General features: G+C 47.5%; 1 protein-coding gene and 1 long non-coding RNA gene across 5 annotated transcripts in view; both read right to left on the minus strand.

Moving 5' to 3' along the window:
• Nucleotides 1–33,800: 33,800 nt before the first annotated feature.
• LOC122186798 lies at nt 33,801–57,015 on the minus strand. The gene is made up of 4 exons (XR_006181188.1): nt 56,990–57,015; nt 56,203–56,270; nt 40,364–40,426; nt 33,801–33,918 (listed from the first exon to the last, which is right to left on the minus strand). It is a non-coding gene; the product is annotated as an uncharacterized LOC122186798 (long non-coding RNA).
• A 14,001-nt stretch (nt 57,016–71,016) lies between these two features.
• SEPTIN9 (septin 9) overlaps nt 71,017–72,089 on the minus strand; it is a 95,373-nt gene continuing 94,300 nt past the window's right edge. For all 4 annotated transcript variants that reach the window (XM_042883823.1, XM_042883821.1, XM_042883822.1 and 1 more), the window contains one exon: nt 71,017–72,089. This exon is cut by the window's right edge and continues 946 nt beyond it. The gene's annotated coding sequence lies outside the window, so the exon portion shown is untranslated.

The following is a 72,089-nucleotide window of genomic DNA, read 5'->3' on the forward strand; positions in this document are numbered from 1 at the left end:
ATAATATGAACAAAGTACCCAGGTCTCAATTCAAAACACCCACAGCATATGGGTACCAACCCTAGGGAGCCTCTGCCACTGCTTCATTGAATAGCCCTACAGAAAACACCCTGCAATAGGAAGCATCCACATGAGATTTCCACTTCTGGAGCCCTGCCTGCCATTCCCCCCAACCTGTCCCTGGGGCAGCTTCCTCCCCAATTAGTTTTCATCATTCCTTTTGATCCCAGAATGACCTGAGAATTTATTCTGCTGCTGAGATACCTCCTGTGCAGGAGATGGAGGTGAATGTTTTGGAGTGGAGGTGAAGTTTCCCTGCCTGCTCACTAATATGAACTCTGGGGAGGTGGGGGTTGGTTTTCTCCAGGAGAGAACACCAATCTGCAATTTCAATCAGCCATGGACAGTGCACCTTGACACTGCCAGGATGCTCAGGAGCAGGTCAGGGGTGCTGATATTAGAGCCAGGGCTCCATCAGCACAGTGACCTATTGGTGTCTGGGCACTCTGGGGGGGGGGAATATCACCAGCATCATGGTGGGGTCACTTCCAGTGAGACTGCTGCAATTTAGGAAATACATTACTGCAGGCAAGATCAAAGCCCTACAGACATCCTGAGACATCCTGAGGTTTTCTGGCCAAGCAGGGATGTCTGTGATGGTGCTAAGGAGCCTTTTGGTTCTCCATGCTCACTGCTGGGGGACAGCACAGCTTGGCAACATCCCCCTTCACCCTGTCCCAACCATCCCAATCACAGCTCCACATCCATGCTTTGAGGGACCAATGTAGTTTCTAACTAAGCCCACAGCACACACCCCTGCGATACTGAAGGAGCACAATTAGCCCTGAGTCATCGTTTGCATTCATTTCCTGGCTGCAGGATAGAGATGTTCTGCTGGGCACTGCGCTTCGTGGGGCTGCCAGGGAGGAGCTGCTGACCCATGCACTAATTACTCATGCTAACAGCTTAACTAACATGCAAATTCCTGCACTGACTGACAGGTAAACAGCACCCGGGCCTTCCGTGAGCTGGGGGGTGGGTAGCAAAGGGGAGAAAGTGAGGGGATGGGTAACAGGGGTGTAGGAACTTGTGATGGCTCCAGATCCAATGTGGTGATGCATTTGCTTGTTTTATGGCCATTCAGGCTGAGCTTCTCCACTGGTATGGACACTGCACCATGGGGATGTTGGAAACCTCATGGGGCACCTGGCCAGGCACCTCCCTGCCACTTCTGCTGTGCCAAACCTGAGCTGCTCACAGGAGCTTGGAGCTGCTCCCCTGCAGCATCCCATCCTGCAGGCAAACTACACCATCCCCTGTCCTGCAAAACACACCATCCCCGCTGTCTGCACCCTGTGTTTTGCTGTTCAAGCCATGTGAAAGCAGCAAAGAAAGGAGGCTGGAAAAGGTTCCCAACTTTGCTCACTCTGACCCTTGCAGCTGTGCACGACCCCATGCCCACAGCTCTCCCTACCAGCATCCCATGTGCTGTGTCTGGTGCTTCTGAACCGGAGCCATCTCTGCTCTGACCAAGCAGCCAGAGATGCACGGTGTGGGGACCACTGCTCCCTGCATCCCCTCCCCACGTATTTACGTCTTTTAACATAATATCATGTCACAGCCACCTGCTGGGTGAGGGGACAGGGAAGGGCTGGGGCTGCCCTGCTCGCCGCAATAGCCATCTTCATCACCACGTTATTTATTTATTTTGGTGAAAACCTCCGGCGTCAGCGCTCTGCACAGAGCCCGCCCACAGCTCCAAAAAGCGCCTCTATTATTCTCAGGCCATTTGGTAGTGGTTGCCATGGAGATCAAAAGCAAAATGGCATGCAAATCAACACAAGCCCCGGCGTTCAATAACAACGCTAAAAGGGCAGCCAGATAAGACAAGAAAAAAACACTTGAAATGCTTCAACCTGCATTGCTGGCTGTGATTAGATCTTGAAGGCAAGAAAAATACCCTAATGGATTACAGCGAGCAGGGGGAAAGGACATGAAAACACAACTCTGCCACGGCCTGCGGGGTGGTTTCAGCATCACCCCCCCATGCACACGCATGTCCACATACACATACCGAAGCGGAGCAAATAATTTAGAGTGAATAATTGATGTTGTGATCCCCCCTCTCTCCTTTTGCTCTTTGCAGAGTGTCCACCAGCGGCCACCATGTCCCGATGCTCCCTATAGCAAGCAGCAGTGCTGTGCTGGAGCCACACGTCACCCAGCTCTGCCCCAAGTATGTCCCATTCTTTCTTACAGCCCTCCTTCAGATACTGAGGGCCGCCCCCAGCTCTCCCCAGAGCCCTCCCTTCCCCAGGCTGCACAGCCCCAGCCCTCAAGCCTGTCCTCATAGGGCTGTTCCATCCCTGGGAGCATTTCTGGGCTCCTCCTCTCAACAGGTCTGTATCTCTCCTGAGATATCTCTATATCTCTGCGCTGAGGACTCCACATCTGGATGCAGTGCTCCAGGCGAGGTCTCACAGAGCAGAGCAGAGGGGTGAATCCCCTCCCTGGCCTGCTGGTGACACTGCTTTGGGTGCAGTCCAGGATCTCGTTTCGCTCTGTGTTTTGTTTTCCTCGTGCTGCTAACAGCAGTACATCAGCCCTGCCCGGAAGGCAGAGTTACTCATTTTTCACAGCCCTGCCCACAGCTTCCAGCGCTTCAGAAACATGAATGAGTGCAATATACAATATATATATACAATGCAATATACACCACAGCAGACAACAGTAATACTACAGACCTCATCTCCAAGCAGCAGGCAGTGATGCCCCATGCCCAAGGGTCTTTGGGTGAACCATGTGTATGGTCATTATTTCAAAGGTGTCAAACTCAGCCTAGCAAAAAAACAGCAACCTAGCAAAAGCCAATGTTCTTCTGTAAGAGCCAGCTCCTGCCAAATTCCAGGAAGCCCATCCAAAATATTTTGGCCATGTGAATGCACAAGGACCCCAAGGGGTGCTGGATGTGATGGGCTGCAATTTAGCCCTGCAAAGAAGGGCCTGATTTCTCCTCTTTGGCTGAAAGCCTTTCTGAAAGAAAACAGTGCAAAGGACAGGGAAGGATTAAGGACAAATGAATCCTGAGGACAGGGGGCTGACATCTGAGTCCTGGGTGCTGCTGGGTGTCATCGTGACACCACTGAATGCATCTGGGGGAGAGCTGTGCCCTGGTTGCCTGCACACATCCATTGGCTCTGGAAACTGAGCTCAACAGAGAAAAACTCGGTCTCAAGCTATGCTAAACTTTCCCTCCATTCTGAGATTAGGACATACGTTTTAAAGCTGCCAAAGCTTTTAAGCTTTCATTGTGCTTCCCTCTGCACTGAAGACTCCCAGTATTGCACTTCCCTCACGCCCCACCACAGGACCTCTCTGCCTCTTTGGGGATGTCTGGAATCTCAGCCCATGCCTCACTCATCACACCTCCATAGTCCACAGGAGCTAATTGGGATCTGGCTCCTTCGCCTCTCCACCACTGCAGCCCCTTGCTGAAGCACACACCTTCCTAATTACATTTATTCACAGAAATCAAAAGGAGAGGGAAGCAGTTGAGTAAAGGTCACATTAATAATACAGTCTCGAAGTCGGTGGGTATATATTTTTCATTAAAGACACATTTGACTGAAGGGGACGGTTCGTTTTTGGATTGACAGTGCTTCCCTGGGAGGCCATCAATACAGCTGGGGAGATTTAGCTATTTTTCTTGTCATAGCTCGCTGTCTGCTGGAAATCTGCCTCCTTATGAAGAAATGCCAATGCCTCTGCATGCACTCCGCCTCTTCCACTGCCAAGGAAGGAGGCATTTCTGCTGCATTCATAGCTGGGAAATTCAGGCCAACCTCTGCCTCTGCAACATCCCCATACCCAGCTCCAGCACCCGTGGTGGGTATGGTTGGACGAGATGATCTTACAGCTCTTTTCCATCCTCAACAATGCTATGATTCTGTACAGCCAGCACTGAGCTGGATGTCTGCCACCAGGATGGGCACCTGCTGCAGGAGCTCTGGCAGGGAAAGCAGGACACCATGTATCCAGTTGCCAGGTCCATGCCCAAACCTTGAGTCTATCAGCTTTGTTGCCATCTTTGCAATCAACCAATCCTAAAACTACAGGGAACTGAGAGAACCAAGGAGACCTGAGCTACAAGAGGTCACTCCAGGTCCCTTTTCTAAGCACAAGATGGCCATTAGCTGAGATATAAGAACCTAATTGTTGGATTTGGGTGGTGGGTGCTCATTATTGCCAGTGGGAACCTGGTGGTCAGCTCCGGCCCAGCTGCCTGTGCTGTCCATGCATCTCAAACATACTTAGTACTCCCTTACTTCCTTCCTTTTCTGCTTGATCCCTTATTGCTCAAAGCAATTTCCCCTCAGGACCACTCCACGTGCAATCCTGAGCTGCTGGGAGGCTCTCAGCCATTGCAGTGTTGGCAGCTTGCAGGAGCCACGCACCCCAGCACACACCATCAGCTCTGCCACAGCTGTCTGAGTAATGCATTTGCCAATTAAGTTAATACAATCCAAATCCCTCGCATTCACCAGAAAGGGCAGAGCAAATCCAGGTGAAAGGGATGGTACCAGTCTCCTAATTCATCATCTAGCAGAAGAACAAAGGAAAAGGGAAAAACAGGGAAATTCACAATTAATTTCCACCAGTTATTGGGGAACTCCTTATACCTGGGTGTGCAGCTCTGCCATGGAGCAGCGACAGCTCAGTGGCATTTTGGGCAGGGAAGGGTGTGAGCAGTGGTGAGCTTGGGGCATCCCATGGTGCAGCATAGGGCTGTGAATTTGAGGTTGTTTGATCCTTAGGGATAAAGCCTGCTCCTGAAGCCCCCAAAAAGGGAATTAATAGAGGGAAATTTCTCCTCTAAAGTGAAATGCTTCTGGAGGAGACTGGAGGAGCAGTCCCTCAACCCTCACTTGCTTTTTCCAACTATATCAGTTAATATAAAAATAAATGTGTTTGTCCTTCTCACACACCCCATGTCTGTCCCGGTCTGTATTAGGATTAGGTGCTCCCTCACTGTCTGGCATTAAGCATGTTTGAAACAAATATAAATAAAAACAGCTGTCCAGCCCCAGTGTATAGGGAGGGCTGGGGCAGGGGATGTCCCCTTCTCCATATCAGAGCACTCTGAATAGAATGCAGGCTCCTCTCCTCCCCTCTCCTTCCCTCCCCTCCATTAAGGTTTGGTATGTAAGATGCTGAGGGGATAGATAACCCAGGCTGCTGTAATGAACCATAGATTCATAGAATATCCAAAGCTGTGAGGCACCCATAAGGATCATCCAGCTCCTTGCTCCATGTGGACCACACTGTGACAGACAACAGTTTCCTGTGTTCCTCGAGGCATCACGAAGCCATCAGCACAAAGGAGGACATAGGGGAAAAATGCATATACTGAACTAATTTTCACCTGTATTCTAATTATATTTAGTATATTTAATGGACTTTCACATGTACATTATCGATATAATTAATAAATGCAAAATACTTTTTGATATCTAGGTATGAACAATGAATACAGTGCTGAGAGCATCTCTAGAGGATGAGACTTATGCTAACACAAAGCAGAAAGCTCTGCCCTGTCCCAACCCAGGCCCTGCTCCTGCCTCCCTGTTTTTTCATTTCTTGCCATGCCACCTGTGCACCAAACCCAGGTGCAAAGGGCGAAGATGCAGGAAGCAGGGTGAAATTACACAGGATGGGGCAAACCAGAGCTCAAGCACTGAGTTGAAGTTTGCCACCTGCTGCTGCAGAGCAGCAGTGGAGATGTTCCCTTCCCTGGAGCCAAGGTACAGTAAGGAATGGAGGCAGAACACTCAGGGAGGGGGAACGTTTTGATAAAATCTCACCAACCAAATGGAAAACTGAAATTAAATGATTGAGGAGGACCGAAGCGTAGGACGTGTCTATAAGAGCATAAGGGCTTTTCCCAGCAGGGTTTAGCACAGCCCTGCCCCAGCTCCCTGAGCTCTGTGCTTGTCCCCCAGCACTCCTCATTACTACCAGTGAGTTCTGATCGTACACTGAAGGCCTTTAACAACAGCCATCTCATCTGCCACAAACTGAGAGCAAATCTCTCAAACAAGATTCACGCCACAGAGTTTCACTTCTGCCTGCAAGGTGCAGCTTTCTCAGGCTTCATCAACATTTCCCACAACGCTTTATGCAAATGCTGCACAGCCCAGCACCACTTTGCAATCTGTGCCTTGCACCTCCCTGGCTGCTTCTGTGCACAGTGCTTGGCACGAAGGTTCTCATACTGAAATTTATGTGGCTCTGTCCCTCACACCCTGAATTGAGAGTCCCAGGATTGTCACCTTCCTGTGCAGGGCTGCAGGATGACAGCAGCAGAACCCCACAGAGACGCAAATAGGGGCAAAGGAAACTTTGTTTCCCAGTTACAGAGCAGGATGAAGCCACCATCAACTGCTGCATCAGGTGGTGTTGGCAGCTGGGCTGGGGCTGCTGTAGATCTCCCCAAACCCACCCCGTGTTTGTGCCACCTTTTAGAAGCAGCTCTCCCACACCCTCAACAAATCTCACACTCACACCAGCAATATCAAATTAATTCAATTGGATTAATAACAGTAATTAATTCATGCATATTAGCATAACGCTGTGCATCATAGACGGGGGCTAATAAATGCAATACTGATTTTCTTAATTGACTTCTTCAGCTGCCATGCATCTTAGTCAAAGGGACTAAGTCATAAGGCCTTCCCCTATTTTCTGTACACAGCTAAAGAAAACAGAAAAATACTAAAGAGTCCCATTCCTCATCCCTGTCCTTCTGCAACGACACCAGTGGGCTGTGAGCTCCCAAGGGACCTGGCCAGGTTATGCCCATGTAACGGGGATACTGACCTGAAAGCAGGAACAGGAGTGACCGTGGGCACCAACCATGCTAATGATCACATATCTGGGTGTTATTTTCTCCCCTCACAGATGGTTATTAAGAGCTGATGCAGGTCTTAAAGCTAGAACCTTTTGCTCTGGGAAAATTACATGTGACACTTTACATACGGATTAGATAATTAACGTATGTCCTGATTTCTTCCACCATAACATAAAAAGGGAGAAAGCAGTGCTGTAATTTCAGATAATTGAAGAGCGATGGAGTTACAGAGCTTCCACCATGCTGGGAGTGCTGCACCAGAGCACACTCCCCATCCTCCACACCTCACTGCTCCCTGGGGCCACCAGCACCATGGCTCTATCACTGCCTGGTCCCTAAAGCTGTGATGGGTTTGAGGACTTGGGGAAGTGGAGGGGCTGGAACATGCCACTGCCCTATAGGATCACAGTGCAGCTGTGTTCCGGCACAGGGCAGCAGATTGAGGCCATAGAGATGCAGCAGAGCAAGATAGATCCCTGTTAGCAGCAAGAGGTATCCAATGCTTGCACCCAACCATAGTTGCAATGAAGCCAAAAGCCAAGGAAGCTGCACAGAAGGTAAATTTTTGTTTCCAGCAAGGCAGTGAGATGTGTTCATTCATTGCAGCCCTTTCTGATCACAGGATTCCCACAAACTGCAGCTCTTCACAAGCTGCTCTAATGTGGGTCCATACGACAAAGGATAACGGTTGTAATTTTAAAAGGGGAGATTTAGGTTAGATATTAGGAAAAAGTCTTTGCTCCGAGGACAGTGAGCCACTGAAAGAGGTCGTATAGAGAAACTGTGGATGCCCCATCCTTGGAAGTGTTCAAGGCCAGGTTGGACAGGGCTTATGGCAATATGGCCTTGTGGAAGGTATCCCAGCTCACGCAAGTAGGGCTGGAACAAGATGATCTTTAAGGTCTCTTCCTACCCAAGCCTATGTAAGAAAAACATGTCAGTGCATGGGCACAGAGCATCATCTGAAATCCATGCAGGACCTGGTCCTCTGCCTGCTGCCATCAAATATTAACACCTAGAACTGGGCCAAACAGACCCCAAACGATGTGCTCCCATTGGTGCAGCATGCTGCACTCAGCTTGAGCCCCCACAGCATGGTGCTTCCCATTTGCTCAGCACAAGGCCTGCTGTTAGCCTGGTGCAGCCTTTTGCAGGTCTGGACACTTTAAGGGCTTTCCCACAAGAGAGGGAAAACCCAAGCAAAGACACAGTGCAGCCCCATGCACACTGTGTGGGCTGCAGGGCAGCGTCTCTGGGTCAGACCTCCCCTTCCTGTGCAGCTGAGCTGCCTTCCCAGAACAAACAGCAAAACAAAAAGACAAAAAAAAAAAAAAAACCCACACAAAGCCAACCACCACAACAAAACACTCCCACAGCAGAAGAGCTCTCAGGCGTACTCAGCTCATCTGCTGTGAGCACAAGCTGTGGAGAGAAAAGTGCGGGTGAATGCTTTCCTCTCCAGGCTCTGTGCTATGGCACCGTGCTGCTTTCTGCAGCATTTGTTGCCCAGTGGGGTCTTCTCCAGCACGTCCCAGCCCCTCTGCAGCCCCACATCTCAGCTATTTTGTGTTTGAGGTACAGTCCTTCAGAAGCAGCCACGTTATTGTTCCTCCTGCTGGCTCTCCCAAGGCTGCAGAGGTCTCGCACGTCTGACCGCGAGGCTGACAGATAAATGCTCGCCTTCAGCTGTGCACTTCCTTGTACCACCTTTGAAATATGTATGCACATGTTATGCAGTGCGGACGCATATCAATGCCATATCTACCTTTGCATATTAAATCATCGCCACATCTTCTCTGGCAGTAAAATATGCAGAGCATATGCTAAGGAAAGAGCTGCCCTCCCCCAGCGCTGCCCACCCCAGGTAGCTCAGCCCCTGTCCTTTGTTCTTCTTGAAAAGCCTTTTTATTTTTTTCCTTCCTGCACACTGCTTTTGTGCTTCTAAGGACCTCACCTCACATCTCACAGATCACCAGGGCTGATGCCCTAACTTCTCTCCCCTGTCAGAGAAGGGGGAGGATATTGGGGTACATCAATAGCAAGGCAGCAGCATTGTGGTGTGGCATTCAGATGGCCTAAAGCCCGGCCAACACAATGCCCCATCTCCTGTTAGAGCTGAGCAGTCAGACCTGACCAGTCTGAGAATCAGGTCACAAAGCAGGGAGTGGGGTGTTTCTGCTGGCCAGTGGGATAAGGGCAAGAAATTGGAATAAACCATTTGGGGCACCAGCCCAAGCAGTGAGGCTGGGCATCCCCAAGGACAGGATACAGCTTTTGCATGCCTGTCCATGGTAGAGTTCTCCTGGTGCATCAGCAGCAGCAAGGTGCACCCCTGCCCCCACAGAGCATCCTTTGCCTCCTTCTCTCTCAACAAACAAGGCCAAGGTCCCCCATTCTCATCACATTGCCAGTATTTTGCCATCAGGCAGCCAAGCTTGCTAACTACTAACCCTTACACTTTCTCATCTGCTGACTCTCCTCTCCTACCTGTAGGTTTCTATGTTTTTCAGGCATTTCTCTCCAAGCCTTGCTTTCTATTTCCTCCCCCCACTTTTTGCTCACCCTAATTTTGCAGACTTCAGAAAAGCAGTGAGGAAAGCTGTCACTCTCAGAGGGATCTCTCACAGCACGAGTCCTTCATTTCTCAGTGAGGCGTCAGAAGAAACAGGGTGAGCAAAAAGTGCTTTCTCCCAGGGGGCTGCATCCTCCTGTGGATACCAACCTGCCCACTCCACAGCAGGATGCAAAGTCCTCCAAGAGCTTTGCAAGAGGACATGCAGAGCCTTAAGTCTCACCCCCAGCTCTCCAATGGCACTGTCAGCTCCAGAAAGCAGAGCAGGGCCCCTGGGATATGCCCTAGCCCTCTGGCTATGACCATCCAACCGATTCTTCATCCACAACAATAATAATAATAAAACACGACCAATTGGGAAAATTAGGGGAGAAGAAAATCTGTGCCCAGTGATCTTGCTGTGCCCACATGGTCCCCATGCTTCCCCTCGACATGGCACAGCCCCCTGTGCCCCCCTGCTCCGGCTTCCCTCGATCAGGTCCCTTGCCCCCCAGTGGGCTTTTTTTTGCCTATTTTTTAGGGATGGGATTTTCCATGAGCACTTGTGTTCCTCTCCGTCTTTCCGGATGAATCGTTGCTGTTTTAAGCACACAGCAAAAGATTTATGCGGTAATAGATGTGGGGAATAGCTGTGGCTCGGGGGTCTCAGAACAATAATACATAATTCAGAAATTAATACAGGGTAGCAAAGACAATGGGATTTGAAATGAACATTATCGGCCAAAGCAAAAGGAAAACTCCACAGGCTCATCATGTGCAGATGTCTCTGCTATCCACACACCCAATTATAACTTTAGCTCTTACAAAGGGAACTGACTTAAACCGTTAAATCTTTATTATTTTTTTTCCCCCACGGTGGGAGGGGGAGTGGGAGTGCAGATTCCTTAAAGATAGAGAGTTTAAATTAAGCTTTAAAACTGTGACTGAGCAAGATTTAATACTGACAATTAGCCTGGACAAACAGTTAATCGTCCTGCAGGCATAATTTATATATTCTCTGTGCAACAGGGAGAGAATGTCAGCACATCGCACTGCAAATTAGTGCAATAAAAGAATCTCATAACCTCTAACAGCTCGGCTGTCTGACAAAGAGGGATCATTCCTCGGCTCCCTGCACGGTTGCCTGGCCACGCTCCCATCGTGCTGTGCCCACTGCCTGGCCCCGAGTCCTGCCAGGTGCCTGGGATGTGGCTGCAGGTTTGAAGAGAAAACGCTAAAAAAAATAACGAGCACATTGCAGGATGTGGTGATAAATCAGGTGTGGAATGAGCAGATGCACAAGGTTGGTGGTAAGGATGGGTTTGGGGCTGCACTCTGTGGTCAGACACTGGTTTTCCAAGCTGGGCAGCAGCAAGTTCCAATGTGAGCTTTATTTCGTATGAAACATGCAATCCAGGTCAATGGCAGTGCAGACATTACAATTTGCCTGATGGTGATTTGAAGAACGCTGCCAAAGCTCACACATCTGTGCCAGACTCTGTGCTGAGTGACAAAACTCACCCACAACGATCTGCTTTTATTTGGCAGTGACACAAACCGGAGCGCTCCACCACAGCCCATTGCTGTGTCATAGAATCATAGAGCCATGGAATCATTCAGGTTGGGAAAGACCTTCCAGACCATCCAGTCCAACCATCAACCCACCCCCACCATGCCCACTGACCACGTCCCTCAGTGCCACATCCTGCAGTTCTTGACACCCCCAGGGACTGTGACTCTCCCACCCCAGGGCAGCTGTGCCACTGCATCACTGCTCTTTCCAAGAAGAAATCATTCTAATATCCAACCTCTCTCTCATTCTTCATCTTCTGATACCCAATCAGAAATTCAGATATATATTCTATTTTCTCTGTTTGTTCTAATGCTATCATTACAACCTTTATGTTTTATCGCGACAGAAAAAGCCCACAACACAAAGAGGAGGAGGAAATCTGATCCTGAAAAATATGTTCCATACCCGATATCATTATTTCTATAATATTTCAGTAGATGCTTTTGTAATGACTTACAGACCTGCACTCAAGGATCTTGACCCACCCTTGAAAGCATTGTCCCATCCCCTGAGGTACCCAAGGCCATGTTTGGATCCTGGGCAGCCTGAGCTGGTGGGGAGCAGTCAGCCCATGGCAGGGGATTGGAACCAGATCATCTTTAAGGTCCTTTCCAACCCAACATATTCTATAATTCTATGATGAAACACCACTGCCGTGACTCCAGTGGAACAGATGAAGTACTCCAGCAGTGGCTGCAAATCACTGGTACATATATTAAACGCTCTGCAAATTTGTTGAGGAACTTTTACAAGACGGCTGCAGAAAATTAAATTAATTATTAATAGCAACCGGCAATATCTTTTCCCTCCTTGCCTACCAATGCCTTCCAGGAGGCCTGCACTGCCAGACTTCTATGCAGAATTCTTTTTTGTCACTGAAATGCATTGCCTTTCTGAGCTAAAGGAGCCTGTGGGAGGCTGCTGTATGCAAAGAATTTGTTTTAAGAAAGGCGTGATGTTAGATCCCTCAGAATTAGCTACTAGCCAGTGGGAGACACTGAGATACTGGCAAAAAAAAAAAATAAAAAAATCCTCTTATTCAAGTATATTCTTATTTCCTGTGAAATTAAATTTGCATTTCTTTTGGGGTAGGAGAGAAAGGAAGTGGGGAATTAAAGTCCAGAGAAAGCAGCGCAGGGATAAAATACAAAACTCTACTGGGACTTCCAGCTCTTAGCACAGCAGGAAACTCAATACAGATTTACTTAAAATAGGTTAACAAGGCGGTTTGCCATCATCTCCTCTTAGCACTAGAGGACTCTGCTTTCGAAGGACACAATTAAAGGGAAGGAAGAGGAATCAGAGCTCAGCAGCGCTCCTTTGCCATGCTCACAGTAAAGGACTTTTCTGCTTCATTTCCTCTCTTAAAAAACACGAAGATAAGAGGGCACCGGGGCAAAGCAGCACGGCTCTGGGCTCCTATATCTGCTCTGACATCCGCCTGCAGAACTCAGGGCATGGGCAGGATCTGCTTGCCGTGCTCCCAGCAGAACCATGCCAGGAGGCAAAGGGCAAAGACCTCAGACCTCAACACTGCCTTCAGCACAGCCTGATGTCATATCACCCTGTTCTTTCCCGGCGCATTTGCCAGGGCTGAGCAGCAAAAAAGATGCAGCACTGAACACCAGACTCTTCCCAGGATGGGTTTTAAGAGATGCAGACCACGCAGACTAATTACCTGGCATCAGGATGCATTAGGAGTGAGGAGCCACACAAACGCTGCCTTCCTACAGATTTATGCTACGTGACATGCTATTCAGTGCAAGACAATGTGTTTGCATAAAATGCTGAAAACACAACAGGTTTCCAATGCCACTGCTCTAAAGACAGCAATAGCTCACTCCAAAGCACATCCGCACAAACCCAAATGCGCATACACACATACAACCTGTGTTGGCTCAGGTCTGTTTGTCCTTAAAAACATGTTGAAATGCATACTTTAAAATGAAATATTTAAAAGTAATTAGGTGGGGGAAGAGAAACAAAAAGCACTTTTCAGGAGGTTCTTTGTATATCCTAATGTCATAGAATCATTTGGGTTGGAAGGGACCCTAAAGGCTATCTGGTGCCACCCCTGCACTGAGCAGAGGCACCCACAGCTCCATCAGTGCTCATAGCCCATCCTCTGACCTTGGCTGTCTGCAGGGATGGGCATCACCATGTCTCTGGGCAACCTGCACCACTGCTTTGCTGCCCTTATTATGATGGCATTGATTTTATGTTTTTATTTTTTGCAACCAAAATGGTAGACTTGCTGTAAGCTTGATCCAAAGCACTTCAATCTCTGTACTGAGAACTTATTGAAGCCAATTTGAGAAAAGGAATTCAGTTTGCTTTTTTACTCATCTCTTGGCCTTCCCCTCAAGCACCAAGAGCTTCACAGGAATACATCACCCATACAAGAGCTCAACTTCAGCATCTACCCAGAGGATCTCTCGTTTTGCTTCCAACATCACAACAGCCACTTCCACACAGAGCTCGTACAATACAACCAAGCACAAGGTGGTTCTGAGAGTTTTCCAACCCATGGTTTGTTGGCTGCTGCATGCCCACAGAAGATGGGTGAACAGCCCTTCCAGTCACAGCAGCTCCATAGCAAAAGGAGACTGGCTGTGGGGTGCGCAGAGCTCTGGGGTCACAGTGCAGTGCAGATTTCTTTGCTGGAGGCACAAGCAGTGAGTTGCCTGCCTGTCCCATTGATGCTGGGGACACCAAGCTGGTACTCAGCCAGGAGCTGCTCTAACACCAATGCTGGAGCCCACGCTGTTGGGTCTGTAACATGCCTGGGCAACCCCACACACAGCACTTCAGCCTCCTTTTTGCTAAAAATAAGCAGGTCTGGTGCATGAACAGAACAGCAGAACCCAACTTTGGCAAACAGCTCCGCAGCAACCGCCAGCTTCTGGGGGCAGAAGTGGGGAGCAGCTCTGCTCTGCCCTCCAGACCGCACTGCAGACTGCCTCTAGGTTTGCAGGAGAAGAAAAGACAGGAAGGAAAGCAATCACTGAAAAATATTACTGACAAATTTCACATGAAATTATGGCATTTTGCAAAGCCTTCTGTGTAAGAACAATCTGAAATGTCAATGCAACAAGCACTGCATTCTCATATTTATGATAATTGTGCACTACTTTGTCTATTGTGACTAGTGTTAACCTACCAAAATATGAAGCGAAGCACTACTTCTTATTTGCTATTTTTTAAAGTAATGCAACCTACTGAACACCGATCAAAACATCTTATCTTCTGGGAGGAATAGTACCTGCTACAAGACATCTGCTGATTTGACACTGCATGAAAGAGAGCAATGGGAGATCATAATAAAAGCATAAAGCAATCAACAGGAATGTTCACAGGATTCCAAAATTTCATTTCTGTTTTTAAAATAGAAATTTCTCAGAATTGAAGTTTCCCGAGGAACTTTGGGGAAAAAAAAAATACTTTTCAGCAAGCGGGTAAATTAATGAATAAACAGAACGACGTTTGGAAATAGCTCGATTTCTAGTGAGAAGGACGGTCGTAGCTTCAGAGCAACAAGACTTGGAAGATCTCTCAATCCTACTTTGTCGCCATGAATGACCAACTCCTTTCACAGCCCTTTGCTGCTCCTCATGGACCAAAGCCGGCACCCGTCCCTCAAAGCACCTGATCAACACCTGCGAGCACGCAGAGCATGGATGTGGCTCTGCTAATGAAGCCCAGAAGCACAGCCAGGATGTGCACAGTGGCTCGCACAGAGGCAGTGCCTTTCACACCTTGTCAGCCCCCGTTTTTTCCAACAAAATTAGCCCCTAATCGCCGGTTTTGGCGAATGAGGTTTCATATTAGTCATCCCCAGAATAGAAGTCAGTGAATGGTCTTTATCCTCTTAACAAGGGTAGCAATCGCTTTATCCCGAAGGGTACAGTCTGCAGCCCACAAACACACTTTGTGGCATTTATTCACATTCTAACTTCCAGCTTGGTTTAACGAGCTCCAGGAGTGACTTTTGTAGAGGGACAGAGCTGGTTTAACCACCTTTACTTTACTTACTGTATGCTGTAATCCTGTTCAAATCTAAAACTAAAATCGGTTGCACAAACACTTCCTACCCCTTGTAGTTGCTGTTGGTTTGCTGCTATTTGACATATCTGGAAAAGTTGCATTTTGCTGGTCCCAAACCACAACACTAAATGGCAGGCAAAGCTGGGGGAAAGGCCGTGCTCATTTACCATCCATTTTGTGAAATCATTCATAGGATCTTTAAGGTAGGAAAAGACCACTGAGATCATCAAGTCCAACTGACAACCTATCCCCACCATGCCCACTAACCATGTCCCATGGTGCCATATCTACCCTTTTTCTTCGTTAATAAATCAAAGGTTTCTTGATTTTGCTTTGTCTGTGATACAGCATTAGACCCATTTTAGGGCGGCTTCTTTCTTTTGCTCATGTGGCCATGATCTTTGAGGGGGTACACACAGATTAATGACAAAGAATTTGTAAGAAAACATAACAGAGTGGGGTCTTATTGGCCATGTTTTAGGCTTACTAGAGGTGCCCCTTTAAGAAGTTAGTGCTAACGAGCCAGAAAATCATTGTGATTGAACCAAGAGTAGCCTCTCGGTTCTGCAGATCCAGAGAGCCAATCTGGGAGTGCCCAAGTGGAAAATGATGCTGTTGGTGGAGGTCAGTGCTTCAGGTCGGTGTCTGCAAGGGCCGCCCGCGACCTCCAGCACTTCCCACAAATCCATCACTGCACCGCAGGGTGCAACCCTTGCAGATTGAAATTGCAGGGAGATGGGCTGGTGATGGCAGAGAACTTTGCACAGGGCTCTGTTGGGATCCTGCTAACAACCATTAGCCTATCCGGATGCAATGTGCAGCGGAGATCCAACCAACCCCAGCAAATGCACAGGAAAAGGCAAAAAAAGATTTTGCATGAATTTCCCAATGAGTGCCTCTAAAGGGAGAGCTGGGAATGGAGCCGTCTGCTAACACACAGTGCTGGTCTCTGCACTGCTTTGCTCCACTCTGATTTGCTGCTCATTAGAGCATATCCATCACAGTGTTTTTACTCATTAGTGTTTCACACCCCTCTGAAAATCCATATTTTGTGCTGGCTGTCTCACTGTTTTGTCTCTTGCGTTTTCCAGACTGAGTTTTCTGCTCACTGCCCATCTTGTTAGCTCTCCTCTATTTCTCCATCTGCCCCGGTTTACAAAGAACCTCTGAACCCAGACACAGCCCCCAGGAAGGAGCAGGGCTGGCGGGAGCACGGCAGCAGTTAGCACAGATGCAACCCAATGAGTGACATGGGAGGAAATGACTTCTGGCTGAAGGATCGATGCCTATAGCCTGTGCTATGGGCAGCTCTGTGAGCTCCACCACCAGCTCCCCAGCACATCAGAGGTGCCTTAGGAAAAAAGGAGCAAAGAGAAACTCGTTTCCAAAGCGCAGGAGGCCATGGAACATTTGCATTATTTCTCACCACAAGAAAGGAGGAAGTGTTATAATGCGAACTGAGATACAATAAATTACCTGCTAACTGAAAACAAAAGACCTTCTGCTCCCAATATCCAGCCTTGTTTAATTATAGGTGTCTGGAGCTGGGAAGGCTGCGTGTTGGCTGAGGAGAAGGAGGTGGTAACAGGCAGCTCGCTGCAGTCCTGCCTCCAGCATCCCCATACCTGTGTCTGCTATGTGCACGGAGCATGAAGAAGGGCTCCGGATTACAAAGAGAGACCTCCCCCTCACCTTGTAATTACCAAATTAACACATTCTAATGGGTGAAGTACTCCAGCAGTAGACTATGATTAATGCACAAGTCCAATTAGCTGCAGATTCTTTCCCTCTAATTTTAGCCCACTTAAATAGCATGAGACAATCTGTAATGTCTCTGGGGTGAACCTCCCCTCCGCACAAGCTCCCTCCTCTGCCATTTAATGAAATCTCTGGTGCTTAATGTGAGAGGCAGCTCCACTCTGCCACCACTGGAAACCCTGCTCCAGTATAGGCACAGGCAGGGAAAGCCATTGGAGACAAAGAAGCTCAAAGCCATCAACTGCTACTGGCTCATGTGCCATCACATCAGATGGGAGGCATGGGTGGTGATAGCAAAACCATGTGAGCTTCCTAAGGAGGCTGCTCACATCTCCAAACCATGCATCTATACCAGCTAGCAGCAACCAGAATGTTTCTGAAAACGACAGATCAGCCATGAGGGCTTCCAGCCTGGCCCTAGAATTTAAACACAAGTCCATTACTCTAATAGCTCCGTAGCTACACCAGTCATTAAGGCACTCATTTCTGTCATTTCTTTAACAAGAATACATGGTTACACTTACGTTGAAAGAAAAGCTGGACAGATTCCACAAAAATACCCTTTTTGAGTCCCCAGTGTAACTGGCCCCATATTGATTCCCTTGTTTGGTACTCAAAGATCCAATGGAGAGCGGATGCCAGGTTCCCCCTCCCTTCAGTGCCCACCTCTCATCTTATCACTGTTATGTGGGACCTAACAGCCACACCGACCCCCGCCTCACCACCACCACTTGTCAGGGAGATGTAGAGAGAAATAAGGTCTCCTCTGAGCCTCCCCTTCTCCAGACCAACCCATTCTCTTCCCTCAGCCACTCCCCATAAGATTTGTGCCCCAGACCCCTCACAGCTCCACTGCCCATCTCTGGACACACTCCAAAGCCTCAATGCCTTTCTTCTAGTGAAAGGCCCAACACTGAACACAGCACTTGAGGTGCAGAGCACAGAGGCACAGTCACCTCCTGCTCTGCTATCTGCACTGTTTCTGATACAAGCCAGAGCCACCCTCTTTTATTTTTATTTTTTGCTATCGCTTTCTTTTTGTAAGATGTAAAGAAACATAGCGAAGCTTTCTAAGCAGGAGATGTTGTGTACAAAATATTAATGCTGCTTATCCCTAAATTGATATTTCTTTGAAGACTTCTAATAAAGCCCAGTTCCTCCAGAGCCCTAACCATGACAAACGTCAATAAATGTTATGAGTCCCTGAGGCTGAATTTTAAAGGAGCATTAAAGATTAAAGAATGCACAGGTCAATTACTGAAACAAGCAAATGACTTTAGGAGTAATTACATATAATTTTGCCTTGTTTATTTTGCATTAGTTATAAGTGTCCATAATCCCATGTCCCCCCCCGGGGTCTCTTATGGTTTGGGTTGAAAAATTCCTTCATCTCATTTGATTTTATGCACAGTTGCTAAGGCCAAAAAGTGGCTTTAGAAATGATGTTACGGTATGTCCTAGATAGATATCTCATGGATGTGGTTTGTATCTGTGTGTCTGCTTGCTCACCTGTATCTCTCTTGGCACAACTCATCCCGATGCACATCTCTTACCTATGGGAATGGCCAACCATGCTCAACCATTGGCCAAACCAAGGAGAACACCAAGCCCAGACCCAGCACAGCAACTCTGGAGGGGCAGATGCTGCCAAACAGGGCCAGAAGGGCTCGTGTTGGGCTTCTCCCCACTCCTCATGTCTTTGTGTTCTCACACGGTACGAGATGAGCAGATTATTTACGTACCCCTTATGAAGTGCATTTGATGTTCAGGGCAGACTCAGCATCTCTCATGTGGCTGTTCTGCCTCTAATGTCATTTTACAGCGTGCCTGCTTATAACAAGGGTAATAAAATAAAGTTTGGGGCGGGGGGCTGAAGAACTCATTATGCAGGAATCCAGACCTCTCTGCACCCAGCAGTGAGAAGAAGCTCAGTAATGGACATGTCATAATCTTTCTGTGCCAGTTAATATACGTCCAGCCTTACACTGATGTTTTATTGCACTCCACACATTCAGCAGAAGCCCATTTCTTTTAAGTGATTTTGATAAGCTGATTGATGCAGCGCCTGTTTTTCTCATATGTGTGTGTTTGTAAGAACCCGTCTGCCTGATGCCATGGGCTTCTATCTAATAAAGGACCTATAATGTACTTATTTTCCTCGACCATGACTTTCCTCCACTTTCCCCTGCAATTTACTACTTTAGAGAAATTTAATCTGCTGCTGAAATTCACTGTATTATTAATGGAGAGTCGGTGCACAGCCTCACCGTAATTAAACTACACACCAAGAAAAAAAAATCCCAACCCACCCGGTGTTCAGAGAGCACCAAGGGTCTGCAGCCAAGAACTGCAAAGCTGGGTGGAACAGCTCTGTCCCTGAAGTGCTGACACACGTACCAGCCTTGCGAACCTAAAAAAAGGTTTGAAATCACCAGGAAAAGAAATAATAATTAAAAAAAAAAAAAAATATATATATATATATATATAAATAGAAAGATATTCTCCTGCCTCATTTGGTGCCACTTGCGAGGCAACCTCCATGCACCTCAAAAATTGGAAGGGTGAAAGTAGCATCTTCCAAGTAAAGCTAGACCGAGCTTGGCAGCAACAGAGCCAGCCATGCATCACTCTCAGAAGCACAAACACTCTCCTGAGTACTCAGAGGACACTGAAACAACGCCAAAACATGGCACCAAACTCAAGCAGGTGAAAGCTGAAAGGGTTACTGCTATAAATGGCCAGTTGTCTCAATTTGGCTTGACAAAGGAAGATGTTGCACCTCTGAAAGCAGCCTCCTGGCTGTGCAGTGGCTTCCTCTCCCTATTTATTCACCAGGCTCCATCCCTGTGCTTCTCTCACTCATTGGGAAGATTTTGTAGAGCGTATTTGTGCGGGATGATTGACTACAGGGAGTCTTTGTTGTACTATCTGCTGTAATTATTTTAATTCAAACACATTCCCTTATAGGACTGACATCATAAACGCTGTTTTCTATAACAAATAGCTGTCAAGGCTGTCAAGCAGATCTGCTTACTGTTTTATATCATTACGATATTTAATTTCAACTCGGTGTTCTTTGTCAAATGTTCTCAAGATTTCCTTTCCCTGGGAGCAGCTCAGGCAGACGCCTTCAGTTTCCAGCAGCTCACATTGGAGGCTGAGGTCAGGGAGAGATGGGAGGAACTGACTGCAGGGCACGCATATCCCAGTGGGAACTTGGGGCCATTCCCAGCTTCCCAAGGCCAAGTTGGATGGGCAGCCTGGTCTGGTGCCTGATGGAATCGTTGCCATCCTTGCCTGTGGCTGAGGCTTGCAATGGGATGGTCTTTGAGGTCCCTTCCAAACCAAACCACTGTAGGATTCTGAGATCCCTGCAGCACGTTGCTGTGTGAATAGGTGTTATTAACTGCCAGGCTGCCTTGGTTTTGCAACATGTTCAGACTCAACCCTTCTTAGCAGTAAGATCACTGAGAAGCCTGTCTTTTATTGGGCTTTGAACAGGACCAGGAACTGATGGAAATAGACAGCACTTAATTCCCAGCTCCTTCCTGCATTTCTCATTTATCTGACTTCCAGCCTTCCTCAGTCAATGAAAAGCCATGGTTCAGAAACAAACACTTCAACATCCCCAAAGGAGAAAGGCTGTGGCACAGCCTAGAGCACCACCACAGCTGAATTATGAGGGCATTTGAAGGCTCTGCCTTAGAATGCAGCGTGTTTTGCTCAGAAAAAGGCAATTTCCCACCTCTTTCTCCTGTCTTTTCTCTTTCCTGACCCACAGGCCTGGAAAGCACACTGCTAGGAGCTCCCTAAAAGCCATTCCCCTGCTCCTCCTATGGGGCAGAGCCCCAGTGGCAGTGAGCTGTGGGACATGCAGGGACCCCACATCCATCAAAAGGCTGAGGTGAGCCACATCCTCACCCTGCCCTGCACTAAGAATGGGAATTTGAGGCAGCAGGTAAGGGAATGAGGAAGAGGAAGATAACCTCCCAAAGGAGGAATGTAGCAGCATCCTCCTGGCGCGCTGCACCGGCACAGACAGAGATGGTGCTTCTCCTCCTCCCCTCTCCCCCATCCTCTGTGCCTGACGTGCTCTGCTCTACAATACTGTAACCTTGCTTTCCAGCACAAAAAAAAATATGCTATAACCATCAATAAATTTTACTGACTTTCCAGTGACCTTCACGAGGATGGGAAGAGCCACATCTCCCACCAAAGATGGAGCTGTAAATATTTTATCTGTGCAGTAAACACAGCGCCGACAGCAGCAGCTCACTCATGTCCCAGGGATGGCTCTGTGAGCATCGTCACAGCGCTGTGCTGGAGATTTATCTGCTGCTTTGGGACGAACCTGGCCATGGAGGCTGAGCACCTTAAAGAAGCTGTCTTATTCCATGCACCTCCATGTCACCCAGCAGGGGCTGTCACCTGGTCACAGAGCCATTCCCAGCCCTGCAGGAGAGGCACAAGGTCTGGTACCCCAGTGCAGAGGATGGGGTTCGGCACGGAGATGTTCCCTGGATGCTGTAGTTTATGGCACCCAGGGATTGGCTTCTGCAAAGCCCAAGAACTGCTGAAAGTGAGGAGGATAGCAGCAAACCCTTCCCTGACTGACCTCCCTGCAAGAGTGAGGGGCATCTCACAGGGTCAACCCAGCTCTGTGACTTCAGAGAGGGCTCAGGGTTTCATCCTGTCCCGGGAAATAGGGCTTCTTATGGCCTTACCACCTCTCTGAAAGACGGCGCTCGAGCAGAGAAGTGCTGAGAGCACAGGACCCCTCAAGGATCCCAAATTCCCTCTGTATCTTCGCTTTTCCCCACCACCACTCTGACCCAAAGCCCTCTCACCAACCATCCCACACGCATGCACAGCCCAGCCACGTCGTTGTTCCATAATATTCCTTAAGGCAAAAACACATCTCCCAGAAAATCCCCAAGGATACACCCCTTTGTTTTCCAGCGCCTGCTGCCAGGAAACTCTCACGTGAGATGCCTGCTGTGATAATTGCACTCAGAACCAGCAAACCTCCCAGGGCGCAGCCAACAGCCTGCACAGCTTCTCCAGCTCCATCACCCACTGCCAGGCTGGGAGCACTGGGAAGCATCCCAAGGGATGCTGGGGGAAGAGGGGCTGCCCCCACCTCTTGTCCTCAGATGTCCTTCCTTATTTTGCTGGCTGCTCCCTAGTAACCCAGCTTGCCCTGGCATGGCCCGGCTGCTTGGGATCATCCTTCCCATCTACCCTGGGGAAAGATCTCAGCTCTCCCTCCTATTAAATACGCCTCCAGCAGCATCAGAGATCAGGGCCAGCCCAATCTTCCACTTCATGAAGCCTTTGCTTGGCAAGCATCAGCAAATAGTCATTTGCTGATCCCTGAGCCATTCCCCCCGTGGACACAAAGCCCCAGTGCTCCCATAGATGTGCTCACTGCAGTTGATAAAGGGTTAGCTCCATTTGCAAAGGGTTAGTTTTGTCTGGCAAATGCTCCCAACCACCACCCCCATCCCGATTTATTTCTGCAATTGTAATTAAGGCCCTGACAAAGTGGTTTAGCTGCCTGAGTCTTTTGTTCAATTTATTGATTAGCTATTTCTCAGAAGTTCATTACCATCCAGAGGCTGGGAATTGGGAATTGGGTCTATGTGGTTTTTCAAGGCTTCATCTCTGCTTCAGATGATTAAATGCAGCCACAACACATCCATCCTGCATTGAACAGCTCTGCCCAAGGTCAAACATTCATGCAAAACAGGAGTGCATATCTGCATGTCTAAATATCATCTACATGAATTTCCAAGAGGATGTTTTTAAAGCCTTCTCAGCAAGAAAAAAAAAAAATGGAAGTAATGGAGGTAAGGCAGGTCATATCTTAATGCTCTCAATACAGAATCCTTTAATTATAAACTAATACATAAAAGAAGAAAAAAATCACAAGACCAACTCTCGGCAAGCAGGAATGGGGGAGGTAGGAAATGGGGATTGACATAACCTGGCAGCTTCTGCTGGGGAGGGTGGGCTGAACACTGGAGTGGAGGGCCCTGCAAAGCAGGAGGTATGATGCTGGGACACCAGGAAGCACTGGGAGCCACCATCCAGGTTGTGTTGGGAGAAACAAAGGGTCGCAGTGTGCTGAGGTGTCCATCAGCAGCCTTCATTACGCTCAGTATTTATCACAAGGACAACCTCCCCCTCCAAACCCCATCTCTTTCCAAGAAGCACGACCTGCTGTCTGAGAGATTTTTCAGGCAAATGAGATGCAGCAGGTTTCACTCAGATTTCCATAGAGCATTTGTCATGAGCTATAAGCTAGAGGAGACATCATTCAACAGGAGCTGAGGGGCACAGCACTGGGGGGAAGGAAATCCCTGACGAAGATCCCTAAGAATTCATCTCATTTTGAGGGAGTTGACCACAACATAAGAAAAGCAAAGCCTTGCCATGGCAGCAGGGAGCTGGAAATGGCACAGAATGAATGAGAAGAACTCAGGGCTGGGGTGGGAAGCTGGCTCAAAGCTCCACTGGAGACAAGCTTGGTTGTTGGACGTGGGATGCACTGCAAAAACCCAACAATTTCTGATGGTAATTTTGCCTCTTGGAAGTGGCAGAAGGTGTGAAAGACTGCTGTGATGCCTGAAAGGCATCAGGTATTTCCAGCAGAGCCACGTGGCCCCACTGCACATGGGGAATATCCCAACGATCCTCACATCTTGTGCCCAGTAAAATCACACTAACTTTCAAGGCTACAAAGAGAGCAGAAATTGAGACAAAGGAGGAGAACAGAAGATATAATTTCTGTTTATAAATACATGCATCAGGGACGAAGGTTTGTAACCAGTTCGTACGCACAGCACTGCCCTGCTCCTCAAAGGACTGCCATAGGATTCTTCCCCTGCCCAGTAAGAAGACCAGGCTCCTGCTCTGCTCACACTGAATACCCGAGCTGCCTTCCACAGCCCAGCAATGAAACACATTGAAGCAAGGAGCAAGCCCAGTCCTGGAGCCAGCAATGCATCCTCAGCAGCCATACCAACCGACAGCATTCAGCCATGGGTGCCAAGAGAGAAGGAGAAACAAACCCCACAAAAGTCATATGAATTTCTAGAGAAACAGCTTCTCATCTCAGCGCGCTGCTCTCTGATGTCGTGCTTTTCAAGCTTGCCCAGGTGCAAAAGCCTCTCTGAACAAAATACAATCATTTTCACCTCAAGGATGGGAGATGAGCACTTGACTCATTTCAGTTTCTTTTCAACCAGATGCATTGTTTCCCTCTCCAGTTTAAAACAAAACCAAATGCCACCTATATGCATACAATACCATTTCCTGCTCCACTTTTGAGTCACAGTTTGCAGCACTGCAATTACTTCAGCAGTGTGATCTCCACTGCCCCTGTGATGGGTGGGATCCCAGCTGGAGCACAGAGGAACCACACAGACCTTCATGTAGGATAAAGTGCTGCTTATTGGTAACGAGGAAGGTGAAATAGAGGCAGCAATGCTTTTCCCCTCCACCTCCTGAGTCTTCCTTTCTGAAGATTTTGTCTCCAATTTCCTCCCCTTGCCTTGGGGTCCCTTTCAAGGGATGTAATTGATATAGTCACTGAAAATAATGGAATTTATAACCCAGACTCAACACTATAAATTTAGCTATTACGTTCCTGATGGGAAAATGAAGAACAAAATGAATTGAGACAGAATATTTGTCTTAATAATTGTCTCTTCTCTATGCTGTATGTGTTTAATACGTCTGTGTGTATATACTTATGAACACAGACATACATATAACCATATTTAGCAAAGAGGGTTATTTTTTTCCCTCCCCCTCTCTTCTTAAATGACCACATCAGCAGGAGCATGTGGCCATGCAGACAGCATTAAGAACCCATCTGCAGCAAAGCAACAAGGCAAATTTCCAATCCCGGAGCTCTTTGACGGGGGAAAGCCAAACCCTGCACAACCCAAGCATGCTCCCAGCACAGAGTTCCACATTACAAGGAGTAGGTGGTGGCTGCTCGAGGCTGTTTTTCAGATTTATTTCATTTTTAGCCAGCAACGCAAGAGCTGAGCCAGCATTGCTCTGCTCAGAGCCATTGCCTTGAGCCTCCAATGAAGTTGATGGTTGGACTACATGATCTCAGTGGTCTTTTGCAACCTTAATGATTCCCACTGAAGCTTTCCCTTTTTCCCCTCTCCTCCTTTTCCACTCACTCCAATGTGTGCTGTTTTGGGTTGGATCATAGTCATCTCCATCCCACCACAAAACAAGGTACATGTCCAGGCTGCTATCATTTGTCATTTAGATAGGCTCTATGATATGAACCATGGCAAACACTGTAATGACTAATTTCAAACATTTATTACAATACTTGAGAGACTTGAAAGCTCTCCCTGCTCTTGATTTTAATAAATGCAGTCTTGAAGCAGCCGCTTATCAAAGTGACACAAATTGTGTGGTAAATAGATTATGGCACAGCTGAAATACTGGAAAATGAGATCAGAAATGCTACTATCTTCCATTTAAGGCTTTGCAAGATGCTGCGATCAAGCAGATTCCAGAAAAGTGGCACGAGCAGAGCTGGCGGGATGGGAAGCAGCCAAAATGCCAGGGGACAAATGCAGGGCCAACCTGGCTGCTTATCGCTGCCTGTCTGTGAATGTGCCATTCCCTGCAGCAAAGGACTGGGGAGAGATACCAATAAAGGCTTTGCTTCAGTACCAAATGGAGACAGAGGAAAGGCCCCAGTGGGAAGAAGGTATCACAGCAGCACCAAGGCTCTCCTGTGCTGTTCTGTGCCCCTCCATCCCTGTCCTCATGGAATAAAACCAACGCTAATCAAAACTCACCAACAGCACCAGAAAGGGAGATAAGGCTGTTCATCAGCAGCAATTTCAATATGCAGATACTTTAAAGCAGATTTTCCCCTCCAAGTTCTAAAGGTTAAGGTATGAGATGGAGAGGAGATGTACCACAATCCCTGTTTTTCAGCCAGTCCCACAAGGGCTTTCTAGGTCAGCTGGTAAAGAAACTTAAATGTGGAAGACTGGAAAAATAGACGGGGGCAGTGAGAACCTTTCACCACGTGGGGATTCTCTTCACAACAGCTAGTTTTTCTAAGGTACCAAGAGAAAAGTATCAAGTATCTGGCAATACAGGATTTTTCCATCAGTATGGTAAACACCGCGGGTCATATCACAGCTGTATTTACAGCCCTCTCTTCCTACTGAAGGCACTGCATCACAGTGACACACGAAGCAAGCACTTCCAGCTCCAGCAGAATGGGAAGGGTGAGAACACAGGGTTCAACTCGGGGAATAAGAACTGTCTGTAGAGGCTCCATCAGCCACAGCAGATGCCTAAATTTGGAGCACAGGCACCTAACCTAGATGATTTAAATCTGATGAAGAAAACAACCCCCACTGTGCTAATTTTGGAAGATCTCTGCCTAAACCCCCCAGGCAAAAAATATATAATTTTTTTTTACCTCTTTACGGTCCATCCCTTTGAATAGATGCTGCCTAAGAATAAGGCTGTGAGTTTTGAATATGCAAAGCAGGAATATTCCCCATCAGATATTCCTTTGCTTTATTCAAATGATTGAAACTCCTGCTATGGTTCTTGCAAATCCAAGGAAATGTGTTTACAGTCTCATCAGCTGAAAAGAATTGGATTCCCATGTTGTGGCTCAGGGGATTTTCTGGGGTTTCTATCAAACACAGTAACTCTGGCAGCAAAAGGCCACTTTAATAAGCACCTATATTGCAGTTTCATGTTAGAATATGCCATTAAAAGAGGAAAGAATACACATATTCCTAATCTCCCTTTAGGAAAACCTCCAGAAATCTGCGAGCAAAGCGAACAGATTCCTCCCAGTCACCCTAAGAGCACTGCTGTCTTGTGTCCTGTTTGGGAACAGCACAGGTGAGGTAAGGATGGCACAGGACCAGGCAGCTGAGCCCATTTAATGTTTGGCCTTCTGGCAAAGTCCTCCCTTCCTAACTGATCAGTGAGCACGATAACAGGACCACATACACAGGATGTACTCACCCCGAGCACTGGATAGTCCTGAAGGACCAAGGTTGAACCGGGCACACCAAGAGATGGCACACAGCCCAGTGCAGTGGCTGGGCTCGTTCTCAGTCACTTTCCCCAAAAGAACCTGCGTTCAGTGGGAATGACTGGGAAAAAGATGAACCTTAGAACAGAACAGGGACCCATCCGATGCTGCAAGCATCCCACGGGATGCCAATGGGGTTTTAAAGCTGAGCTTTGCTCCAGTTGTCCTCCTGCAGAGTTCTGGCAGCCCCATCCCCTCTTCCCAACCCAGCACAGGGGCTGTTGCCATTTCCAGCTGTGCCACACTGAGATTTTGACCCCACATTATAGGGTTTACAGAGGACTGGTAGTGAGCTTGGGCACACTGGTCGGTGCATCTCTCCAGACACACCTTGCTGCTTTGGGAACTCCCCTCTCAGGGTCAGGCTGGATGGGGCTCTGGACACCACAGGAGCTGTGGTTGTCCCTGCTCACTGCAGGGGACTTGGATCGGATGGCCTTCAAGGCTCCCTTCCAAATCAAACGATCCTATGATTCTTTCATTCTGCTTTACAGCCTGTAAACAGAGCAGGCATCCGGGGGGACACAAACAACAGCTATTACCATGTTCATTCCCCTCTCTCTCCCCTCTTCTATTTTTCTATTTAAGGCACCTTTGGCAGCAGCTCCCTACCAAGCAGCTCGCTGGCTGCTTGCTGCCATGCAGGGCTGCAGCCCGGGGCCGCCCACATGCAGGCAGCGACCCTGGCAGCAGCAATGGCTTTGGGATATGGAGAGATGCTCGCACTGAGATGTAGCCATGGCAACGTGCTTGTGCAGAGCAGGAGGCATATCTGCCAAGGCTCAGAGATTTGCCATTTGATCGCACGGATTTCCATGCTCTGGATGCGATCACATCACACAAAATCCAGGTCAGGCTTGATGCCTTGAATAATTCTTTACCCTCAGGGGCACAGAACTGATGTAGGAAGCTGCGTCTCATAGAGGATGTGGTGGGATTAAGCAGATTACCTTTCTGGCCAAAAATAAAGGTGAGCTGTGCAAATGGAGAGACACCCACTTGGGTTTTTACAGCAGGGGAGGCTGCAGAGCCCCTGAGGTGTGTGCTGCCATCCATGTCTCCTAGCAGGAGATGCAGGAGAAGGCCCCAGAAGCAGGGTATGAGCCTTGAAATAAAAATCCCTTCCTGTCATCCTTGTCACCATTATCTGCAGGTGGGGTAACCGTGCTCCCAAAATCACAGCAGCAGTTCTGAGCTTTTTGCACAATGTGGTCATACGACTGCAGCCCCACACTGCCCTCATCCCATGGGGCAGCCCCTTCTGCTAACCTCACAGAAACTGGGACCAACACAGAGCACAGAGAGATGACAGAGGGACAGCAAGGAGAACACGATGTCCTAAGAGAAAAAGGCAAAGAGAGAGGAAAAACCTCAAACTCTTCGGGACATTTATAGCAAAGCCTGGGACAAAAGAGTTCTGTCTGGGTTCTGCCCCTGGACCAGCTCTGCTCACTCTGAGGGCTGCATTTGCTCTGAGTCTGGCAAGAACATAAAGCTGAAGAACAAACAGCACGGAGCAAGCAAAGGATGTGCCAAACACTTGAATTCAGGGCTTGCAAAAAACGTCTGCAAACTCTACCTTCTTCAACTGGGAGAAAGGAGGGAAGGATGCAGGCACAACTCAGCCTTCCTCTCCCCACAGTGCTGTCACCCAGGGCAGGGCAGTGCCAGTGGAAACCACAGCCCTGCAGCAGAGCTTCACTGCGGCTGCTGTCACCTGTGCACTCAGCTCTGCAACACGGAGAGAAGGTCTATGGGAGAACACCAAACCTGAGCAGAAATAGGAGCCTCCGAACTAGAGCTCATCTATGTTAGAAAAATACATTTTTAAAAGTGATGAGACCAGTGGCTGATTTCACATTTTGAAGGTTTTTTCCCCTCCCTTTTATGTTTGCCAGCTTGAATCTGCTAGAAATCTTAAAACATTCTCCACCAGTGCCTTTTAACAGTGTCCCCATCCCTCAGTAGCTCCTAGGCTTTAACCTTTTGAAAACAACAGGTCCTGAGACCTTGAAAAGAAAGGGCAGCGAGGCAGAGATCACCTCCATTAGAGCAAGGACGGGGAGGGAGGGGGGTGTACCCAAATAACACAGACCTTTCAGGGAGGTTTAATTCACTCCTGTGTCAGGTCCTTCCCTGCCCACCCCGCTCTCTCTGAACCAGTCTCTTGCTTTTCACCTCTGTAGGTCTGAGCATGTGATAAACATGCCCTAATTATTTCCATCTTGCACAGCTGAGCCCTGCAGCCCTTCATTTCCTTACCTGAATGCTCTCGCTTCAAGTGGGTTATATACGACAAAGGCTTTCGAGTAGATTTGTTGTGCAGCGGAACTCGGGTGTCACACAGGCAGCTCAAAGCTCTCTTTCCTTGGCACAGACTAATAAGGGATGGGAATTACTGAGACTTCTCACAGTCCAGAAGGCTGAAAGACTGAGGTAGGGAAGGAATAGGGTCGCAGAACCTCTCTCCTCTCCACAGATTGCATGGGTACCACACCAGTCTGCAGAAATTAGAATTTGCCTACAGCTGGCACTGGGAGATGAAAGGCTTGGCTGCATTGTGACTGACTGCACAACCACAACATCCTGCACCTCGGCAGTGCTGCTCTGCTCAGGGCAGGGAGCAGCAGGAGCAGCCATGTCCCATGTCACCATGACCTTCTGCTGCCCCATGGGTGCCCCAGCAAAGCCTGGCTTTGCTCTGGGCCAAGCAAGTCCCACAGAGCTGGGCAGTGTAAGGAACAGTGGTGCTTTGTGTTATTTCTCATGTTGTTCTCAAGTGTGCTTTTCCAAGTGATGAGCTGCAAAGTGTTCAACCACAGCTGCTGCCTCACTGTACAAGCAGCACAAAGACCCACCAGCTAACACCATCCCTACTTGCACATGCAAATACCAAAGGCAGCACAAGATAGGAAGAAGTGGCGAAGGTCAGACATCAATACCTCATTCCTTGCTGATAAAATGTATCAGGGAAGACCTTCACGTAGAATATCAAGGTCTTTTAATCAGCGCTCTATCTGTATTACACATACAGAATACACTAAGACCAGATTGCTGGTCAACACAACCCCTTCAAAATTCACAGTGCTCCTCAAAACCAGCTCCATCTGCCTCGCCTGCTTACACTGGGTAAGAACACAAAAATCTTCCACAGCAACTCCTTGAGCCCTCCCATCTCCTCACAGAGATCTGTTTCCAAATCACATCATCTGCTGAGGTGTCTGGGGATGGTGCACCAAGGACCTGGGTGGGAGCAGGGAGGTCCCATCCATACCTCAGGACAGGGACAGCAGTACGTGGGAATGGCCATGCCTGGCCTTATCCAGCTCTCCCACAGCTCCTGTAGGGATCTTCTGAACTGTTCAGCTTTTAGGCTTTTTTTTAAACCCATCACCCCCAGCTCTGCTTCCAGATCACCCCCCCCTCCCCCACCAATGTCCCATTTCTCCCAACATTAGGGAGATTCTGCTGCATGGCTTGTAAGATCAAAAAGGTTGGCCAGGCTCTGGCTCAGCTCCATCTCCGCTTTGAAGCTCTAATTACTTTGCTAATTCTGAGCCTGGCATTAAGATGCTCTGAGCACACCTAAAGCCTTCCTCACAAAAATCAAGCTGCAAAATGTCTCCACGGATCAAATCCCTAGTGAGAAACGCTCTAACCTCTCTCAGTAACCAAGAGTAGAGCTTGTCTAGTCATTTGCAATTAAGTTCCTGAGTTAATGAAGCTGCTTTAAAAAAAGAAAAAGAAAAAAAACCCTCAACAACCTCAGGTCAGTCTAATTAAGAAATGTTGTACCTTGCAGTCCCAGTGTATCTTGTGGCAAACAGCTGTACATGCTTTCAGCTTTGACAGCAGAATAAGTGTGATTATTTATTTATTATGTGGATGTGAGGAAGCTTCAGGAGTATCAGCATTGTGCTGCAAGAGAGCTGGGACTACAGGAGAAAAGAGACGACATTCAGTAATGAGAAGGGGGATACTGACCATATAAAACACAATTTTGTAATGAATACTTAAGCACTGCCTTTTCTTTGGGATTAAAAGTATGCAATTGAATCAAGGCCAAAGCAGAGCTTGCCCTCAAGGAGAGACAGTTTGGAAGACAAATGCAATTATACCTTTGCTATTTGCAATGCTATGGGAAGTGGTGAGGAAATCTCATGCAAAAAAAGACAAAGAGTTTGGAAACAATCATGCACTTGGACTTGAGTCACCCTCAGCTCTTTGGGACCCCACCTGCTTGCACAGAGCTGGGATCTCAGATCCCAAATGCCCACTGAGCCACAGGCACGTCACCAGTGGCTGGGATGCTGACCCCTGAGCTCACTGCCTCTTACCCAACAAGCAGGCAGTGACAAGGTGTTAAGCAAAAGAAGTCATATTTCTGCCTAGTTTTCCTTTTTTAGCCAATTAGATCAATTTCACTATCTGCAGAGATGCCGAGGTTAGGGGGCAGCTGCCAGCACTGCTCAGGCACCACTCATCTCAAGCAGTTATTAAAATTCTGCTCGTTAGCTGGGGAGGAGAGACACATCTGAGTGGCCCCACACTGCCAAGAACCCATCGCATCTCTTCCATGTACAGAATCTCCCCACCAAAAAGAAAAACAAAACAGATGGTTCACGGCTGCAGTTAACGGAGGGGCACCTTGGGTTCCTGGTTAGAGCTTTCTGTGAACAAACACAAGGATGCTGGGTTTGCAGCAAAGACGCACAGCAGTGCTCTATCATCAGAGCCATGAGCACTGACTGTGGACATTGGCTGGAGCCATTGGGCGATGCTGGTGACAAATCACTGTGCTGCACTCAGATGGGGGGAAAACAGCCCCACGCCACACCTCTGGCCATCATAACCTTCAGCCTGAGTTGTCCTGCAACCTGAGAGCTCAGGAGAAACCCTAGAACATACGATCTGTTTGCACAAAGGGGCTGGCGGGGGGAGAAGGGAGGAATTGCAGGCAGAGGACGGGCTCCTAAAACCATGGGGGCTGGGAGAGAGGAGAAAAAATAGAGGTTAGAGAGAGAGGAGAAGCAGCTAAACGTGGGAAACAGGAGGGAAGAGGGGGAAAAAGCTTTCAAGAGTATCCACTTGAGCTCTGAATTGCCTGGCTTTGTCTCTGCTCTGCACAATGGAAACGTACAGTAGCAACAGACAGATGCTGAGAGCTGGTTTGCTTCTCATCTGCAATTCCAAACACCCTGTCAGGAATAAACATTTGAAAAGACATCTTATCCAACCATTAACGGATCTAGTGGGGCATTTTTTTCCCCTTTTCTTTACAAAAGAAAAATAACACTGCATTCACCAGAGATGTTCACGCACAGCAATGCCAGCAGAGCCACCCAGGGATGGGCAAAGGGCTGAGGACAGCTATTGAGCCAAGAAGGTGCAGCTGGTGAACTATGAGCTGTGCAGGGAAAGGAGGAGGGGGGAAAAAAAAAAAACAGACAGCTGTATTTTTAACTGATCACGTGCTTGCTTCTGTTTCGTGAGATTTATTCCCTCATTAATCACTGCCCTCCCTTCATTCATGTTAAATATAAAAATGATTAGGAAAGATCCTCATCATGGTTAAAAAAATAATTAGCTGCTACATCATGTTGCACACATTCAGACAGAAAGGAGTGATTAAATTAGGAATATTAAAACCCCATTAATCTGTGCTCAACTTAAGCTCTGCTTGTTCATCTCACTGTGGCACTTATTATTTCTGACACTGAAAGATACTTGAATTACTCGCTGAAACAAGGTCACTATCAGAAAGATGTCAGGTCAGCAATTAGTCAAAGGTGGGAGAAGCTACCAGAGCTGAGCTGTGTTTGACATGGCACAACCGTGTCACCAAGTGTCCCATTCCCAGTGGCACTTGGATGAGTGGGTCAATGCCAGGAGAGCAGTCAGCGTGGGTCAGGAGCAGGGACACCCAGTGCACACTGCACCAGCAGAAGTGCAGGCTGGATATTAGGAAGAAATTGCCACAGGTGGAGCCAGGTGCTCCATGGTAGAGAGCTTTGATGCACTTGCTGCATTCGCCCTCGTTTAGAGGAAAGCAAACAAATTCTCATCCGCAGATCTCCTAAAGCTTTTCTTAAGCACGACGTTGCAGTATGCAAACTATTTACTGCGTATTTCTTCCAGCACTGACAGACCCACCTCTGAGCCTCTATAAAAAGGAAACAGATAATAAAACAGCTAACAAGCCAGCACTCTAATTGACAACACAGAAAGGAGGGGAAAGTGCTGCAACTGCCAGCAGAACTTTGGGGAAGCAGCGTATAATTAATCGAGGTGGGATTTCACCAAGATCCCCCGGTCTTACAAACAATGCTGCAAGACATTTAATGACCACAGGTGAGGAGAGTCTTGGCTTTATTGCTCATTTGAAACTAAGCATGGAGAATACAAAGTGATCCAAAAAGCCGCAACAAAACAAACCTCAAAACCTCACAAATACAAACAAATTGCCCCAAAAATGCTCCTTCCACTTTGCCTTTGGACACCCTGCAGCTCCATGTGCTGCAGAGCCTTCTGGAGCAGGAAGAGCAGAACTGCACCATGCAAACCCTCCAGGAACTACTTGGGGAAAAATAGACAATATATCCCTCCACCATTTCATTCCTACATCTCTATGGAGGAATGCAGCTGGGATGGGAAGAAATGTCATCAAAGCAACCAAAAGATCTTTGCTAAAATATTTATTTCCTATCCATACTTCAGACCAGGCTTTGTTCAGGCAACAGGCACAATGCACCTGCAAAGCATCCAGGTGTTACCTCTGGGGGGGGTTCAGCTGCACACAGCAGCAGCTCATTGTGAGCCCTGGAGGCAAGCTGAGGTTTGTCACTGACTTCACCAAGAGAAGAGCTGAGCCAGCAGAGCCGTGTTGGAAAATCCTCCCTCCTCGTAGTGGTGTAGGCACCATGGGGTTGTGGAGTATTTAGTGGGCAAGACCCACTGTGTTGGAAATTAGTAGTCACCTGTGTGAAAAACAACATACACAGCTCCTGCAGACCTGCAGCAAACCTTAATTATCTCCATCAGGGAACTCTACTTTTAAGGAAAAAAGGAGCAAACTCAGGAACTGTACTGAAACAAGGGGATGGGAAGTTGGGTGGCCAGAAGTAGAGGCTGAATGCTGTGACTGAACTCTCTTGGCAAGTGCCCCTGCCCTTCATCCACTCATGGCTGCACTTAAAAACCTTTTTGTACCAAAAACACTGCTCTCAGGTCAGAGTGGGACAGAGCAAATCCACCAATTTAGGCATCCATTTACTCAAGGCCTCTGTAGTTGGTAGCTTGGTACTACGTTGTGTCCACTTCGTTGTTCCTATTGCACCATTAAAGCTTAAAAAAACCATATACCAATACCCATGAAATACCAATAGCTGGGAAGATTTTAAGAACGCTCCCAAATTATAGCAGTGCTACTGGGGCCACCAAGAGGAGAGCGAGCCCTCCCCGGCCCCAAGCTCTTTTAAGACACTCTTAAATCCCTGTCCTGCAGAAATAAAAGAGGCTTTAAATATAACCTGCTCTAGCACTTCGTATAGCAGCAGAACAGTGGAGAAAAGGACAAACATGATTGCTGAAGTCAAACAGAGAAAATTGCAGGTAAATACCAGCTAGGTGCTGCTCCAAAACCTCCCAGAGGTTGTGATGGCTCAGTGGGTAACGCCCAGGGAAGGAGTTGATGCATGCATAGGTCAAACAGAGCAGGAAAAGGCACAGCTAAATGCACAGTAACTCGTTAGTCAGAGCCTTGCTGTTAGGACTGTGTGGCTGGGTGAGCTTTTGTACAGCTTTGGCACTTTAAATGGTGTTAGGAAATGAAGAGTGTGCCAGCTCTGTGGGAGCTCAGCCAGCACAATGAGTGGCAGTTGTAGTGCCTCTTCCAGCATGCTGGAGCAACAGCCCACTATGCATTCACACCATCACCCCATAGCAGGGATGTGGAGGCAGAAACCTGCAGGAGAAGGGGTTCAAAATGCCAGATCTGGTGAGAAGGAAACCAGGCAGAGATGGGTTCAGAAGATGGGAAAAAAATATGAATTAAAAATATCCTCAAAAGATCACACCGATGTTCCTCCTCTCTCTGCCTCCCAGCCCAGCTCTGTGTGATGTCAAACATCCCCACTGCCACCAGGCAGCCCTACAAGCAGAACAGCTCACAGGGGTACCTCTGGGAAGGGTGATCCTGGAGCAGTTGCACTGTGAGAACTTGGTGTTGCCAGGGAAACAGCTTACTGGGTGATGGAAGGAGCGTTCTGGAGTTGTTGTTTTTCTCCTTGTGGGTGCTGTGCACCCTCACAGCATCAGCTAACAGCCCATCACCAGCCATGGGATATGGGGTAACACACTGCAGAGTCTGGCACAGGGCGAGCAGGGAAGGGAAGGGTGCACACCAGCACTGGAGGCAGCGAGCTTTTATCTTTAGTAAGTAAAGAGCTGCCTAATACTATCAAATGAATCCTCATTAATCAATAATATGAAATCAGGCAGTATTCTTAATGACCAAATCAGCTCTTAAGTCCAGCTCCTCACATCCAAACACGTTCCACACCCTGCACTCCTATCCCAAAGAAAGGAAAAGTTTTGGCATCCTTCTCCCAGCACCTGTCCATCCTGTTTGCTTCACACTAATAGAGATGCCAGCACATTCACACTGCTCTGAATGCATTTCTCATGTTTAATCACGATGCTCAGCCTAAGCCTCAACAAAGTGCAAGTCCTCCATGGGGAGTTACCAGGGCTGGGAGCTGCACCACCATAAGGAAACAGCAGCATCTTCATCTGAGCAAGGGGAGCCACGGGCAGCCTACTCCACTAGAAGTGCCTAAGAAAGTGCTAAGTCTGATTTCTCAGTCACATCCCAATCTGATCCCTGCAAAGCTCCCCATTCTGTAGTCTCAAAGGGGCTCCTCATGGAGATGCTCGTGTGAGCATCCAGGCACCCTGCAGCGCAGCAACCAGCTGGCGCACAGGTGGCCCTTTGATAAATACCATCTGAGAAGGTAAAAAGAGAGAATGGGGAAAATTCACCCGTGTTTTCTGATGTCTTCCTCACTGCAGAAAATCTCCCAGTTTTAAAGACTCAGGATTTGCTATTCTGGGGGTTGGTTGAAGCGGAGTACTTTTTCGCAGGAGGCCACATTCAAGGGGATTTCCAGAGTATTTCAGCTGGGGCCTCTCAAAGCATGGGACAGGAAGCTCTCCATGCTCCTTCAGCCCTCCCAGATAAAGAAGTATAGAGCAGTAACCCTCCCCCCTTCCCCCCCCCCTCACACACACACATGCACCCAGCACACAAGTGGCTCATCATGAGGCCCTGGGAAGGAGGTGACCACATCCTGGCAGCATGATGCAGACACTACAACAACAGGAAGGGACTGGGGGTGCAGGGTGAAACCCTCCGCACTGCAGGATGGGGCAGGGAGGGGTGGGAGAGCAAGGAGCAGCACAGAGCCCCTCCAAGGAAACGCAGCTCTGGGGGGGGGGGTCCTCCCAGCCGCAGGGCAAGCAGATGCAGAGCAGCATCACCAGCTCTATGTCATTTCACTATCAAACATATGAAGTCTGTGCCACTGACTTTGCTTATGTTCCCATGGGCTCCTGCCCCCCAGAAACACCAAACAGCACAGATCTGCACTTCCACTGAAGCAAGGCAGCTTTCCTCCCTCATCTGCTTTGTTCCCCAACCAGAAGAGCTCTGTACTTTGGGGGAATTGAATTCCACTTTCTGGATTATTAACAGGAAAAAAAAAAAAGTCATTCCTCTCCTTCAGCTGCATGAACAACAGCTGTTGTTTTACAGCTTATGGGGAGGGAGCAAGCTGAATTTCCTTGTGGTGACTTTCATTCCTTGAGTTAAGACCTTCTCACCATAGAGGAAAGCCCCAGGCAGGAGGACCTGCAGCACGTGGGGAGGGTCGGGTACTCAGAGAATGGAAGCACAACACATATTGCCACCAAACCACTGGGATAAACAAAACAGTACTGAAGAATGAAGCATCCTAACCCGAATCATCTTCTAGAGTATCAGTAGCACAGAACCGCGGGATGGTTGGATTGGAAGGGACCCTAAAGGCCATCTGGTGCCACCCCTGCCCTGAGCAGGGACACCCACAGCTCCATCAGTGCTCACAGCCCATCCCCTGACCTTGGCTGTCTGCAGGGATGGGGCACCACCGCCTCTCTGGGCAACCGGTGCCACTGCCTCAGTGCAGCTCTCGCGGCTCTGCGGAGCGGAGGAGATGACTCACCACGTCTCACCCAGGCGGAGGTCCCGACACCTTATTTATTTCTCTTCCTCAGGCCCAAATTTCTGAAATCACGACTTTTATTAAAGCCCAGCGCGGTGCAGATCACAGCCATAATTCTGCTTCCCCCCACCTTCCCACCACAAATCCATTCAAAGTGAGTGACATTTGCAAAGTGTATTTTCACGGCCCTCCGTAATCCCTTCAGAATATTAAGACTGCATTACTTTGTCTTTGGTTACATTAACTTCAATTTTCCTTATGAGTAAGTATTTGGCTAAAAATTAATATAGTGAAGTTGAAAAGAATCTTATGATAGGAAAAAGACTAATTTCATCTCTGGCTGCTCAGATACCAGAGTACACTGGGGTTAATGTAATTAACTTACAATTTTAGCCTAGGTTGTGTACATACACTGAATCTCCCTGCTGGAAACAAGATTAGATTTTATTACACTATATATCCTGGTTATCTTCACCATGCCTCCAATATTACTTCCCTCAATGACTTCAAGGCTCTCTGCTGCAATGAAAATGCAGAACCATCTGGTTTTGAGCCCATGCAGTTTATTTAAGGATTTAATTAAATGCTCTAAATGGAGAGCTTCTTTGAATTAACATTTTAAATGTGACTTATTGCAGGTTTAATATTGTCTTAATGCCAACCTGGGAAACTCCATAGCCAAGTTGTTGACGTTTAAATTGAATTCATTTGGGTGGCTCCAGGGGGACTCATTAATTAATCTAAACAACTAATGGGGATTGGTTCTGACTTTTGATGAAGATTATTTACAGAGACAATTTGCAGTGAATAAAGAGTCACAGTAGGCAAATGTTTAATTGAATTTAAAAAAAAAAAAAAAAAAAAAAAAAAGGACATCTCATTGTGTTCAATATCAAGGATGCATCTTGTAAGAAAGCTTTGAAATACCAAGAAAGGGCCGATAGCTCAGAGCTTCCTAGCTGCACACTAATAACAAAGAGAATGGGTAATTACATTTGCCTGCGTAATTTAAAGCCTGTAAGAGGACAACAGGTCTGTCTGGTTTACAGTACACCAGAGACTCCAACACAAAATATTCTGTTTTGATGACAAAGTTACCCCACTCACTTTTACTTACGTAGCAGAAAATGCCATTTTCCAGCCAATCACCAGCTGGAAAAATAGATTCAAGCCCTCCCTGTTGCATTTGCAAACACCTGGGGTAACTGCAAGGAGCTCAGCAGAGCTGCTTCAGTTTATAACAGCTTAATTTCTAACATCCAATCTTCCCTTATTCTTTGATTATATTCACTTTGGTAGCAGTTTTTTGTCTTCTGAGCACCCCATGAGCCCAGCAGTAGCGCTGAGATACGTGGCTTGTTCCCTGTAAGCCACAGCAAAACACGACCTGCCTCTCTGTGCTTCTGTGCTCATCAAGGCAACTCATCCTCCAGCGTTTTTCCACTGTTATCATCATTATCACAGCTTATCCCAAAGCCTGCAGTAACACCAAAGGTTGCCACCAACATGAGGCACTGTGGTGCTGAGGCTCCATTGCCCAGTGCTTCTCCCAGGTGACTTCTGCTCATAAAAAATTCCTTAAACTATAGCCTGGGAATGCCATCAGATCAGACAAAACCACTGTGGCATCACCTCATCCCACAGCCATGGCCAGGCCTGCAGTGCTGAACCCAGCCCAGCCATGATTTTAGTTTCAAATAATATCACAAACCTCGCCTGAAATGAAGAGCCTCCAAACTTCGTTTCTTTCTAGGCTGGACACATCCTGAATGCTAATTTAAGAGCCAATTGAGGGGGAGGGTACATTAAGAAAATGCACATAACCATTAAGCCAGGGAGACTAAAGCATCCTGCCTGGCTCAGCACTGCTGGATACTGTCTAGAGCATCGCCAGCTGCTCTCAGATACCTATAGTGGAGCTCTTTTATGCAAACACCTCCAGTAACAGCTTTTGTGGATCTGACAGCCAGAGTGGTTAAAAATTAGGCATTCAGTGGGTATCCAGTGGAGAGACATTGTACAGCACATCTGAAGAGGGGAGGCACACTCGGAGAGGAAATTCTGAATTGCCTGCAGGGGGAAGGGCTGCTCGAGCAGGCGGGACAGAGCCCAGCAGTGGGCAAAGCTGTGCTGTGAGTGCCGAGCATCACTGGGGCATTGATCCTACAGCCCACGGTCCCTGGGGGCTGCAGCTCCAGGGAATGGGGTGAGCAGACAAGAAGGGGGTCGCATCCCAAAAGCAGCAGCAGCAAAGGTAGGCATTCTGCAGGAGTTGGTGTTTTTCCTCATCATATCCCAGGACTTCCTAAAGAACCCTACCTGCCTGAGTTTGACATGCATAGGATACAGATGCAAGAACTTCTCTTTCCAAGGCTGTTAAACAAAGCCAAACTTCAATAGATTCAATAGATTGGGCAACAACCACTGAAAGCATCTGACCAGGAACATGGGCTGGAGAGCTGGCAGGTGTGGGGCTGCCACTTAGGTTATGACAACATAAAATTCTGGCCAAAATGCACATATATGTGTGTATATACATATGCAAACACACACACAAGATGTTATAACAGTACATATGCATGTAAACAGAACTAAATCTGGAAGCGGGCTGATAGAACACACATTTTTATCTGCTGGTTCCTCTCTCATTCTCATTTCCACTGTTTGGATTAAAATGCATCATTTCCCCTTCCCACATGCAAATGGAATATAAACTGTAAAAGCGGAACATTTAAACAAATATTTGCAGGGCGGGTTTGTTTGTTTTTGAACACTTGCCCTACTCCAGAAGGAATCTGCAGATCACACCAAGTTTCATAGAACACCTCCCCTTTGTTCCCCACAAAAAGGCAGTGGGGTCAGAGATCTGGACGAGTGCAGGATCTCCTGCAGGATTTGCACCCTCAGGCTCACACAAACCAATCTGCCTTGATCTGCCTCCATACCTTACACCAAATTGCTTCACACAGAGCTCGTGCCCATCCTGAAACTGAGTTCCAAGTCAAAATCATCAGCCTGGTCTGGTACCTTTTCCATAACACATCTCAGCAACGATAAGGATTCATTTTTGCAAAACAGAGCGTGCAGAAGGTGTGGACACAATCAGTGTGAGCAGCACAATTTAGTTATTCATTTAAAAAACAATTAAATCCAAGAGACTGACCTGTCTGTCGCTGACATCTCAACTGTCTTCAGGTTTAAATTCAGAGCCAGAAGCTTCCATGTCCTGAGAAGACAAAAAAATTGAATTCGTGTTATTCTCAAGTCTCACTCCTGTGCTTGTACCATTGGTTGCTGTAGGATAGAGCACAGATGGCTTCACCTCTTTGTGCTATAGGAAATCCTTCAGGCCCAGAGGCCCAAGTCCCAAAGGCAGCAGCAGGAATGAAAAGACACTGAGGAATTGATACTTCCCTAACAGTACCACCTCCAGCAGTGAGTCAGGATGGTGCTAAAGCCAGAGTTTCACACCATTACCTAGAACAAGAAATAACATCCCCATGGTGGGCTGCAGGCTTGTGAGGTGTAACAAAGAGTCATGAATGGGACATCCAACACTACCCAGATGTGTTTCAATAAGGCTGAGCAATAAGTGGATGGACACTGATGTCACAGATGGGGCCGTACGCCTGCACACACTCGGGGTTTGTGCATGGGATTTCCCCTTGCTTTCCTGACAAATACTAATTAATAGGACAGCTGATATCCACTGGCTATTTAAATCTGAGATGTACAACAGCAAGAGAATCTCTACACGCCAAGCAAGCAATCTATGTCCCACTTTGGCATGCAAACAACAAAACCTCTGTGTTCAATACTGGGATGCAAGGAACAGGGCTGGCTCAGAGCAGCCTGGGCCAGAAGCTGGGCAAACCCAACTAGAAAGTCCTGTTCCATGCACACACAGGATCTCATCACAGGTTCATGGTGATGTTGTTTGGTAACCAGGTTGCTGCGGGCTGCCTTTGCAGCCTTCCACACTGAGCTTTGCAGGGCAACAGGTGAAAAAGAACAACAAAGCAGCAAAGCGTGTTTGTGGAGAAGCAAACTGAAAGGCAGGGAGGCAGAATTTGAAAGATGCAGTTCTAAGAAACAAAGCATGCCTGTTATCCAGCAGAGCGCTCTACTTTCCGAGCTGCTCACATCACTTGGATTCATTTTCTGAAAGAAAACAGGCTGTCTCAACAGCAGCCTTATGGTCTCAGCAATTCGCTTCACAATTAGTCACTAAACTACCTTGATTTAATTATTCGAGAAGAATCTCACCGCTACTGATAACTGCTTAATTAAAAACACAACTTCAGAGCAATAAGAGAGTCACGTTATGTTGGAGTTGAAAGAGCTTTCAGGCTGCAAGCAGTTGCTGTTCATTTTACCCAGCTCAATGCCCAACGTATGCAGAGTCCCAAGGATTTTAAGAGTGACTCAAACAACAAACAGCGCTCCTACGTTGGTTGTTCTTCAGAGCCAACACAATTCCAGCAAAACCTAATTAAAAGAAGCATCACCACAGTGGAGCTAGAGGAAGAGCAGCCATCCCATATGCATGGAGGGAGACACCTCAGCTGCTCCAGGTTGGAGACTTTTGCCTGAGGACAGCAGCCCAAGAGCCACTCCTTTGGGAGAGCCTCCAAACTACCAGCACGCCATTGCCTATGTGGTCATTCCAAACCCCTCTCCTTTGCTGGTGCCAACTCCTTTGGTTTTAATGTGCTTTTGGGATAGCTGAAACTATACACCTATTTATATACCAAAAAAAAAAAAAAAAAGAAGAATTAAATGACTGCCTTCTTGACTATTATCTTCCTGGTTTATTGTGTGCCCTCTCTCCCCTTCTCTTCCCAGAGAGAGCAACCATCACATGAAAATGCTTTTCATCATCTGTAAAATTTGATGCCCAAAATAGCCCCACGGTTGCCCTAGCAACTAGCATTTATTCCCCCTCCCCCAGCAGCCCCCCCTTTGCATATTGCTGCATATTTCTATCATCTCTTTCCAGGCACAGTTCATAAACACGGCTGCATAATAAAGAATGTTATCACCAATGACTTACAGCCCAGCTGCTGCAAATAAGATATGAAGTGGCAGGGAAATACAATTTCATGCAGCTAGGACAACAGATTGATTGGGTGCCCTTCAAATTTGATGCCACTTCTTTAAGTCTGTCCAAATTCAAAAAAAAAAAAAAAAAAAAAAAAAAAAAAAAAAAAAAAAAAAAAGTTAGTTTCCCCACCTCCCCATCTTTCCATGGTGGCAACAGACAATAAAAGTGGGAGATAATTCACTAGGACACTCATTATGTCTGCAGCAACCTTGCCCTGAGAGATTGACAATTTAAAGAGATGCGCTGCTTTTCCCTGCCACCTCCTCTACTTTTTCCCAAGCCACTCTCCTTCATCAGAAGTCTTATTCCCGCAGTTTTGTTGCCTGTTTAATTCAATCATCTTCCCTTTTGAGTTATTATTTCTATTCAGATTGCCAGCCAGAAGGTTGGTATAGGCTGAGACAAGAAAAAATCCTTGGTTTCATTGCCACCACCTCCAAAATTTTATCCTTACTTGTATTTAGATATGAAAAACCTCCCATAGCATTTCTATCAAAGATCATCCCAGCAAGGACAAGAGGCGTGCTTCTAAATTCTTCTTCCCCCTTGTCACTTCTGACAGCTCGACCTTCAACGACCAAGAGCTGTGCTCTGGGAGCTCATCTGACCCTGCAGAGATCACCTGGTGGCACTGAGGTGCAACGCCTCACATCGAGGACCAGAGGGGCTGTGCTGTTGCACACATTGTGCTTCTGCTTGCTCAGGAGAGAAATGGGTGCACACAGAGGCAATCCCTGCACATCGTTGCAGTGCAGGACTTTTTTTCCCCTCCCTACCCCCTCTGCTGCTATAGGGGCTCATTGGATTTTTCTTCTGTTCAGGGAAGGCTTGCATCCCTGAGACACTGCTCTTCCCTCTCTCAGCTGCAAACTACTTTCCCCATGGGTTGTTCCTTAGCATATAAAGGATCCTTGGAGGGCTGGCAAGGATGAGGCTTGTTTTGCACTGGGGATGCTGGCACTTGGCCTTGGACACTGTGACTGGTGGAGGGTCTGGAGCACAAGTCTTATGAGCAGTGACTGAGGGAACTGGGATGGCTCAGTCTGGACAAGATGAGGAGGAGCAGGAGAGACTTTATTGCTCTCAACAACTCTCTGAAAAGGGGTTGTGATGAGGTGGAGGTTGGCATCTGCTCCCAAAAAACAACAATAGGAGGAGAGGGAATGGCCTAAAGTTGCACAAAGGGAGGTTCAAGTTGGATTTCCTCTCAGAAAGAGCAGTGATGCACTGGCACAGGCTGCCCAGGGAGATGGCAGTCACTGTCCCTGGAGATGCACAAGAAAAGGGTGGATGTTGCATTAAGTGACACGGTTTAGTGGTATGGTGATGGAGGATTGGACTTGATGACAGCAGTCTTTCCGACCTTAATGATTCAAGAGTCAAGATGTGCTACAGGTGCACTGGTTGGAAATTTGCAGAGAAGAAAAATCTAGTTTGGTTCCTCTTAACAAGAAGATAGAGACCCATTGTAAGTGGCTTCTGGTTCCAACTCTTACCTAGGATTACATAGCACCAGTCAAACAAATCAGAGAGGATAGAAATCAATCCTTGCAGAAGCTGTTCTCAAGTGTGGGTGGTAGGGAAACCCTTCCCTCCTGCCTTTATATTTTTCCAACACTAAGATCATTTGGAAGGAGAATCTTTGAGTGCTTATCTGCTGCATTAACCAACAAAGCACTGCCCAGCAGGCAGAGCAGAGAAGCTGAAGGTGTGAGGATGAGCATCTCTTTCATATTCATTGTGATCCCCTGCATCCCCTCCTCTCCCCTCAGCTCCTCTTTTCCCACCCCAAATTGCAACACTGGATCTCCAATGAGGTTTCAAAGCTCGGATCCATGCAATATTTAAGAACTGGATCTGAGTTCCAGCAGTTTTTACTCATTGACCTCGTGATGTTGTGATGTTTAAATGCACAAGACGTTTGCCAAGCAAAGCAGTTCAGAGCAGAATTACCGTTATTAAGATGAGAAATGAGGTTTTAAACTCCAAACTGCAGATTGGGAAAGTTAAAGCTGCTTTCAGCATCCATCTTAAAATATGTTCAGCGATGAAAAATTGAAGTCAGCTTTGAAGCAGCACCCATAGGTCACAAAAGGAGTGTTTAAGAGTAGAAGACACCAAAGAAAAATTGTTTCGTTTCTTATTTTCTTTGAGGTACCTTTAGTGAGAAAAATATAGAGTTAAGGAGAAGAGGAAAATACAAAAGGAGGAAACGGTTTCTTTTCACAGACTGATTTCTACCACCTCCTTCAAGGCATGAGCAGGTCTTTAATCTAAGGAGGGTCATTTCTGTGTCATTTCTCTGCCCTAAGTGGAGGCCAAGTTCAAGAGGACTCTATTCCTTTTAATTTCCTCTGGATAGAAATGCGAGGATACAGAACCCCATTTATCTTTCTTGTCCCAAGTAAATAAATTTAAAAAAAACTTAGTGTGTGCTATAAATACTCCATAATATAGAGAATCCAACACCACTTTTTTTTTTTTCCCCACCTAAAACCTTAAACCCTACTGACACCATAAAACACCGGTGTTCCGCATCCCGTGATTGTTTCCCATAATCTAGGGGCGCATTAAAGGGAGAAAAACTGTGCTGAAAAATGACATCTTATCTATTTCCTTCCTCCCTACCACCACTTCACGTTGTTGTCATCGCAGGTCAGACACCTGCTCCCCATGTTCTAATCTGTGGAAGTGATAAATGCTCGCAGGCAGTGATTACGAGTGGCCACATTCACTCGGTGTCAATCTGGAAGCCATTCTTTGTCCTGCCAACAGGGCAAGGAAAAAGGGAGAAAAAAGAGTATCTAATAACAGGAATTTTGCTCTTACCTCCTCCCGTTTGGAGGAGAGAGCTATTACCAGGTCTGGGCTCTATCCAAACCCCATATTGGAGAGGGGATGTTGCAACCATGAGCATTCTTACAATCTCTTGAGATACTGTGGGGTGATCATGGAATCATTATGGTTGGAAAAGACCTCTGAGATCATCCAGTCCAACCATCCACCTACCACCAATATTGCCCACTAAACCACGTCCAAAGGTTTAATATAAGGAAGATACATGATCTGGAATCTCCTGGATTTGACCATGACCTCCAGGAGGCTCTGGATATATTTGCAGAGGCAAGAGAGATGGGCAGCAAGCCAGATCTCAACATAACACAACAAAACCTGACAAAGCACAGTGGAGTTCTCATCACTCCAGCCACAGGGCAGCCCCCATGGCCCCATCTTGTTGAGAGGCAGAATCATGTCCTCCTCTTGGCAGAACTTGGGTCACCTGGTGGGGTGAAACTGATGAAGGAAGAGGAGCTTGGGTCCTCACATGCTGCATTCCAACCAAGAATTGCTATTTTTCCAAGATTTGGGGAAAATCTTGGGAGTCACCACTCATGCAGGTAGAGAGGACACAGACTTTGGAGTCATCAGTTATACTGTGGCTGCGCACCACAATTATTCATGAACATTTATACACACACACGTGCACCCTTTGTTCTGCCTGTGTGACAAAGAGAAGAAGTTGGACTCTGCTCTCTCCCTCACCTGGATTTGCTCTGCCCTTTCTGCTGGCTACATGGGATTTGATTGAATTAACTTAATTGGCAAATGTATTGTTCAGACAGCTGTGACAGAAGTGACTTCGTGCATTAGTCAGAAGGTTAAGGAGCTCGTGGCAGCTCCCAACACCTTTCTTTGCTTCCAGACACCCCAGTACCAACCAAATCATCTCATCTTCTGGACAGACATTTGAACACCACAGGCACTTGAAAAATAGAACTGAATCTCATTCTTTGCGTGCACAGGCACAGAGAGAGGAAATTTTCATAACCATTTTGATTCCTTCTAACTGAAACCAGCGTAAATCTCTGTCTTTTATGAATCTCACTTACATTTCGTGCCTGACTTGTGCATAAAACTTCCCCAGATTTACACAAGCTAACTCCATAAGTCATCCCCTTCCCAATCGGGCCCTATATCTTGATGACCTTTTAGAAACCAATGACTGCTTTCCTGTTGTTATCCATAATTGGAAAAGCACTGGAGATAAGAAAATTTATAGCAATGAGTGATCTACCTGCAAGAGACAATAAAGAACGCCGGGGGTGAAAGCGGGGGGAAACAAAATCCCACACAGAGAGAAGCACACAGCCACACACTGCTCAGGCTGAACATCCCCTGCCCATACTAAATCTCTCTGCCCTCTCCCTGGACTGGATGATATCAGTGGTCTTTTCCAACCTTAACGATCCTATGACATGAATCACCCTGTTATCAATCACAGCAAACGACACAGGAATCATCATACGTGATGGGATCGTTCAAGTGCTCCTGGATATCACTGGACTCCTTCCCAGGAGGTCCCGTCCCAACCCAAGCCATTCTGTGATTCTAGGATTCTATGCACCTCTCCCAGTTTCAGGAGATGGGAGCTTTCTCTAAGGCAGAAGCCTTGATCCTTCTCATACCCAAGAAATATAGGATGTGAACAGAAATGGTTTCACTCACAATGTTAATCAGCTTGATCTGGATGGCATTCTAGTCTGTAGGAACCAAAAACCAAAAGTGACAGAGGAGAAGCATTTCCTTGTCCAAGTGTTAGAAAGCACCCCAGCAGTATCAGTAAGGCTGGATGAGGAGGGGATGATGCCTGAGCCTTACATGTCTACATGCAGAACACGTCCAGCCTTACAGCAGGGATGGCTCACACCTTCCCCAGGAGAGGAGCAACCAGAACCCTTGAGCACCACAGGGAACAGAAGCAGGGACTCCTGTTCCAGATGGAGCTCTTTGTTGGGGTCTCCTCCAGCTTCCCTGCTCCAGTTCTGCTGAGTTCACTGAGTGCAAAGGAAGTCTCCTTCAGACATCTGTATTTTCGGGTTGTTCATTATGAATTGATTAGTTCATCTCACAGTCACCCTGATCATATTCTTCCTATGTACTAACATCTCAATGAATGAGCAGTCAAGTAGAAAATGAATGCATTAGTGCCTGATTGTGTTACTAAGCTCTTGTAAATGCTAACGAGGGCAGCGGTGTTTAATTCATCCAAATAACAAACAGGTAGTTACAGAGTTAAACAGCACAGGCTTCCCGAACAGGAGTAAAACATCTAGAAAATCTGAATATCTTTCACGTTTAGCACTGAAATTAGCTATGGACGTGAGTGCTTGAGAATCCTTTTGTCTGAGTACAGAGACATTTCCCTGCTTGTATTTTCTCATTTCTGACACTGAACTGGCTGTTTTCATGCCCACTACGGTAGAACTGATTACAAACCACCAGGTAATTAACAACCAGGTAACAACTTGCATTCAAACTTGCTTTTTAGCAGAAACTAAGCTTAGAAAAAAAACCACAAAACCTCCATTGGATTTGCTATTTGCAACTCCATATGCAAGATACAGTTTCCAGTTCTGATAATTCCCCATCTCCAACCTCAAGCAACCATGATGGTATGTATGAAAAACAGAAGCCCTGAGCTTCTATTTTTGGTAGGCATGCTACCCTCTTAAAAGCAATGGGTGCATTTTCCAGGCGGGTAGGCCACTCAAGAACTTTGTTCTCATTACACACAGGCTGACTGCATGATCCAGAGAATAGCAGCTCTCTGGATCACAATGCATTCATCAAATCTTTATGAGCAATAGATTAAAAAGACTGGGAAATTTCCACGCAGACCAAGCCTCAGGCTTGCCTTATTTCTCTGCCATGGAGCAGCTCTACTGCAAACAGGAGAGCCAGGCAGTCTGGGTACACTCTGCTGCCGTGCCCAGACCTACCCATGCTCCTCACATTTTCAGGATGTTTATTCACTCAGCTTCTTGTAAGGATGAGCAGACAGGTGTGGGTTATAGAGGAAGCCAGCACCCTTGTGGGTCCAGGTTATACCACTCACCAGCTGGTTGCCATTAAAATATAATACAGCATTAGAAAAGCATTGCACTTTGTTCTCAGCAAGAATCAGCTGCAACACCAAAGATGCTGCGGCAGCTGTCAGTGCATGCCTGGGCATCATCCCCCTTCACAAAACTGAACCTCTAGAGCATGGGGAGGGTGACCCAGAAGGTCATCCACAACCCAAATCCTATGGCTGAGAGCAGTGTCCCAACATTCCCTGGCAGCTCAGGGCTGTGCCTTCTGGGGAGCTGCTCCATGCCCACCACCCTCTGGGGCAGAACCTTTTCCTGATACCCAGGCTGACCCTCCCCTGATGCAGTTCCATGCAGTTCCTTCTGCTTGCAAACCCAAACCCAGCTGAGCCATAGTGCTGCAAACCACAGCTGAGCCAGCAGGTGTACATCCTTGTGCACCTTGACCCCTGCAGGAGAAGCCAAGTGTTGTACAAACCACATAGGCACGATGTTCCTCTGCTACTGATCCAATACTTGATCAGTTTTTTGAGCAAAAGCTTCCAAGAATTGCCTGCCTCTGACTCAGAGATGGGCAGTTCTCCCAGAGGCTGAAGAGATTTTAATTTCCCATGTCTGCTAAGTATCTAAGACTGGACTCGCTGGGTAAAGATGGCCAGACCCTGTAGCTACAGAGCTGTCCTACCACAAGCAGCAAGACAACTTGGTTCCAAGTACTCAGATCCACTAAGAAGAGTCCGTATCAGAGTCTGCAAGAGGTGCCTGGAACAACCTGAGCAGAGAAGACTGAATCATCCAATTGTTTTCCTCCAGCACAGACTGTATCTGTTTGGCAATAGACCAAAAGAACCCACAGTATAAACTACCAGATCCCAGCAAATCTCTTCCTTGCTGCCCCTGCTGCTCATTTCCAAGAGACAGAGCTGGTTGTGCTGGTATCCCATAGGACAAGGCTCACTCTTTGGTCTAGATCTGCTTCCCTCATCTTCTCGAAAGGCAACGTGACAGAGGAGCTAGACTTGCACAACGTTATAAAACCTCTCAATCAGAGAGCCTCTTTTAAGGTCTCCTCAATCAGTAGAAAGCCAAACAGGGCTCCAGAGATGCCGCCTTCCAAGTGTCTGGGGCACAACTAGTCTTGGAAATGGGGTGTTAGCACAGAGCAGCAGTCAAAAATTCCCCCTCAGCAGCATGTTAGCCCTGATGTAAGGCTTGGTTTTGCACTTTGGGAATGTTTGCACTAAGAACCACAGTGAGAGCATTACTCTTCTTACACAGCCCACAGAAGAGCCATTTAGTGATAATGACCCAACTTGGCTTTCTCCTGGAAACCTTTAGTAGACTCCTGTATATTTCTGAGGTTTTAATGGATCTGGAGAAAGTAGCATGTGGTACAAAGAAGCTGGGTTTGGTTTTCTGTACACACAATAAACCACCATTAGGAATTTCTCCCCAGTACTTTCTATGCTTCCTCTCTCATTGAGAGAAGTTCCAATTTTTCTCTCAATGAGAGAAATTTTTCTCCATCTTTTCTCTTTCCCCTTATTTTTCTCCTTTTGATTAGCTCGTTCGCCTTCCCTTGCCTTTTTCCTTCCTGATGGAGGAGGGCAACAAGATCTTCAAGACTGTGTGAGCACTAACAGACCCCAAGGAAAGGAGGAGCCCTGCAAGTAAGCACATGAAGACAGCAGCAGTGGATTAGCTATCCAAGAAATATTTGTCTTGCACAGAAACAAAAAACAGTGCCAACCTGGTAATTCTATAGTCCCAAGACTTACCCTGTACACAGGATAAGCCTCTCCATAGAAATTATCTTCTTCACATTAGGGAGGTATTCCTGAGCCAGAGGAACAAATTCCCCCAAGAGCAGAGGTAAGACCTCTCCTACAGCTGGCAACAGCCAGGTTATCAAATATTTATGGTAATCAAAAGAGCAGGTGAATGCATTCAACCCCGATGGGTTAGCACGAATATCAAACAACATGGGCCCAAATACTGATTATTATGAGTACCTGGCTTAATAAGACAGATTAGGTACAAATAGGGGTATCAGTAGCAAATGAAACTAGGAGGTGTGCTCTCAAACACAACTCTACCCATTGAGTGAACTTAACCTGAAAGTTGGAAGAAGCAGAACTGCTTCAGAGGAGAAATGTGTTTGGGAAACATGTGGTTTACTCAGCACATCCCAATACGTGCAGCTGAAAGTCTCCACTTTCACCCTGTGTGTGGAGAAGGGGAAGCCATGACTTTTGCTCATGCACAATGCTAAGTTTGGGAGGCCAGCTGCCTGAGAGGAAACCCTCACAGCAATGAGAAACCAGGTTTTGTATACTGGAAAGCAAAGTTACATGAAATGCTTTTAACATAAGGAAAGTCTTGCCCTGTTTCACTGGAGAACAAGGCACAGGTGCAAGACACCTTGTAAAATCTGCAGGATTTACCCAAAGCAGCTCCGAAAAGGAGTTCAGGGCTGGTCAAAATCAACAGATTAAAAGGTGTTAGCATTAACAGACTTCACAGACTTACAGAGAAAGACAGTGTGGGATGGGAAACAAGAGTCTCCAACACCACTGGGATTAACCTGTACAAATAATCTCTGCAAGTGTCTACACCTGTGTCTAGCTTTCAAGAAGCAACGGATACTTGAGAGCTTTCTGCTCTGCTGCCTAAGCTTTCTAGTCCCTACATGTTCCAGGTTTGTTTTGGTTAGTTAGTGAGTTCTTAAATCAGATGAGAAGTCCTTCTGATGGCCATCAGACCAAAAACCACTTCTGCCTTGTCTATGAGTTGCTCAAAGTAGAAGCTAAGGAACATTAGTCAAAGAAAAGAGCTGCATTTTCTTTGAAAGGAGTAAATGCCTTTAACTGATTCAGTGCTTTGTTAGCAGTTACATCCAATCTCCAGAGCTACTTCTCACAAACTGCAGGAACTCATACACATGGGAGAACTACCAAAAAGCAGGAGAGAAATAGGTGGTCAGCTCTGGAGACTGAGCCAGCACTCTTGGAGGAAAATACTGCACCGAGGGAGAAGTAGAGACAAAGCAGGAAGATGAGCAGGAAATCCATCCAACAAGATCTACTCATGGCCGCCAGAAGATAGCAGATGGACAAGACAAAAACAAATTAAGCTCTGTTGCTATGGGCAGCAAGCAGGGTTAACTTCACGTAAGACCTTCTAGAGCGGTGCTCCTCATTGAGCCACCACCAAACAAGACCACACAACTCCAAGAAACACACAGCAAGCATCTCCCCACAGCAGTAAGAGCCTTCAGCAGAAGCCTTGGGGTGAGGTCATGGGTCCACAGCCCCTACTGCAGGCAGCACAGAAGCTCCATAGGGATGGCCAGGACACCAGAAAACCCTCAGTGAGATAACCGCTCTTGTCATGTGCATGGTGGTGGGGAGTCTCTATAGCACAGTACTCGCTGCTCCTCCCTGCACAAAAAGATGCTCAGACATCCCATAAGAACACCACAGGAGCTGGAAAAAGGGGACAACACATTGTCTCTCTCTCTCTCTTTTTTTTTTTTTTTTTAAAAGGAGCTGTGGTGTCATCTTGCTTTATTTTTTAACATTGCAGCCTGCAGGCAGGAGGACTCTGTTGCCAGGGAAACTGCTGCAAAGGTGCACAGGGCTGCTGCCCATAGCAAGGCAGGGAAGTGCCTGCTGGCATCAGGAGAACCCACAGAAGCTGCCCCAAGCCAGGATGCAATGCAAGCAGCAGTGAGGCAAGCAGCTGCTCCACCTCCCCCAGGTTCACCCCTTACTCTCTTGCCCACAGAGGAGGACGGGGTGGAACAGCACCTATTTATTTGTCTTATTATAAAGGAGGCTCTACTCTTTTTAAAATTTTCTTTTTAGATGGCTGCCATCAGTAGAATTATGGTTGCAATTTACAATAATCTATTTGAAACAAGGGTTTGATTAGTTAATGCACTTGTTGTTGTTCTCTTCTAATTTGATCAGGAGGGAAGTGGGAGGGCTCCGTTTGCATGCTGCAGCTCTCATGCTGGGTGCAAACAGCAAACCCATCCCTGCTCCTCACCTGTTTCCACCAGGCTGCATGCACACCCTGTTGCATTCCAGCAGTAGAACCAAGCAGAAATTTCAAACTTGCTACAGCCAGGAGGATCCCAAGTCTCTCTGATCCATAGCCAGCCCCATAACTTCCCAGGGGTCAGCTGAAGACATCGCAGGGATGGAGGAATAAAATAGCACTGGGGTGCCCTTAGCTGACTGCTTGGGGGTTACAGGGCTGGCTATGGATCTCCTGTAGACTTTCTGCATCCTTTTCCCTTCCTGCTCATTCTATCTCCATTCCTTCTCCACCCACCTCTCCCCATCCCCGAAGTTCCATGCTGTAATTCTCAACACTGTGTACCTAGACAGAAAGGCTGTGTCACCTTCCTCTGCTGTTCAAAGTGGGCAAGCTTACGCACACTGTATTAAAGGGAGAGGGGGAAAAAAAAAAACTTTACAAATCCATCTTTTTAAGGACTTTGTACATCCCACCTGCTCGCAAAGCATTCTTGGGAGAAATCTGGATATTGCAATTGACATTACCTGGTGCAATAATTAGGAGCTGTATTTACAGCCATGATACCATTTTAATGCTGTTTTGCATCTGCTGTGCTTCCACTTAGAGAGCAAATGTAGTGGGGAACATCTGTTTTCCACTGCTATCTGATGTGACAATCCCCGGCCAGTGATTTTACCTCCATTACAATGGGATTTAATTATTGCAATTACTGTCACAGAGCGATGTCCCTGCAGCAACAGGTACAAGGCCTGGCCCAGCTTTCCAAGCAGATGACATTGCCTAGCTCTGCTCCTTTTTATTTCACTCACTGCAATAACACATGGAAGAAATGAAAGTTCTGAAGCAGATGTTGCTTCTGCTTTGCATGGAGGTGCCATCATCAGCCCAGGAAGCACACCTGGGACTTCGTTCCCCACAGCCAAGGTGTTTCTACATTCACTGACACACGAGGAGATTTGGGGCAGTTCATGTTTTTCTCAGGAGACCCAGCAGGATGCAAGGATCTTGAGGGTGCCATCAGGTCTCCAGACCACATTGCACAATAGATCTGTTACTTCCTGCAAGGCACCTTCCTTAGCTCCAATTATTTGCCCTTGTACTCACATAACCACTAATTAGAGGTCACATTAAGTCCTGCCATAAGACTACAACTGAAGAACAGCCCAGAGCTCCATCTGAACAAAGTTGGCACCCCAGGCCAACCCTGACATCAGTGCTCTCTCTCCCAGTACCTTCAAGAATACTAAAAAAGCAGCAGCAGTGACCAAGGAAAGCCATCCCCAGTCTCCTGGCTGAGCATCTTGCAGCCCAGCACCTCCCTTCCTATTCTCTGCTCATAGAAATAATTATTGCAGAAGAGTTTCCCACCCAAACCAAAGCCAAGATCACTCTGATGGTTCCCAATATCCCCTTGCTCCAACACCAGTTTGTCAAAGGAAGGGCAATTGATGCTGTCTATCAGGAATTTTACAAGGCTTTTAACATGGTCTTGCACCACATCCTTATCTCTAAATTGGGAAAACGTGGATGCGAAGGCTGGAGTATTTGCTGGTTAAGGAATTGGTTGGATGGCTGCAGCCAGAGGGCTGTGCTTAACAGCTCTGCAACCAGGTGGAGGGGGGGATCACAAGTGGTGTCCCCCAGGGATTTATGTTGGATTGATGCTGCTCTGCAATGACACAGATAGTGGGATTGAGTGCACTCTCAGTGGTTTACTGATGGCACCAAGTGGAGTGGTGCAGAAACAGAAAAGATAGCATTCAGAGAGATCTGGACAGGCTTGGAGAGTAGGCACATGAGAATCTGCTGGTGTTCAAGAAAACCAAATGCCATTCCATGATTCCCCTGCAAAACACCTCCACACCCAACACAGAGGGACTCGTCCTCCTGCTGAGCTGCTCTGCCATCTCCTTCTGAGCAGATTTTGGTGACCTGTCAGCACTGAGCTAACACGCCAGGGAAGTCACTTCAAACCAGGTTTAGAAGTACATTAGCAATTGTCCACCTGCTGATTCACTTGAGGAAGGGCAAATGCTGTGTCATCTGACACACAGCAGGGGTTTGGAAGCAGGAAGTCGCTGGTCATTCCTAGACACATCCATATGAATATATATATATAGTACAGAAGTGTACATGTGCATTTAATTCAGTTTTATCTTCCCTAACACACGCCAAGAAATCCTCACCACCAGAGGGCTCCCACACCTCCTCCCACCCCTGGTTCCTACTGATTTCTCAGTCAAACCTCTCGTTGGGCAAAGTGTTCTTATTTGGCACACCCCAACACTCTTGTGTATTGGATCTAAGCATGTGATTCCCCTCTTACTGCATCACTGCGAGTCAAGCATCTTTCAGCCTAGTACAGGGATGGTGGTCTAGAAAAATGGCATCAGTGCAAAGAGACCTTTGAGTCACCACAGTGACTGGCTATGAGGACACGGCCCCACTCATTTCAGAACGACAGAAACAGTGCTATGCCACAAAAGCTGTTAGCAAACAGCAGCAGCTTGAACTATGAAAACCATTCTGGCTGAGGAGAGTTAGGGTCATGTAGGTTTCTCCACCCATAAAGCCAACAGAAGGCTCTTAGTTTATTTAGGTCAATTAACTTCAGCTTTCAAATTAAGTTCTCATCTCATTTTACAGACAAGCTGTGAGCAAAGCATGGGGGGGGGGGGGGTTCAGCTGAGGAGAACACAGCCCAGGATTTCCAGACTTAATTTAAACCCAAAGGGTAAAAAGAAAATTGAGATCAGAGAAGAGCACAGAGCACCTCACAAGTGCTTCCATCTTTGCTTCTTCTCTGCTCCGTTCATTGAGCTCACAGGCCAGGAAAAGGCAGAAAGGAGCGGTGCAGAGGAAGCCATTTGTGGTACACAACAACACATTTTATTGCTCTCACGCACCCGAGAATGATGCTTCACATTCTTGAGTGCCATCTACTGGCATTTTTATCTCTTTGCTATATATTAAACCCAACCCCAGTGCTGAAAGAGCAGTCAGGTTGCGGTCAAGCACTTGGAAGTAGAAAAATGCCAAAATCTGGGCTGTGCACCAAATCCTGACCCCATCCCCTCTCATAGATCCATCAGAACACATTGCCTAACAATGGCCACGCACCACTTCCTGCATGAAAAAGCCCCATCCGCACACCAGATGGATAGTGCTCTCCTAATGAGCAGCTATTCAATATTTTTCTTTATCCTCATCACTCAACACGTAGCTCCACGTCCTGTGCATGGCATGCAATTGAAGTCCTGCTCTAAATAATGAGCTATTAATTTTCTCCTGGGCTTTCCCAGCATTTATTATTGTAGCATCCGAGTGGTTTGCAAACATTAATTTGCCTCACAACAGCCCCATGAGGAAGGGTGGAATTATTCTCCTGCAGATGGGAGACCGAGGGATGGCCACAGCGAAGCCAGAAGGGTTCAATGCACCCCAAAGTTTGGGGTGCAGTTTTTCCAATAGGGAAAAGGCTTGAATCCCATTCCAGGGCTGGTGTAGCCATTCATTCTGCCCTAATGGGAAATTTCCCAGCTCACAATCACTATTGCCATTCTGCTTCATACATCCAGCAGAACTGCAAGACCATTTCAAGGTTCAAAAATCATTATTTTTTGTATTCAGAGACAGCAGTACTGCTCGTTTGCATCATGACAATATTACATTTCCTCATTACTTTCCATCTCTTCCACCTCTTCAGATCTTATTTGCATTTTTGATCAGACCCGAGCACCGAGGAGATGCCTGCAGGGAGATGGCTGTAACAGTGCCCAGGTCTTTTTCCTGGGCTGAATCAATTAATTTGCACCTCTAGGAATAAAATTATTTTTCTCCCCTGCAATGTGTACGATCCCTCCCAGTTTTCTTCAGTAAGAGAGGGGGAGAACCAGGCTTTGAAGTGCAAAGTCATATGTGTAAATCATCATCATCTCCTGCAGCGAGAGCTGTGTGCTGCCATCCCAGGTGGGCACACCTTACCTGGGCAGGAGGGGCCATGGCACCAATCTGCTCTGCTCATCCTCCCTGTGGGTCCACAGTGCTCAGCCCTGTGGAATATTCAATGGAATGTTCAGTGAGACCAAACCACTCCATGTCTGAGCATCAGGCCAGCCCCACCACCCAGCATCTGTCCACGTTTTAAGCTTCTATCTCACAGCTGGAAGCTACAAGATGCTTCACAACACCTCACTGTAAAGTGAAACTCAGGACAGGGGCTGCCTGCAGGTCTGGGAGGCATTTTATTGAGTCAAGGATCTCCAGCCCAACTTCCCCTTGCACTGCTGCAACACTCAGAGTTGTGTTTTATCCTCTGTTAAGCATCATCCCATAGCAACCTGCATGGGAGTCCTTTCATTGACTGAAGGTGTTCAGCTGGCTATGCCAGCCACACATTTTCTTTCTCATATCATAGAAACATTACTGTCAACCAACCCCAGTCCACCCCCACCACGCCCACACCCCTCAGTGCCTCATCTCCTGAACACCTCCTAGGATGGTGACTCCACCATCTCCCCATTCAGCTGTGCTGAAGTCTCATCACACCTTCTGGAGGAAAATTTCTCCTAGTATCCCATCTGAATCTCTCCCAGCACAACTTAAGGTCCATCTCCATTATCCAGGAGCAGAGACCAACCCTCACCTCACCACAACCTCCTTCAGGAAGTTATAGAGAGCAGTGAGGTCTCATCTTCTCCAAAACACTGCTTCTCTAAACAAGAGATTAAAACAAGAAAACACACAAACCAAAACCACAAAACCAACATACCCCAGTTCCTCCTAGGAGCAATCACTCCTCACCTTACACAAACACTGAGTAGCACTGTCCTCTACCTACAGCCAACAGTGATTCTTGTAGTGACCAAATTAGTACCGAGCATTATGGGCTGGATGACTTTCAGCTGTGAATGCTGCTTGTGAACCTCAAATGTTGGCCATTCCCTTTTTGCTATTTCCCTTTTCCACCCCATGCCATGCTTCCTACATCACATCACAACCCCCACCTCCCAGCTGTGTCCCAGGGGGCGTGGATCCCCAATCCAAGGGACTTGGCTTCCCGATCTGTGCTTTCACAGAGATCCCTACAAACACATCCCAATTATTTGCACAGCCTTTCTCCTGCAGATCCCTGCACGGTGTTCTGCAGGTTCCCAGTTGGTTTTGGCTCGTCGACCTGGCACCATCCTCCTGGTGGACAACAGAGGTGCTGGGAGCTGGGACTGTGTGCCTCAGTTTCCCTCCCACAAAACAGCACAGCCACACTTTGGAGGGGCTGTGACACCTCTGGATGCAGCACAGCCTCTGACCTCAAGCAAAGCAAATCAAAAGGGAAGTTCCCCTTCTCAGACAAGGTCAGGGCACACCACCTAGATTGAACTCTGTAGAAAATAGTTAATTAATCTCTCTTGCCGTGGCCTAATTCTCTTTTCAACATGTGGCTGTCACTTCCCTGTCATCACAGCTGATTTACAATGGGGTTTAATTAAATCCTCTGTACATTATTCAGCATTCTCTGAAGACAACACCAAAGCAGCCAAGGGTATTTAAAATGTCACCTGCTGAGACGTATCATCTTCTTCTAAATAAATATGACAGTGATCAAACTTTGGCTAATTACGGTGACTTCGTTATTTGTTTGTATGTTTTAATATTTAATTGCTTTCGTGTTCATCCAATTACAAAGCAACAGCAAATAGAAATTAACTTTTTATCAGCGTGTTCCCAGCCCAGCTAATCAGCACTTCAAAGGCCAGGCACAATAGGAGGCCATCCAACCTGAGAGTGCTTTACAATATATTCTCTGCTGAATGGACCGTTCGATTAAATTAAGGCAGAATTGTGTTTGTCAGTGTATTCCCAGCTCCCACCCAGATTCCCTTTATGCGGTCGTTTATGGGCCTCGCTGTGGCATCCTTGCAGCAGGGCAGTAAATTGTTTGCATTGCTCCTGCCCTCATTCAGGCAGCGCTGGTTGCAGCCTGAGGTATTGGTGTTAGCTCTGCATCAGCAGAGGAATAGCCCACTGCTATTGTGCTTGGACGTGCAATGGGTGCACCTGCACTGGCTCCTGTTTCTTCCCTGGGAGGTCTGCATCCATTCTAGCAACGAGCAAGGGAAAGCAGCAAAAAAACCCCAAACCTCGAGGGTGCATAACCATGACAGGGTGATTTTTGCCAGTGCAACCATTAAGGTTGGATAGACTGCTAAGGTCATCCATTCCAACCATCAACCCATCTGTTCATACCACTAATCACATCCCTCATTGTGATATCCACCCTTTTCTTGAGCATCTTCAGGGACTGTGACTCCACCACCTCCGTTGGCAGCCTGTGCCAATGCCTGACCAGTCTGACCACTGACCAGTAAACTACTTACATTGTCAGAAATACAACGTGGAAACAGAGAGGTTAAGCAAAGCTGGTTTGCCTCTGCATATCTCCTGTGAAGTGGAAACTTGCAGCAAAGAGTGATTTAGGGTCAAAGAAAAGAGATAAATGGCACATCTGCCTAACATCAGGGAAGAAATACAGCCAGACAAGCACATGCATAAATGACCCACATTAAAGAGAATTGATCTGTGTTGTATCAGTCCTGCCTGCACTGCCTCATTATTATCGCTGCAAACAGCCAAGCCTTTTAGTTACCACAATAAAGGTCTGGACAAGAGACTGGGGGTTGTGCCACAAACAAACATGGCTTTTGAAGCAGCCTATGTAATAATGAGAATAACAAAGTGCAATCTCCTCATTTAAAAAATGAAACCGAACAAATGATGCACACACAAACCCAGGCCATGGTTAGAGGCATTCACAAATTCCAACATGATCCTCCAAACCTTGCCTCGCTGTCCCCTGGAGTTCATAGGAGATCTCTCAATGTAAGCATGAGGGGTAAGGAAATCATGCGTTCGCACAACAGAAGACTGGAGCAGTTGTGAGGCTCCTTGTTGCATGGGCCAACGTCCCTTAAGCAAGTAGTATGAGAAATGAAAGACTCAAAGAGCCATGGGCAACTACAGGTCCTCAGGGCAACAGGAGGTGCTGCAGCGATCACCATGCCTTGGTCTAATTTATTTATCCAGCACTACTGCAGTAAGAGCACGGGAAAAGAAAAAGATGACGTAGACCTGTTTCTCTAGGGAGGAAGGGGGTGGTTCATATTGGATATCTGGGACAATTTATTCTCCAAAAGAGTGGTGATGCAGTGGCACAGCTGCCCAAGGAATGATGGAGTCCCCATTCCTGGTGGTGTTCCAGAACCATGGAGATGGGGCACTGAGGGATGGTCAGTGGGCACGGTGGGTTGGGTTGGGGATCTTACAGGTCTTTTCCAACATTAATGATTCAATGATTCTATTCTATGATTCTCTGTATTGCAGAAAGAACTCATCTTTATCCCTACAGCACTGGGGATCAGCGCCAGGGAGGCACCACCTCTATGAGAACGCTGTGACACAGCTTTGCATAGGAATTCCCAGTGTGGGGAAAAATTACGCTGGGAAAAGGAATAAGAAAGTACTTTTATCAGATGTTTTTTATTAAAAAAAACCACCAAAACACAACATTTTCCCCACTGAGAAACAACTTTGCGGTTAATTTTAGGCTTATCTCATGAAATATTCAATGAACAAAGAAATGTGTTGGAAATACTTTGATTTTATTGAAATAAAATATTTAATTTGACCCAAAATGCTTTTTCAGTTTTATTGGATCTCCGAGACTGGTTTCATTTGAGAAATCAAACATTGCAGAGCTTTTCATGCAAACAGCAGATCTAAATCCAGCCCGGCTTCGATACCAACTTATTCACCAAAGTGACTTTCAATGGCTTTTGTTGTCATAATTTTTCTCCTGCAAAGTGATAGCATTCATTAAAGGACAGGCAAACCAGGCTCACCCCAAGGAGGAAGCTGAATTACTTTGATGGGTCCTTTGAAAGAGCTGAGTGATGAGCACACTGGCAGCAATGCAGAGGTTTGGGCTGGGAGGAGAGGAGCCCAGAAGAAATGCAGAAATATGCGTATGAAGAAAAACAGAAACTTTCTGCTTTGATGAAAAAATCCGAGCATTTTGAAGTCTATGCACAAAGACTACAGCAAAATTTACTGCCAGTGACATGAGAAGGGGCAGCTAAGGAAAAATAAACTTCCAGCTGGAAAGACATGTTCGGCATCACAGAAAAGTCACATTTTTCTCAATAGAAAGAGGATGGGAAAAACCAGTTGAAAGGCTTCAAAACGTTTAATTCCAAACAGATTCTTGAGATACAGAGCTTTCAATCAGGAAACTGAAAAGCAAAAATATCCCATTTTTTCCTGGCTAGGACTAGGGCCATATTCACCATGGCTAGGAGCCATCACTGCGAAGGCCGTAGGGAAACACGAAGAGCTGTTCTCATCCTACAGGACAGATGGGGACAGTGGCTTCACAGCACTGCTGGGCTCTACCTGACATGGCCATGGGGTTTTTACATAAAAACACGCCACACCACTTCAGTTAATTCCCAGCAAAATCCTGTTTTGAATCACTTCAGTATCACTTGACAAAGAAACCGCTGGAGAAAGCTCTGAAGTCACCACGTATCGTCTTCTAGCACAGAGTTCTCCCATATACACACAGCTTGGAGGGAATCCATGTCCTCAGGCTTAAGCTAACTGCAAACCGAAACACAAAACCCCAGGCTCAGCCACCAAAGCCAGCTTGGACCAAACCAAAGGCTTCAGCTGGCGCAGCCCCTTCCCTCTGTGACTCGCTGGAATTTCAAATTATGATTTAACATCTCCATCTGGGCCAAGAACAGTACCGATATTATTATTATTGCTGTAGCTCAATCTTGAATGTTTTCCAGGGTGGCAAAGATTTCTCTCACTCAGTTTTATCGCTTAGTTCCTGCATTTTTCAGCTCTAATAAATAAGGTGACCAAGTCAAGGGCATATATCCGGATTTCTGAAGCTGCCATGTCATCGAAACCTACGAAATAATAACACGTATACTGGAGATAGCATGAGAACTGTTCCCCTTGGCTCTCCATTTCTTCATTCTTGGGCCTTTGGTCCAACTTTTGAATTGGGTCCTGGATCCCAGAGCGAGAAGATCACAGAAGAATCTCAGCTCTCGTTCACTTAGAACCAAATTTCTAACCTTTGTGCTGCAGAGAAAGATAAGGCTTCGGACTTCAGGAAGAAAAAAATCAGTTGGGATGGTTTAGAAGAGATCCATTGGTGAAGTCCATAACTTGGAGGAGCCCCAGGGACATGAGGGCTGTGACCTCCTGCACTGGGCTCCAGCAGTGCTCTGTGCCAAGGCTTTTTCAGAAAGAAAAGCTGCCAGGAAAACCAGAATCCGTGACACAGAAAGGGACGGATCGCCCTCCAACACACAAAAAGAAATCAAAGTGAGTGCTTTGCATACAAGCCTTGCATTTGCAATTCTGATGCTCTAATAGGAAATGGCTCCCAGCTGGGGGAGGGGTAGACAGGAAATATTACAACTATGTTATTTTGTTACACTAATTACCAATAATGGCACATACTAGGGTACCAACCACAGTCAATTCATTTTGAAAGCTATATAATAATGTTTAGGATAAAGGAATTAATTTTTATAGCCACTGAAGCAGATTTACTTGTACTGTAATGCAGATTTATTACAAATTAAATTTCCTAACTCAAAGTTGGAGAGGCTCAGCAGGACCTGAGGGGACGTGCACCCTGTTGTATGAAGGAGCTTCTGCTGCTTCAGGGCTCGTGTCTGCAGGCCATTTGTTAGCACAAGGGTTTGGATGTACCCTACAGCATGAACACGAGCAGGCAAGAGAGCATGACCACACTGGGTGACTGCCATTCAGACAACTGCTTGTGAAAGTTGTTATTATTATTTTTTTTTTAATACATATTGTATTAGCTTGAAAAGGTAAAATTTCAGTGCTACAGGCTTTCTGTGTAAAAGAAATTCCATAAAAAATTCATAAAGTGGAAACTTTGAAGTAAAGCCAAGAAGATGCAGTCATTATTTTACAGAAATATTTCTGGTGTCAATCATTGACTATGGCACATTTCAAATCACTCAGGATTGGGATGTAAGTGGAACCAAAAGCAGAACTGGGCATGGATGAGGGAGCTGGACAGGGCAGGGAAGGGCCCTCATGCAGTCCCAATAGGAACATCACCATTCCTGATTGCCAATTCCGTTTGCAGTTATGATGGTGATGGGTTGATGGTTGGACTAGATGATCTCAGTGGTCTTTTCCAACCAAAATGATTCTGTGATTCTAACACCAATATCCAATATGCTGAAATGTGGTTTTGTTATAATCAATACTCGTGATGGACGACCACCAGGGTGCCTTTCAGGGTGCAGGACGTGGGCTGGGCATGCTGCTCATCTACAGCTTGGGAAAGGGATCCCAGCTTGCCAGCTCAACACTTGGCATTATGATGCCCTTAAAGAAATAAAAGCTTGTTCAGCCCAAGCTTTGCAATAGCTTCAGTGCCAAGTGGCAGTGCAGCAGCTGAGAAGGGCAAGAGGGGTTCACAGCAGTGCTTACACATCAGCCCTGAACCAGCAGATGAACGGAGGCACCAAACAAAACCTGCCCAAGTTCCTCGGGAGGCACAGACAGAGCTGGAGCTGCTCCAAACCTGTCTCAGAGACATCCCTATGCACAATGCTGCAGAGATCTGGAATGGTCCTGCTCACATGTTGGCTCTTAATGGCAGCCACAGAGATCCCATCACATTAAGCCTCATCCTGGGAGAGGGATGCGGAGGGAGGAGAGTCATTAGCTCAGCCCGGGTGCCATGCAAGGAGGAGGAGGAGTGGTTTCCTGTGATAATACTGCACAGGCTGAGCTCCCACCAATACTTTCCTGTGCTCCAGGATAAATGAGACTTCCCTAATTCTTTCCCCACTGCAAATAAACAGACGGGGAGCCTACACCATGCGGCTTGTAGTGCCCTATTCATCACAGCATCCGACTGTAGGTAGCAGTGATTACAGCTAATTATTGGCAATTACTGCCACTGAGCTGGTAGGTGTGTTTCCCCAATAACTTTCAGCAGCTCCCAAAGCTCTTTGAGGGCTTCTCCATGCGAGAAGGACTGCAGCGACTCCTCCTCCGCACAGCAGCCAGATTCTCCTCCCAGATCTCTCCCCACTGAGCATCATGGTGTGACCGGAGGTAAAACAGGAAAAATACTCAGTCCCATGAGACCACGGCATCAGCGACACACCCACAGGTTGGTGGGACCCCTCCTGCCTGGAACGACTCTTTATGCCTTTTGCTCCTTCGATCAAGCCTGGATCCCCCCGCCCCTTCTCCAGCATATCATGCAATTCATACAAAAACACAACAGAGGAGCGCATGTACAGCCGGCGCTTTCCCTGCATATAAAGTAACACGGCAGCGGGTGAGGGATGGATCCTTTGAGAAATTCGTATGCCAGCCTTCCCACTATAGTAATTTCATTCTGTCTTTGTAATTGTCTGATATTACATTGTTCCCTGCCGGAAGATTAATTAGCTAGTCTTACCCTCCAACACACCATCCCTCTGCAACCCTCAAGGAAGCTGGAGTGGTGCCAAGCCGTGTGGATTTGCTATTCGGGATAGCAGCTGCTACCGCTGCCACGAAAGCCTCCTTTTGTCCCTGAGTAGCAGTTGCTGTGCCAACTGACCCCCACGTCCCTGGCCCTCCCAAAGCCGCCACTGCCGAAGATCTGGCCAAGGTTCAGCAACACGGGGTAAGGGTTGGAAGAGAAGGGTGGGGGGAGAAAAGAAAAAAAAATCACACAATCAGAGAAAATGCAAAAAAACAACAACAAAAAAAGAAAACAACACATAAAACACACACAACTCTGACTGCCCCCCACACCCCAGCCCTCCACATGGCATAATTACTCACGCTTGTTAAGCATGGCTGCATTGCGTATGCGAGTCACGTGGGCTGGGCACATGTTGGTGATGCTGCAGTGCTGGCTGGCAGTGGGGAGGGCACGGTGGCACCGCGGGGACACCAAGCCATGGGGGTCCCCAACAGAGAGTCTGCAGCTTTTGTTCCTGTCCTTTCTCCCTCCCTTTCACCCTCCCCAGGCATGGGTTTGAGTGGATCTGCCTTAGCTCAATGGTGGTGCGCAGTGGATGAGGTTTGGATGTGTCCCCATCCAACAGTGGGGGGAAACTCCCTAAAAAATAGAGAGATGTCTCCGTAGCCCAGTGCACATCACAGAGCCATGCTGCCATTGCATGCAGTCCTCCTTAAGTCATGTTGGTTCAGTATGCTATAGGACATATTCAGACACATTCGCCTGGTGCTCCATTTTGCCCCAGAAGCACTAGGGTAGCTCACACATTCTGTTTTCCTGGCTGCTCTGCCCCAGCCCCGCAGCTCAGCCACCCTGGACACTTCCTTGGCCACCGTCCCCATCAGGGCCACAGTGCAGGGCACCAAAGGTGCCTACAGGTTGTGCTTAAGGCGCAAAAGGAAGGGAGATCTCTGTGTTGCACACAGAGGAAGCTGTGAGCACAGAGGGCTGCAGTCCACCTCCTGCTCTGAGATCCCCAGATCACAGCGGGGACGTGAGGCTTTCTCAGCACAGGCTCTGCACCAGCACGTGGGAAACCAGCTTGGATTGAATTGTTATGGGGCTGCAGGGAACGGTCCCAAACTGTGCTGGGGGCTCATTGAGATCTGCAGGGAGGAGATGTGGGCACCTCAGCGCCCGCTTCACCAGCAGCCCCCCTCCCCGGGTGCTACGGAAACGGGAATTAAGTGATGATGAATGCGGTATTAATTAATTAAAAGAAAATGAGCACGAAGGGGGGCGGGGGTCCTGGTGCCCAAGGAGGGGTCACCCTACCCCTCATTGCTCGTTGGCTTTGCTCAGCAGGAGGCATTGGGGCGAGTGGCAGCAGTGGGAGACGGGGACCTGGCAGGAACAGCTCCGTGCCGCCATCTTCTCTTGGCACAGAGACTGAATAGAAAATTGATTTTGCACACCCCGAAATGGCCGCACGGGAGGGGTCAGCGGAGGAGCTCAGAGCAGATGGCACCGCGGGGACTCCGCTGCTTGGCTTTGAGGATGGAGGCTGTTCACACGTGTGATGAGCTACGACGTTCAGCTTAAATAAAATGATGAAGAAGGCAAAGCGCGGCGCGTTGCTTTGATTTGCATTCTGCACCCACCTCTACCACGTGCCCATCGCCTCCTCCTATTGCAGGCACACGGACGCAGCAGTTCCAAATTCAATGGCTCTTCCAACTCACACCATCCTTCCCTCTGCCGTTGTGTTAAACCGTTCTTCTTTTCTCCCACTGCAGTGATAATCCCCCATAGCTGAGCACCAAGGCAGTTTGTGGCTCTTCTCCCAGCTCTCACTCAAGGTACATTATTTATATATCTTTCAACACTGACTTTTTCAACACTTTTTTTTTTTTCTTTTCTTTAATTACTTGCATTTAAAATAAAAATGCCAACCTGTGTGAGTGACTGCCCTCATTACAGTCCCAGTCCTCCGGCTAATTAATGCCTGTTAGCTTTGGCGTACACACTAGGATGCCTAAATCCAAAATACACAAGGCTGCCAAGTTACTTTGCAAACAATGCTTGCCTTGAAGAAATGTGTGAGTTGGGTAATGCAGCTGTGTGCAATCTGACAATAATCCTTGGTTTCAAGGTGTCTTCAGAGAGGGAAAGCTATAGCTTGGCCACCCCCAGGGAGATGGTTGGAAAACCAAAGAGCAAAGCAGAAGGAAAGTAAAGAGAAAGAAGGCATCTCCAATAGAAGGGAGGCATTTCCAAAAGAAAAGAGGCATCTAAAAGAAGGAGAAGCACCTAAAGATCTAAGGACTGCTTGTTTAGCAAGGTCACAAATAAAGGACAAAGGAACAAGCAGGGTGGGAAGGTTGGTTCAGTCCTGGCAGCATCCAAGAGTCAGCACTGCTGAAGGCTGCAGGTTTAAATCTGATTAAAAAAAGAAAAAGCCTTATGTAAACTTAATGCATAATTAACCTGAGAAAAGCACTCGCAGAAGATATCATTGAGGTTGTGAGAGCAGTAGAGCCACAAAAACAACTCTGTCGCTCTATGAAGAATGAGAACATTCCCAGTGAAATTATTTCAATGCTCATCTAATGAAATGGTGAAGCCTGCTGCATCCCAACCAGGGTGGGTTGCAGGTTTCTTACATCTCCCTCCAGAGTTAAAAGTCCTTGCAAAGATGCCCTCGGGTTTCATCCTCCCGTAGACCCCTGTGTAAGCCATTCATTTTCTGTGCTCCCCCCTTCATTTCACACCTTCCTCAGTCTCATGACACAGACATTGCCCAGACCCACCCATCTCCCCACGCTGTGTTTGGGTCCCAAGCTCCCGAAGCTCCTTTTGATGCCATTGGTAGAAAAAGCCAAGTCTCCTGTTTGCCAACGCCTGTAACTGAACCGCTCGCAGGCCCTGCCCTCCGCTCAGCTCCTGGCTTGCTTACAACCAGAGCAACTGTTTCACATTTCCCAGTTTAAAACCTCATGTTACATCAATGTCCCTCTTGCCAAAAATCCAGCGAGAGGTCGGCCCTGCGATCCAGGTCAGATCCTGCCCCTCCTCCCAGCAGGATCCCGACCCAAATGTTTGAGGCTCCCTTTGGAGAAAGCTCTGCTCAGCACCCCAACACCTCACACACCGCATGTGTTTGGGGTTACTGCAACACCCAGCATGATCCCAGGGCTGTCTGCACACCCTGCAGAGCTCCAGTGCTCTGCCCTTGCTTGCAGCTTTGTTGCTCCCCATGCATGCATCACCAGGCTCTGCCAGCAGCACCGCAGGCGCTTGGCAGGGCAGTGCCAGCACTCCAAAACAATAACACATCGTTTCCAAATGCCTAATTTTACAGCTAATTTCATGGTATTTTGATGTTGTAAGCTTGAGATGCGTTTGCAGAAAGCGAGTATTTTAATGTGTGGCTATGAAGATGCTAAGAGCAGTAAGAACACTGTCACAGAGCTCCCACTAAATACAACTGCAATGCAGAGCGTGCTCAGGGCCGGGTGAGATCTCAGGGCCGGGCGAAATCCACCTATGGAAAAAAAAAAGGGGGGGCAGAGAGCACAATGCAACACTTCTGCAGCTCACAGAGGCGCTGCCATTCACACTGTGCTTTTGCAACGTGCGTTAGCAGCGCTCACAAAGCCGTTGGCTGTGCAGAGGGTGGCCTCCATGCCAAACCCAACCTGCCCAGATCCCAGCACAGGGACTCACTGGGATCAAGGTCTTTCTCATTACTGTGCGCAGAGCCAGGAGGATGCTGCAGATATACTACGAGCACTTAGGAGGAAAAACATTACAGCGTCTAAAGGCACTTTAAATGATTTAGATACAAACTTGCCTATAATAAGACATCTATTTTGGTTAATCTCTTAGTTGCAAATCTTGAAACTCTTGAACCTGCCTCAGGCTACTGTCAGCAGCACTTCATTTAACACTGCTTATTGGGAATAACTGCTATTTCCCACTGTAACCTCCAAACCTCTTAAAGTCTCTCTTATTGCTTTGCCCAAACACACTTGCCTTGAGGATACAGCAGGTTTCTCTCACCGAGAGCTGTTACACTGATCTGAACACGCTGAATCAGAGCAGACCGGGCTCGGAGCATCGTCTCCATAGTGTTTGGGGAGCAGCTCTGCTTTGAGTGCTCACTGGGGTTATGGGAGCTGTCTGATCACACATCACACACGCATTGCAGGCGGTGGGGATGTGCCTGGAGACAGCCTGACCTCGTCACTGTGCTTGGAACACCTTGTGGGCTCCGCATCACGGCTGCAGGACTCGGCATCACATCTGTAGGGCTCACACTTTGATCTCTTCTATGTTTCTCTTTGAAGAGGATCCAGAGTTGTGTGGGTGCACATCCAGTGCCTGGTGGACACCCAGATGTGATGACAAAGTGACCACACATTGGTCTCCCAGGTGAGCACATGTATGAGAGTCCTCCAAGCACATCCTATAGACAGAGTACTTATAGCCATAGCATAGGGCTTTCCAGACATGAATATGGGGAAATGGGTATCTCTGCAGCCCCTACAGCAAGTGCTGCAGGCACAGCCCTCTGCTTGGGGGAAAGGTAATAGAATGGCTTAGATTGAAATGGACTTTAAAGATCGTCTACTTCCAACCCCCTGCCATGGGCTGGTTGCCCACACCAAGTCAGGCTGCCTTGAACCCTGTCTTGGGCACCTCCAGGGATGGGGCAGCCACATTTCTCTGGGCAAGTTTTGATCCGTGGTGGAGGATGTGAGGAAATGAGGAAAAGCAAAGGGAAATGCCAAAGACAAGGGAAGGAGCTCACACAATGCACACAGCAGCACCAGCTGCTGTTCCCAAGGCATGCTGCTCCTGCAGGCTGCAATGCTCAGAGCTGTGTCCTTGAGCCAATGCTGAGCCCCTCCTGTATCTGCATCCCTCCAGTCTGCTCCCGTCCTGGAGATGAGCCTTGGTCTGAGCTCAGGTTGGGAATTAAGCATCCATCAGACAGATTTCTCCCCTGCTAGATGGGATCCCTCCTGTTCCATGCAGATCTGGGGTGGCCCCAGGCCATGCTCTTTGGAGCTGGCCAGGAACCATATGGGTTTTCCATCTCTCTGCAGCAGTCCCACATCTTTTGCTGCTGAGGGTTTGGGGGACAGATACGTGCACAAAAGATGGTTTCAGTAGGTATAAGAAGAGGGAATTTGGCTCATTACTGCGTGCTGTGAGGTATGTCTTTAAGCTTCAGTAAACTTTTGGAGTCCCTGGGCAGCTGGTAATGTGCCTTTGATGGAAGCATGACTTTTGAAATGGCAGTTTTTAGCTTAGCTGGGTAATGTTAATGAGAAAATACTGTGGGCTGTGGGTGGAAGGCTCCTGAATCCCAGACGTTCGAAATGAATTATTCTGTTTTCCTAAATGAAGCAACGCAGCACAGTGGTGAGAATCAGGAGTTGGCAGCCAAACGTGGAGCAGGGAGCTGCAGCCTCAGACATGCCATGTGCAGGGAGCAAACCCTGCTGCTCTAGTTCTCAGAGCTGTGTGGGTTGGGGCAGTGCAGGTGGGGACGGATGGACAAATTCTCCCTTCTGTTGCAGCCAGAGAGCTGATCAAAGCCCCAGGCTGCTGACTGCAGCTCTGCAGCTCCTCAGCATTTAGAGCTCAGAAAGCCAACGCTGTGCCTGCTGCTGTACAGCACAGTGCACATCAAAAGGAGCTCCCACGAGGATGGGTCCCACGTGGCTGCGTGCAGGTTATGATGAGCACGAGGGGTTGGTGTAGGAGATACAGCCCCGATATCCATCAGCACTGTTTGCACTGTGCAGGTGGTGCAACCCGTGGGACAGTGAATCCTAAAGGCTGATCCTAAATGCCCATCCCCTGAGCAGTGCTGCTGGCTTCTGGGCTCCTAGGCACAAGGTGCTGGTGATTACCCTCCAAGTAATTAGTTTTTAAATCAGGCAGACGGTTCAGGAACCACTCGCTATGAGCTGCTTTAATTATTGATGCTCCCTTTTATTCATATTATTTATAGCAGCTGGGCCGGGCGCGATGCTCGTGGGGCCAGGAGCAGCCCCAGCTCTTCCCTGGGTTTCCATCCCCTCTGGTTTCACCCCCAAACCCCCCAGTGCTCAGGGACTCCCCCTTTGCAGCAAAGCAAACAGGAGCGGGTGCCCATCACTGCGGTAATTAAACTCTCACTCATCTTCATTTCCTTCAGTTGCTGAAGCGAGGCCACTCAATAAGCCATTAGCACAAGGCTCTTTCTATCACTACAGCATCGTTAAGCACACGTACCCCAGAGACCACTGGGGACTGAAACGTGGTCACGTAGTGCCTCCCACTCCCCCCCAACAGCCCTTCGTGGGAGACTCAGGGAAATTTCACTGCATAAACCCTTCCTGAGCTGAGGTCTTGCAGGAGCCATCTCCACCTCCCCTTTCCTGCAGCAAGAACTCATTCCTGTCCAGCACCAGCACAGGGCACAGCATCTGCCCCAGAGCAGCATGTGCCCCAACCCAAGGAAAGCTGTAAAAAGCAGCACCAGCACAAGAAAAAAAAAATGCCATAGGGGAAAAGCTGCTGCAGATGCTTTGCCAGAAGCAAAGCCCATGGCCCGTGTTTGTAATTACAACTGTATGTTGATTTTCCCCCCCAAAGAGGTTGTGCTTGGGGTCTGGCTGTGGTTCCAGCAGCGAGGACCCGCGGGGCAGCAGAACTGGGGGTGAGCGGTGCCTGAGCCAAAGCAACCACAAAATCACAGCACACTGCTTGGAAATCCCCTGAAAGGCATCAGGCTGGGCTTTGCAATGGGGCTGGGAGCCAACTGACAGCACACTGCTGGATGCCGTGCACAGAATCACAGAATGGTTTGGGTTGGAAGGGACCTTTAAGGACACCTAGTTCCAACCCCCTGCTATAGGCAGGGACGTCTCCCTTGGCAACCCAGGTGCCAGTAGAAAACCAGGTCCCTAAAGATGCCCTGCACCCCACACGCCTGTAGGGAACCCAAACCCAAACCAAAGCAAGGTGCTTTCTGCCCTATTGGTTTGCATGCAGCTCAGGCACCTTGGGAAGAAAAAATACAGCACACAAGTAGGATACCTACATGGGAGGTGCTGGCATGGGACCCCGCAGCAGCCCTATGGTGTTCTGGGGTCAGCAATGCATTGAGCCACCCCCCCAAAATGGGCACAGCCCCATTCAGAAGCCGGTTGGATCCATGCATTAAGTCCATCCCTGCCCCCAAGGAACAGCCAATTCCAAACAAGCCACCTCCCGTCTGCATTCAAAACATTTATTTTGGGAAATACATATTAAACACTATTATTTATACAAATTAAAAAAAAAAAAAAAAAAAAAAAAAAAAAGACTAAATTTCTCGTAATGCTTATAACCCCCAAAAGGCCATTGTAATACATCTGGATGAAGTTCGTTCTTTTTATTATTGTATTTTCATTTCCTTCCCCCCCCCAAAAGAAAGAGAAAGATCCCAGGTTATAAGGGAGATAGCAGCGTGCCTCGCCTGGCCCAGCTTGAGAGATCGACTGGAGGGAAAAGAATTTAAGATGACATTTGCACAAGTGCCTCGCGCAGGAGATTTTCTCCCCTTGAAGTCTTTGTAACAATTGAAATGCACCTATTTTCTTTTTTTTTTCAGTAAATACATTTTGTTTTTGCTAAAATATAGCAAGTCAGTATGTAAATGGTTGTGCTTCCTCAGCAGCTCAGCGAGTGCTGCTGCAGAGGGGGAAATGTGAGCTATGGGGAGAGCGCGTCCTCCTTGCAGTGCACCCCAGGGTGTGCAGGAGCACCTCCTAACCTTTCACTGAGTATGTGGGCATCCTGAGCAGGGTGAGAGCTGTCTCTGATCCTCTGCCCCACAGAGAATGCAGGGTGGGCCACGCTGCCATTATTACACGCCAAAATAAAAGGGCCATTTGCGTGAGGTTTCATCCCACAGAGGAGAGCAGAGATGGATGGAGCTGACACCAGGAGAGGGGCAGGGGGATGCGGGGCTCCTGGGCCACGCAGCATTCCCCAGCAGAACCCACACAGGGTTCTTCTTCCTGCAGGTCCACGGAAACACAAAGTGTGAGGCAGAGCCATAGGGCCAGGCTGCTCTCATGCATGTGGGCATGCAGTGCTCAGGCGGTGTGGGCACAGCCCCATGCACAGGGCTATTCACACGGAGGAGTGCGTTATGGAGACATCACACACGGGATGCAAAGGAGTATGTTTAGAAAAATAACACCCAACAGCCTCCTCTGACTTAGGGAAAAGCCCACTATGACAAAGGTCAGACGGGACAAACCTCCACTACCCAGCACCGCTTTGCAGAGACATTCCACTCTCA

The sequence above is a fragment of the Lagopus leucura genome, unplaced genomic scaffold (assembly GCF_019238085.1).
Source record: "Lagopus leucura isolate 7727_CA_CO unplaced genomic scaffold, USGS_WTPT01 Super-Scaffold_100040, whole genome shotgun sequence".
NCBI lineage: Eukaryota > Metazoa > Chordata > Aves > Galliformes > Phasianidae > Lagopus > Lagopus leucura.